Consider the following 52110-nt stretch of genomic DNA (forward strand, 5'->3'; position numbering starts at 1 on the left):
TATATATGTGTTTCTGCAAAGACTCCAACATTTTAGCACCTACACTTTATCGTTGTGATGAGAAAACACCTGACAAAATTTCAGCTAATATTGAGATTCATCTCAAAAAAATGATATATTTTATTTTTTAATTTTAGGAAGAGGGTCTTTGGCTTCTCGGATGCGCAGGCGCGCTGGGGGCTGGACTTGTTTTCCCAGCTTCGCGTCTTCGTGCTTTGTCGTGAACCTCCGGAGCTAGTTGTTGCTCGTCTGAGGTCTGAGCGATGATTGACAATAATGGCGACGCGTCTAATCTGAGTTGACTCCAGGGAACCATCTCTGGATGACAAAGGCAACACCTTGAATGGATCCTCGGCACCACATACAACAACACTGAGGACAAGCAACAGCCAAAAGGACTACATTTTCCTTGACGAAAAACACTGGCTAGCAAGGAAAGGTTTATCTTGCTAGCATTGCTGTAGCTAGCAACTCGACTCGCTAGCAAGCTAAGTTGAAGAGGTGGCATTCTTCTGTGTGGAGTGGAGGGGAGGCACAGCAAGCCTGCTGAGATCCAGCTAAGCTAGCAATGTGGCTGCTAACTGGTGTTTTAGGCTGAATAGTTCTTCATTCTCTGAGACATCCTGTCAGAGCCACTGGCTCACTGTTAACGAGAGCTGTGCTGTTGGAGTAGTTTTCGGAAAGGGGGTCCAACAGCCTCCTTAGGCAGTTAGCTTACTTTGCTGCTTAGCTAGCAGGCTAGCTTTGTCTCTTTCTTCTCAGGACTTGCTCGCACTTGCATTTGGAAACTGTCCACTAGCGCGACGATAGCTTGCTAACTTGTAAGTATCGCTGTGGCTTTGCGAGATCCTTTCGTAAATGACCACCGGCAGGAATAACCGAGCGATGATGGAAGGAGTCGGAGCCCGAGTGGTTCGCGGACCCGACTGGAAGTGGGGGAAGCAGGACGGTGGAGAGGGACATGTTGGCACTGTGAGGAGTTTTGAAAGTCCAGAGGAGGTGGTTGTTGTCTGGGATAATGGGACAGCCGCTAACTACCGTTGTTCTGGAGCATACGACGTGAGGATATTAGACAGTGCACCAACAGGTAAACTTACATCAGCTGCTTTTGTTTATCAACACTTTGCCATTCACCTAAGTACAGAGAAGGACTCTGACGTTATAGGTTGTGTTTAGTCGGCTTTAGTTTAGGAATGAGGCATCTAGACTACACGAATTACTTGTTGCTTTAATTAAAAGATTACGAAAGTAACACACAATTTAGCATTTGAAATAGCTGCTTAATTCTTCAGCGACAGCAACTAATTGTAGTGAACACAGACAACATCTGCAATACAAGATGACAACTCCCAGACAACTCTGTGTGCAACAGATGCAAAAAAAAAAAAAAAGCTGTTGGAAACTTACATGATATGCACGTTCAGATTCAAGAATATGTCCCATAACATAATTTGTTACTTTAAGAAAAAATATGAAAGCATATTCCTAGATTGTACATTGTGTAGGGTTGGCATCACCTTATTTTTCCTTAATCTCTCTTATTATTATTATTAATATTACAAAACAGATTTCAGTGCAAAGCTTGCTGACAGGCTTCATTTAGTTCTTGCGATCTCCATCTGGTGATACAGTTATTTATTGAGGAACAGTTGAGTTCTCTGTGAAGTTTAAATTGTTTCTTTAGAGTGAAGCCACACATGCATTAGCAGGTAAAATATTTTGAGATGATGAACATAGCCAATTTAATAGTAAGGAGACTGGAAAAGTTTCATAATGTACATGATTATACTCACTGGCCGCTTTATTAGGTACTCCTGTACTGCAGAGTAATAAATTAAGGTGTTACCACTCTATTTACATAAACTAGGGGTCCAGTGAAATTATGATCTGTCTGAGAATCGTTTTGTTAAAGTAAAATTTATGGGAGAGCTGCTTTATTGGATCACAATAGATTTTACAGGTAATAAAGTGGCCAGTGATGTATATCATGGTATATCAAACTTACTGTGCATTATACACATACTACTACACATTACAACCACAATTAGCTCACTTTGACTAATACTACCTCCCATAGGCATCAAGCATGATGGAACCATGTGTGATACCTGCCGTCAACAACCCATCATTGGTATTCGCTGGAAATGTGCTGAGTGCACCAATTACGATCTTTGCACTACTTGTTACCATGGAGACAAGCATCATCTGAGACACCGGTTCTACAGGATCACAACCCCAGGCAGCGAGAGGTTAGTTCAAAGCAAAATGTGCTATCATTGTGTCTAATTGTGCACTCGCCAATAATAAATAAACATGAGGTAGCCAGGTAATCCCTACACTTCACTCTGATTGGTTGGTTTACCCTTTTTACACCAATAGCTTGGTGTTATGTTACTTTCTGTGTGTGTTTGTGAGAGAGAGAGAGAGAGAGAGAGAGAGACATTTTACAGTTGTTTTGTGCACCCTGGATCGCAGGCAGACAAAATCTATCTCTTTGCTCCCAGCCCTCAGTTGCCAGGCAACGACTCAGCCTCGTTTTTATATAAGATGCAGTCCTACCTTTTGTCAAACTTACATGAATGCAGAGCTTCACATTGAGAGAATGTAGCGTTTCGAATCTGCAGAAGCTATTGTAATTGCACAAGATCAACTCAAATCAGCTTTTATTCAAATACCCTGATCATAAATTACAAATTTGCATCATCATGGCTTTACAGTCTATACAACATACAGCATCCTCTCTTTTATACCCTTAAATTAGATAACAACTTTGATAAACAAAGATAATGAAAACCTTTCAATACATTACTATGTCACCCAGCTTCCTGTTTAATACATACCATGGCTCATAAGTGTGTAATAACTGTGTTACAGTCAGTAATTACAGTATATAGAAATAGTGACAAAAGGCTAACACTGTAAATGTGTAGCACAGTGCTACGGGAGTCCACTTGTGCTGCTTTATTTATCACTGTTGCTTGTATGCTTGAAGTCATTCTGTCTCTCAAATCCCATTGTCACAGCTGGAGCCGCATCATTTTCTCTTTGGCTCTTTATTTGCTGCTGGTAGTTTATATGTGTGTTAACCATATGTGATGCTCTTTGGTCCCATAGTATACATTACCGAAATTAAACAAATGCTCCACGGTGAGGGGAACATAGATTTGATTGTGGAAAGCTTTCAAGCTAAAGTCAAAAACATTTTTAAAAACGGCTCCTTTTCTCACTATTCCTACAAGAATTTCCTGCCAAAATAACAATTTATATTTTTTGGGCGAGGTGGAAAGTGAAAACACTGTTACCAGTTGATGCATGTACTGGCAAGACTGAGTCGATTATTGAATACAGTTTTAGTTTATGCAGTCAGAAATGTTCTGCACAGGTTTTAAGGTAGGTAATGTGCTGTAGGAAAGGCAGTCAGTTGATTTAAAGACTTTAAATGTATTAGTTAAACTTGTCCATCCATTTTGGGCCTATTTCAGCCAAACTCTGTAGCTTACTAAATGAACACATGGCCCAACAGCTGGCAGCCTTTTCAATTGCGAGTGAGTGCGACTTCATTTCCCCCAAGACAGACATTGCATAATGAACAATGGGTGGAGGTCTCACCATCTCACAGAGCTCTGACGGTTTGGTGGAGTGTTTTGTTACACCACATTAGATTCTTTCACTAAATGCAGAGGAGGGAGTGGTTTGAGGCCACACACTGTTTGCATTGGTTAGACCTACACCATCCAGCTGGCATGTCTAGCATCGAGGCTCATATTATTGTTTGATGGTTAGAACCTCAGCTGAATGAGACTTTTATTTGCTATTACCTTTTTTTATTAGTTAGGCTTGAAGATATGCTGAAGTTACCACTGCAGCTCACAGCATTATAGTAATTTTAAAAATGCCCAAAATTAGCATTTCACTGTTTCACTGCTGGCTTTGCATTTAATTTGCAGTACCATGATCGTTGGGTGTGGATCAAAAGGGAAAGAAGTGTCAGTAAGGTGTGAACAGTATGACATCTGCCGCGTGATGATGTGTTTGTTTAACTTAACTACATAAAAATAGCAGTAGAAAGTCAGAATTCAATTTGATCTTTAGCTCAAAGCTCATCTCTGTCCTTCAGCCGCTGTAAAATTATGTTTATGATTTCAAAGAACTGAAAAGAGGAATCAGAAATGATGTGTTGTTCTCACCTCTAACAAATGTTTCTATAAGGGACTGCATGGTTGCTACAGCAGATTAAATGCTGTTGAGGCCCAATGCACAGTAAGATTTTTCATCTCTAGTCCCATTTGCTGAAAGTAATTTACACCAAGACTCCAGAGCAGTACGCACAGCAGCAGGAAGGGTAGTAGAGGACACAAGGTGGCAGGAAGCAACGCAACATGGGGATCATTTTTGAAATGTTTAATTGAACTATTACTGTAGAAAAGGTTCACAATACATATTGACTTGCAATTGAAATACAGTCAAATCACTCTATATCAACAGAAGGTCTGTAAACACCTGCTTTACTACACACTGATGTGATTAAAGCTTAGTTTAAATAATAATTGTTTCTGTCTTTAAACTTTTTATCTGAGCAGAGTACTTCTGGAGTCGCGGCGCAAGTCAAAGAAAATCACAGCCAGAGGGATTTTTGCTGGTGGCAGGGTGGTGCGAGGAGTGGACTGGCAATGGGAGGACCAGGATGGAGGCAATGGAAGGAGAGGAAAGGTAGGGTACCAGCTAGGAGGGTTTAACCTCAAACTCTGCTTTACGCAGTCTATTGCAACAAAATCAACTATGTGTGCATATAATACATAAAAGCAAATATGCAGTACTTAACATCTTTGCTACTGTGCTTTGCCACTTAAAAAAAATGTTCCAGGTAATTAAAACTGTACAATAAACTGTGTTCAAAGCAAACATCGATTCTGTTTAGCAGGGAAGCAGATCAGTAGTAATACATTTCATTTTTGTCTGAATGAATAAATCTACCCAAGGCACTGTTTAAAAATATGGGCAAACATGTTTCAACTTAATTTTAAAACTGTAAAATTAAGTGGATAATAACTCCATGGACCTAAGGCATAGACCCACAATTTGAGCGATGTGTGCCACTGAAGGGAGTACACCCCCCTCCTCCTCCCTCTGTGAAGAACAATCATCTCTTCCCTTAAACAGTCTCAGGGAGGAAAAAACAAACTTGCATCCTAGGATATGATTTAATTTGAAATGTGCAGGAGTCTCCACCAAAACAGGAAGGGCACTGCCTGACTCAACATGTTGGAGTCAGGCAGTGCCTCGTGGACGTTTAAAAGCACACCAGTGTGCAAAAGAATTCACTTTAGGAATACACAGTTGGGTGTGCTGCATTATGCTGTAGTTGTTCATCAGACCACATGACTTTCTTACACTGGACAGTTCTTAAGCCAGTTTTATTAGTTCCATCGGTCTCCTTAGATGTTTTCTTTGCTTGATTCATGCCAATAATTTGACCCTTCTGAAACAGATAAACATCTTTTGTGCACATGGTGGTTTAAGAAATGAGAAGCTACTCACTGCATCATGTTGCCAGCTGAAACATAATCATCCATGCAGTAATTATCCAATGGGAGGCTCGTACCTATTTGCTTAGTTAACTCCAGGTGGTGACTTTTTTTTGGACGGGCAGTGTGTTTAGTACCATATTTAGTACCATGAAATAACCTTTCCAGGTTATTCCATACAAAGGTTTAGCACACTTTTATTTAGATTTATAATTTAACTGTGCTGTAAAGTGCTTGTATTTTGACTCTGGTCCAGTCCCCAGAGTATTCAATTTAAGAGGGCCTCCAGGCATTTTAAGACTTCATTTTGCTGTGTTATTTAATGGCATATCTCATTACTGTTTTATGATGCTGTAAGCAATATGCTCTCCAGAAAAACACTATTACATGTCCTGCAGCTTAGATATTCTGTTAGTTTAGCATGAATATTACCTCCTAAGACCCATTAATCAGTTACCCCTGGAAGCGGCCTGAATATAATTTAATGATTTGATTTCTATATTTACTTAAGGCACAGCTTTTAATTACAGAATTGATTTACTCCACTGCAGCTCTTATCTGGACACTTTCTCAGTCTTCTGAAAGTGTTAAGCTGCTGTGAAGAATGATGGAGAGAGAGTGAAAATCCAAACATCATCTTACAAATTTGAAAAGATTCTGAAGTCCACCCTTCACTTGCTTATTGCATTCATATTATTATTTAAGCCAAGCTTCTTTGCTTACGTAGCCCTTTAAAATCTTTTCTAAAAGTTGTGAGTTGGTTCTCAGCAGTCTGGACTACTTTTGCTTTTGTCTTGTTTTTTGCAAATAAGCATTAATGGTAAAAAAGCTAAATTGAAAAATTCTTGTTTGCACAGATATTCCAAACTAGTGGAAAACAGCAAGAGATTTAGAATGAACTGCAAACATGTATTGTGAAGAAAATTAAAACAAAGAAAAATTGTGAGCTGAAGAATTCAAGCTCTCTGTAAATGATGAGTCTAACTCCATCATTTCCCTGCTTCCGCTGTGTTTTTCTGTGCTTATTCTCATCCCTCCTCTTCCACAGGTGACAGAGATCCAGGACTGGAGCGCAGCCAGCCCTCACAGTGCTGCCTACGTACTGTGGGACAATGGGGCCAAGAACCTGTACAGAGTTGGCTTTGAGGGAATGGTGAGCAAAGTTCTAGTCTAACCCTTACATTCAGGCACACACACACACACACACAGGGGAGTCTCTCAAAAGATCAGCTGTCATGTGGCTTTTGTGTTTGACCCCAGCCCTGAGGCTTTTTCTTTTGCTGCCAGGCCTTTGTGAGAGCCACGCGGCCAGCATGAGTAAGGCATCATTGTACAGGCAGCTGGAAGGGGAAGGTATCTGCATGATAAAGGCAATCTGTTCTTTTCAACTTTTAGGGGGGAGAATAAACATGGAGGTCAACTTTAAAGGATGGGGGGCATTCTCTTGGGGTTGTTGTGAGTGCAGCTACACACGCGTCTCAAATGAAAAGTGTCTTCCTCATTGGTGGATGCTGCCCTTGCCGTTGTACAAAAGAAGCCAATCAGATTACTTGGTTGCATAACAGATTTCTCCTTTGTTACTCTTAATAGGTTGGAAAGAAGGTAAATGGCATCTGCCTCTGGTCTAAATAAATCCTAAATTTGACCTCCCATCTTGAGTGTTTTGTTTTGGCTTTGTTTCTCATTGAGACAGTGGGCAAATCCTTTAGACAAATACAAAGGGACTGCAGCTTAATATATGCTCCAAATGCAGCATAAGTGGCCAACACCTTTCCTGTTTGGTAATGTCTGCTTTGTGCATCATAAGATCAAATATGTCCCACTGGCAGGATACAGTAGGAAAGACTTGAGTTATTAATTTGTCGAGACTTGTCGAAAGGAGTGCTTACTCTGCGTCACAATCATCTCTGCCCTCTAACTCTGCCACAGCGTTGCACATCTGAGTCATAAACAAATGATGTGATGCTTTCTCTGTGTAACTGTGTAGTTTTTAATTGTTTCGCCTTACCTTTAGGTCACTGATGTTGTTGAAATTATAGAAAAGGTCGATACGACTGCAGCTTAAAGTGTGTAATTTTTAAGTTTCAGTAATAAAATGTGGTAATTACCTAACATTTTCCCTCATTTATCTTAGTCGGATCTCAAATGCGTTCAGGATGCCAAAGGAGGCTCTTTCTACAGAGATCACTGTCCTGTTTTAGGTAAGTAAGCCAGTGATGTATGTCCACCATCATTATTGCACCAGATCTCTCACCTACTGTTGTGGTGCAGTGAACTCAAGGGCATTAGGAGAGCTTGACATAGTAGTAAAATGTGTTTGGTCACTAGATGGCAGCACTACATAGTCACCTGGCTGCTGAAACCATGTAGCAGTTAAAGTCATGCTTGTTCATGGTATTCCAGAAATGAATTGTTTCTCTGAATTCGGCACTCTAAGGAAATCATTCATTAGGGTTGATACTTTCATTACAAATAGGTAGCAGCACTGTTGTAGCCTGTGTAGTCCTCCACATATGTATTTAAAAATATAAAAATATATATTCTCCTATTTGTATAGGTTATGTTAAAAATAAAAACTAATGTGTAAAACTGATGTAAATGTATTAATGATTTACTGAACCTTACTTTTATCAAACAGGTGAACAGAACGGCAACAGAAATCCTGGGGGTCTACAGATTGGAGACCTGGTCAACATAGACCTGGACCTAGAGATTGTCCAGTCCCTCCAACACGGCCATGGTGGGTGGACTGATGGCATGTTTGAGACCCTCACCACCACAGGCACAGTATGTGGCATAGATGAGGACCACGACATTGTCGTTCAGTATCCCAGTGGTAACAGGTGAGTGCCTAGATGAACAGGCTCAAATTTATTGACTCGCAATGACTGAGACCGATTTATTTTATTAACGTAGTTCTCTGTGTTTAGTTTAATTTAACATTTTTTCCAAATTTATTATAGGTTTTTTAATTATTTTCTATTTTTGTTTAACTTTACTGTTCACTTTTGAGTAGCATTACATTTATGCATTAATTCCTGTGTTCTCAGATGGACATTCAACCCAGCTGTGCTGACAAAGGCTAATGTCGTGCGCAGTGGTGAAGTTGCAGCCGGGGCAGAAGGAGGCACCTCCCAGTTCCTAGTGGGAGACCTTGTTCAGATTTGCTATGATATCGACCGCATCAAGCTTCTACAGAGAGGCCATGGAGAGTGGGCTGAGGCAATGCTCCCTGTAAGAGTTTGAAATATGTTCACACTGATTTGCGCAAATGTAACTGCATTGAGACTTATGCATTTAAATTCTGGGTAAAACCGAAAGTCTTCTGAGTTTATAACCCACAGGAGAATGCCATATTAACAACTTATCAAATGTTTTAATTATTGAATCAGTATGTAAAAATGTATAAATCAGGTTTCACCATTTTGAAAAAACAAGCAGTACGCACTGCTCTGAAGCAGCTGAGAGCAGCAGAGCGGGTACATATGCCCACATACATAAAACACATCAACACTCTCTCCTAAAGTCATTATTTCATCATTCGGGCTATAATTTCAGTTGTCTCAAAACATCAGCAGCTTTTATTCCTCTCTGTTCTGCTGTTATTCCAGACATTTCTGAGCTCTCTGCCACTGGTTGACTCGAGCATAGACTCGACTTTTCTGTCAAGTCATAAAGTTTAGCCCGTCAAAGCCTATGGCTTATGGAAAATGGTGTTCTTTAATGGTGGCTATAAAATCGAATATAGGATAAACAACAATATTGGATAGTGTTTTTAAAGAGCTACCATATTTGTCTTAAACCAAGTAAGTTACATGACATACTGTTAAAAAGTAGAAGATTTTTAGACATATGTCTACTTAGACTATTTACTTTATCTATGTGCAGCAACGTCATATCCATTTAAACCTGATGAAAGAAATCTAAAATAAAAATTTTAACTTGGACTTACGTAATTTGTATGCAAGACCATTCTATAAATTAGGCCCAATTCATCCAACTGTCTGTGTAATTTTCTGCTGTTCCCCTCACACTTGGCAGCACCAGTTCTTCATCATCTTTAGAAAAATGTTGCAGTATGATTAACATGCAGAGACACAATTTGTGCCGTCATATCAGGCTGTGACTGTTTTGCTGTCTGTTTTTCTTTCTCTTTTTTCTGTCTCAACAAGACTTTATTCTTCCCTTATTATGGAGTTTATTCATTGCTAGCCAGTACGCCTTAGGTTATGTAATGCCTACTCCAGTATGCCACTTGTCCCTACCAAACTGCCCCCCCAGCAGCTAATGAGCCTTAAAACCCTGAGACGGGTTGTAGCTTTGATCACTATCCATGACTATTTGCCACCCGCTGCTGCTTCAACTGCAGCAGTTCTTGTTATTGATGGCATCCTCCAGGACAGCCCCAGGCCCTCCTTGACAGGCTCAGAGTGCCTCTCTCTCATATACCCACGATCGAGATGATATGATTGAAAATAGTTCTGTCCTGTTGCCTGTATAGATGAGGAATAGTGTACCATGTGAAGGGGTCTCTTTTTTATATCCATCTTCTTTCCAGTGCAAGTGAATGCCGTCTGAATAATGAGCATACAGGTTTAATATTCTGCTTTCCGTCAGTTTTTATTTGTAAAATAAACTTTGTTTCTGCTCCATGTAATTGCTTTGTTAAGCTGGTGTTGTCTTCACTTTATCCTCCGTATATTAATAAGTTTGTTGCAACATTCATCAACAGACCTTGGGAAAAGTTGGCCGTGTGCAGCAGATCTACTCTGACAGTGACCTGAAGGTTGAAGTTTGTGGAACTTCTTGGACGTACAATCCTGCCGCTGTCACCAAGATTGCCCCATCTGGCTCCGCTGTCAGCAACGCCTCTGGAGGTACATACAAACATGCTCTACTGACATAGAGAGTGTCATTTTAGTTCATTGTCTGACTGCTCACTGTTTATTCGACACCTACATGCAACCTCTTGTTTTCCCTTTGTTAAGAGCGTCTGTCTCAGTTGCTGAAGAAACTCTTTGAGACACAAGAGTCTGGAGACATCAACGAGGAACTGGTCAAGGCAGCAGCCAATGGAGACCTGGCCAAAGTGGAAGACATCCTTAAAAGACCTGAGGTGGACGTAAGTGCTGTAATTTTAGTATATGGGTATGGTCATCTGCTGGTTGTCTAAATGAGTCTTTGATTAACACCAAATATAAAAATATCTTGGTACATTGGCAAATTGGAGCTAGAATACCCATGGCTATGCTTTACTCTGCTCTCAGTATTTTGAGGAGGCTGAGAGTCTCTTAGAAAAGGGCTCTGAAATCCTCCCACTCCTGCACCTCTGTCAATCTGACAAGCATTAAGACTGGGCCCAAAGGGGGCACCAAGGAGCACCGGTGTGCACTGCAGCACAGACCTGATTCACTCTCAGAATCGAGTGGAGGACTACAAACCCCACATGGTGGCAACTTGTGTTCTGACACAGGCTCAAGGCTAGGGAAACACTTACTTGCCACAGATCAGACTTCTGTACCTTATATAGATTGTGGGAACTGGTTACATCAAGTCTGCAATACTGTCTTCACTCACAGAACAAGAGAGAGTGAATGACTGTGTGAGTGTGTGTGTGTGTCAGTGGTGAAGGCTGGCCAGATGCCCTACTGCCTTTCAGTGGAATTATTTGCTTAAAGCTGAGTACGCTGTGCCTGGCCAAGTGATCCGCCTGCCAGGACAAGAGACGTCTCAAGACTCCCAAAGGACTCCACATTAATATTTATGCTCTGAGTTTTTGCAGTGCTGCAGTTGGTGATGAAACATACACACATCCATGCATACAAACACTTAAACGCACACGTCCTAGCCCCTCAGGTGCATAGCTAATTGAGTAGGTGCAGATCTCAACATGAAACATGACAATGACACTCATATTCTCATTTTGACTTCTGTGTTTGCAGGTGAACGGGCAGTGTGCTGGACATACTGCCATGCAGGCAGCCAGTCAGAATGGTCACGTGGATGTCTTAAAGCTTCTGCTTAAACACAATGTGGACCTGGAGGCTGAGGTTGGTAAACTTACAGATTTCCTCTCCATCCATGTGCTTCTTCATTGTCATAGTGAACGGCCAGTTTCAGACACAACACTGAGTCATTATGTGGGTGTGTCGCTGTACCTAGGACAAAGATGGTGACCGGGCAGTGCACCATGCGGCCTTTGGTGATGAGGGTTCTGTCATTGAGGTGCTGCATAGGGGCGGTGCTGACTTGAATGCCAGGAACAAGCGAAGGCAGACTCCATTGCACATAGCTGTTAACAAAGGCCATTTGCAGGTGGTCAAAACCCTGCTGGACTTTGGCTGCCACCCGAGCCTCCAGGTATTTTTCACTAAATCTTATTTACCTATTAAAAAATGTTTTGTGAAGCTAAAACATAAATGGTGTATACAACAGCACTGTCAAAGGTCAGTCTGATTTAAATTGATTGTACACGATGTAGTTGGTGCTGTGTTGGTTATACTGCAGTAGCAGAGACATCATTTAAGGCAGGTAGTAAGATGGAGGTAATTAACACAAGCTTTTCCTTTAGGATTCAGAGGGGGACACACCTCTACACGATGCCATAAGCAAGAAGAGGGATGATATGCTGTCAGTACTGCTGGAGGCGGGTGCCGACGTCACCATCACCAACAACAATGGGTTTAATGCCTTGCACCATGCTGCCCTGCGAGGAAACCCCAGGTACGACACACTTAACTCCCACTTCTTGTTGTCACACCTATTTGGTGTCTGAGTGACATGTTTAGGTGGAATCAGTGGAAACAGTATCCTTAAGATAGCTATAAATGCCAATTGAATGCTTTCACTTATGCTTGCATTACTAATTATAGCATTGATGCACAGAACCGCTTAGTTGGAATTCAGATGGTCTACCAGTAACAAAAGTATGAAAAAACTGAGCTTCAATAAGAATCTCAGCACCCTGAATCCAAATCAGGTTGGTGCTATCCAGAGATTCTCAGTCTTAATAAGGAACAGGCACCAGACAAACTGTGTTAAGTATGTGTGCCAATAATGTAAAGTGTATTATTAAAGCATAACTTATACTTTATACTTTACTTCTTAACACCCAAGTGATGGAGATCATTGGCTGCTTAAGAACTAATCTGTTACTTAATTCTTCTTCTTATTATCTTTACTTTGTTAGAATAAAACATGTGGTCTAAACTAGGAGACAAACTAGTTGCAGTCACTGACCTATACAATGTAATATTTTGACAGACAAATTGTTGCTTTTTTCAGGCCATAGTTTGTATAGTTGAAAAATATGCTAAGTGGTTGAAAGAACACAGGCTCTTTAACGTGTCATATAATACAATACTATAGCCTCGTGTGGTCAAATCAGTTTTATATCTAATGTGGATATTGTGTCCACAGATTCCACTTAATTAAAGCCATTAACATAAACACTGTTTATCCCACTTCCTCAGTCGTAACATTTTATCCAGGTATCTGCTTTACATTGGTGTCTCAATTTAATTTGACATTTGTTGAAGTTTGGAGCAGGCCTATAGGCTTTATCTCTCCAACAGATGGTATAATCTCAAATTGTACTACCTTTGAGGCTCTGGAAGCATCTGTCTTATGTTGACTTTTTTATTAGTTTAACTAATAGCCCTTGAAGTTCATTTGTTGTTTCTTTTTACTGTTACACTGGTCCATCACCTTGTGTTGTGAGCAGAGGCTGGCCTGAAGCTGCTGTCCCGTGCAGCAGCAGTTCTCCTTGTCCTTGACTATTGCTATTTCTGGCTCCGGCAGGTTGCTGCACCGCTCTTTGGCTGTTTTATTCTTGTCTCTCAACCATGAGAATATTAAAGCAAGATGACTGTCTGTATCACGTTGATCATCCAGTGGCGTCTGTTAAGGTGACGAGCAGTAACGTTACAGGGTCACTGCGATAGACTGGAGCAGTTTCTAGAGAAGTTAACAGCTGCTGCCCTTCTGAGTGCTTTGGGTGTGTGTGTATGTTTGTGAGTGAGGGTGGTTATCCCAGGCTAAATGTCATTCCCCTTCACTGGCATTCATTGCTTTGGCATGAGGACAAATGGAATTGAGGTCAGAGGCCTGTATAACACCTGCCACAAGCCTGGTCAGAGCCAGCCCTTCACCTCTGGCACACGGCAGAATAGACTGTCTAAAGCGGCTGTTTCCTGTGTGCTACATGGATCAATTGATTTGCAGATTGATTTAAACATTGATAAAACACTAAATATTGGTTACCTCGGCTAAGTTTCATTGAAATGTAATAGATTTACTGTAAGAAGAACAGAGATTGTGGTTCATGCATTTATTTTTTTTAATCTATTGAGCATAATAATAGAAATAATAATAATTCAGGAATAATTTTCAAAAAACAATTACAAGCTACTTGTTACAGTGCTTTATGAAAATACATCAGAAATAGATAGAAGACACAAATGAACATAAACTTCAGAAAAAAAGTAAGAATTAGTCAGAGTAAAAGAGAGTGTAATGTACTTTTCTTTTTACTTTACAAATATAGAACATACAGATCAAGCTTGCCTGCTCTTCTGTAGGTCGTCCCACATTTTTTTGATCCTTGAAATTCTATAATTTAATCTATTTATGTAGATATAGGTCTATTCTATTTAAATCCACATCTCAATCATATTTAAATAATAGCCAAAAATACATACATAATTAAAAAATTACACACAGAGCATGCACAAAAACAAATAAAATATGGCCCATATGGCCACTAGTCTCAGCTGGACTTTGTATTCGGAGAAGGAAAAAATATTACAAACCTACTCTGTATTTTTTTATTACACAGCTTTTAAATTTGAATGAATAATAGTAAACTTATTTGGGGAAAGGTCACAAACTGGTAGAGACAAAATAGCTTGTATTATAAATATTAAAATGCAATGAGGGTGTAATGTGTAAACCAGGAGTTTGAATATAAAGGAGTAGAAAGCAGAATTGCTGTAGGACTTATTGATTTAGAGGCAAAAAGTGCTGGAGTACAGTATTTTCTGTATCAGGGTGCCTGTCGTGTTGTGTGTGCACTGCTTGCTTCAGTCCACGATCTGTCCCCTTGCCTTCACAGAAACGAAGATATATGTCGCCTTCTCCAGTCTGCCCATTTACTTTTATTTCACGCTCGAGCTCCTGCAATATCAGGGAGACACTCCACAACTCCTAAAGCCCTCGAAAATCTCTCCCTAGGTTGAAGTGAAAGTACCTTGTCTGGTGTGTTTTTAGTTGAGAGGCAGTTGTTTCGATTGAGTGCTTAGAGGAATTTCTACTATAGAATCATATGTCTAAAAAAAAGTACCCTTGATGACTGTTGTGAAGAAGTAACGTTGGAGGTAATCAGACACCCCTCAGATGAGGGATTTGACATGAAAGCTTTCTGGTTAATGATTGATGGTATTTTTGCTTCTTGATAGTAACTCTCAGAATTGGGTCTGCTCTGTCTCTTTGTGTTTAGATAGGGTACCGGCACAGAACGTTCTGGCATTCATGACATAAACATGCCTAATCTATATTTCTCTCTAACATTATAACAACACAACTCCTGTGGTGCCCTTCAGAATAGACCTTTAACCTCAGCGTCCAGCAGACCGGGCTGGTTGTACTGGGAAGCTTCCTGGTATGAATGTGTATAACTGTGGAAATATGACCAGGATGGTTGCTCTTGGTGAAACAACCCTGAATAAATAAAAAAGAAAAAAGTGAAGCGCATTACTAACACCAAATACAAGCTTTTGGGTTCAGGTAGAGACTGCGTCAGAGTCCTTAGAGTGTGTGTAATATGCGTTACGTGCTTGGTTGTTTTAAGAGCACGGGTGGGTCTTCGAGCAGTGGAAAGAAGATTGAGGAAGACACATAGGAAGAACCCTGTGGGTGACAGATGAATCTTTCAACCTGGAGTCCCAGATACTGAGACAAATCAACTCTATCAACAGGGGTGCGGCAGGAACCGGGGAGTTTTACTATATTTCACCTTGTTCATTACTCACAGAAACACACACACACACACACACACAAACACCTCTACGGAGTGTAAATGCATCTCCTCATAAATTAGACCTAGTTGTTAAGTTTTACAATTGCTAGTAAATTAAAAGTGCTGGTATAACCAGCAGTAACGTGTTCAGGAAAGGATTTTTTCAGACCTCCACATTGTGTGTCCTGTGTGTGTTTACCGCAGCCTCAGCCTGCAAGGGGAGCCTGGCTCATCTCTGTGTCTTTCCCTTGGGCTGCTTGAAGCCAGTAGCTGCTACAATACTGTAAACAATACGATTAATAGCCCATGACTCATAAACGGGCTCCAAACGAGCCCTGCAGCGGCGGTCTGTACCCTTTTACGTGTCACCTCCATGTAGTATTTGCCCTCCTCCCTCTCTCATATAGTTCTCAGCTTTCTTTTAATATGGCAAAACACAAGCAACCCCCTATGGTAATCTGAGGTGATGGAGAGCTCTGCAAGCATTCACGCTGTGCTTTGAATTGCAAACTAGTATTCCAGATATACTAACAGGCAGCACCGTAATGGTAGTACTGGGTGAGTGTTTGCATTTCTAGGGGTTTTCCTCTCTATTCACATTCTTTATGGCTGCTGTTGATTGAATTAGGATTGTTGGTCATTTAAGAGTTGACTAATCAAGTCAGACTGCTATGATTGAGTCAGATGGTGTCTTTTACATTATTATCAAATTCATGGTTACAGGTCCAAAGGAGACCATTTGAAATTCAAATGAAAATAAGTATGTAGTGCTTTTTTACAAATTATTTAATACACTATTTCTGCATTTTAAGCCACCTCAAATCACTATGAGTAATTGCACAATTTAAATAAATTACAGTTTGATAATAGGTGAGTTTAATATAGAATCAAGTGCCAATTTAAGAAGGCTAAAAACCTAGAGAGAGAGAGTAAAAAAAAAAGGATCTAGCGTGGCAGACACAGTGTGAAGGGAATTTGGTTTGATCTGCTTTGCTTGTTCTGCAGCTACAATGAAAGAACGTGAAAAACTGTATCTGTTTGCAAGTGTCTGCTCCTATCCTCTAGAGCATCTGGCTCTCATCTACCCCAGCTTGTCCAACATCACTGCGGGAGGCTTCAGGGGTAGGAGCCACAAAGTTTGAGTGTGTGTGTGTCTGTGTGACTCTCTAAAAACTATATTTGTACTTTGTTACTTTGTACTTTCAGTGTTGTATTTCTTCTTTACAGTCCTGTTGCAACCCAGCTGAGCAGCATTAGCCGTTTTTTTTTTCCCCTTGTGTCTATTCCCACCCGCAGTGTAATTGAGTGTTAGCATCCAGTGACAGTTTAGGAGGTATCTTAGCAAGACAGCCGTACATTCTCACACCAACATGTGAGTGCTGTGTTTCTAAAATACGCAGCACACTGCACGTCTCTGCTATTTTAGACACCACCTTTGACAGTATGGTCAGAATAGAGAGAGAGAGGCAACGCATAGGAAAGGAAACCATACCAAAGTTTTGCAGCTGGGATTGTTTTCTTTATTGGAAATGCGACCATTTTAGTATTGAACATGACAAACACTGAAACATCCCAGATGTTGCTGAAAGAGGAAGGCCATAAGTCAGTCATCATCAACAAGTGGCCTGCTGTTGTTATAGTGATTGTGTTGGAGGCATCACAGCAAGAGGGGCTCCCGTAGTCATCAAAGCATAGCTACAGCTGGTTGAAGGGGACCAAATCCATTCAAGAGGTGATTTGGTTCCATTTTACCAGCTTTAGCAAAGCATTGTGGAGTCACTGTTTCAGAGAGAGAGAGAAATAGGAACTGCTCGAGTGAAGTGAAGTGAACTGTCTGAGAGAGTCTACTGCAGTGGCGTTTTATCCAACAAGAGCCAGAGCAACACTGAGCAGAGAAAGAGCATGTTGCATTTGAACATCTTATTAAAACCTGAGATGTGGATCATTGCACCGTGTTCACCCACTAGTTGAAATGGACAATTCTGTGTTTCTTTTCCTCTCATGCTTTCTCTTTTACCTGTTCACCTTCATCCACTCTCTGACACACAAGTACATTTAGCACACTACACCTCATTTACCACCACACCAATAACACACAGCTACTGTTGATCAACCTCACCTAACTTTCTCCTTTGCTGCCTTCCAGGCAGCCTATTTATCCTCCTTGCTATCTTTTTAAGTTTTATGCTTGCCCCCTCCCAGAGAGTGTGAAAAAAATGTTCCCTGAGAAAAGGATAATAATAATCTGTGGCAGTGCACTTGAGTCAAATGTCCTGGAGTCATGAAGCAATTACAGGCTCTGACAGATGGGCCCTGCTGCAAGTACACTGCTGCTTCGGTCACCAAAAGGGCCAACAGACAAATGTGGAGGCTTCACCACATACACAAACTCTCTCACTCATACTGCTACAGAAGCACTATGGGGTGTCAAGTCACAACATTAATTTAAGCCAGTCAATTTAATTCCTAAATACTGATTTGTAGTGTAAAAGGTAGAGTTTGACCAGTGATTGCGGGCAGATTTTTTTTTTTGTCTTAGTACTGTACTGTAACCTTTTTACCAAAAAATCTGTCCCTACACAGCTAAAAAAATGATCACAGTGCTGGGGTCAGCATAATGTGATTGTGTTTTTGTGTATTGCAGTCCGTTACAAGATCTTTATATTTAAAAATGTTCCCTTTTTAATCTCACTGCCACAGTTTTTTCACTAGTGTTGTAACACATTCAACTTAACATTCAACAAAACACTGCCTCCCAAAATGTGTGACTTGAACTTTGTGTAAGATGCAGTTAAGTTATATTTACATTTATTCCGCACTTTTCTGCCTTCTTTTCTTTCTAATCAGTCATACTAAATGTTTATTTGACACTATTTTGTAGGGGAGTTTGAAACATAGTCAGCTGTTATAATTATTGACTTTTTTTTTTCTGCCAAGGCACGAATGAGGTTCTCAGAGTGGCCAGCGACAGCTGAGGGATATACGGCACTGCTTGTAGACAGGATGGAGGTCAACATAGGGCCAGCTTGATATGGCACACCAGAGGCAGATCTATTTGTAACATACACATGCACATTCATGCTTGCTCACACACACACACAGTCTCTCAGTCATTCAGAGTCAGGTGGCCAGGCTGCTCACCTCGTCTGAGGGCCATAACAGGGCAAAAGCAGGGGGACGACAGGCAGTGAGCATTTGATAATGTCAGCATCTGCTGTGTTTGTCACTCAGGCAGCAGGCCGTTGCTATTGAGGGCCCAGCAGAAACATGCAGTTCAAACCATATACTCATACACGCCTCTGCTATCTTGACAGGAAAGGGAGCTAGACAGAATCTCATGCACTAAATGAAAGAACTGAAACATAAAAATGAAACCGTGTTCTGATACTATCCTTAAATGCAAAAAATAATTTGACATTATAGAACTGACCTTTTTCTTGTTCTGTTTTAATTATTGCAGGCTAATTCGTTTCCATTTAGCAGCTGTTTAAATATCAATACCTCTGTTGAGCTTTGTTTATATTCTTATGAATCCAGTTCCAGTTCTGCCTTCAAGCCAAGAGTACTTATTTTTATTTAAAAAATTAGTAAAGTTTTTCTTTTATTCTTTCTTTTTATTTCACCGAACCTTCAAATTTTATAAGGGCATACCACTGCATACCATACCACGGCATATCACTGTTACTATGGGGAAATGTAGTCGCATGTAAGCAGCTGTAGTCGCAGACAAACTGGGAGATACGACTTATAATAGTCTGCACTCACTTGTGTCAGACAATAATTTTTTGGCTCGACATGCCAGAAATTCCCAATGAAAAAATGAAAATGCAATATGAGTGCTTGCTATCCCATTTTTTGATCATTTGTGCACAAAATCGGAAAACAAACCATTATCTGTTTTGTTTTTTTCATTTTGGTTTTGGAAATTAAAATTAATTTTCTATTATTGTTTTAAGTTGAAAAACAAATGAACGAATGATACACGGATTAAGTTTGCCCTACAATTGACAAATTAATCTTTTCACAGTGAAGTGCACTGTGTTTTCTTAGACTTGTCCTATAGTTACATGCTTAAGTTTTTTCATTGCTCCATTGCAGTAGAAAATTTGTAGGCACAGTTACATCCCAGCCTGCAGCCTCTAACAACAATGTCATTTTTTGTATTTGTAATAACTATAATTAGATGGGAGAGTATTTCATACCTGGAACTACTATACTAATACCTACTGTACCTATTTGTATTTGTTTTAGTTTTACAGTATCATAGATCATCCGAGAGTTTACTGCAGTGATAGTGAAATTACTATTGTTAAGCCAGGGATTTGCTAATTAGCTGGTAGAAACTATTACATTAAATGCTTAGGTTATTTTTTTCTGTGTTTATTGTTTCTTCCATGTTGTTTTTCAAGCTTGACCCGAGATGCAGTGGTAAAAATAAATTTAGCATAGCAGAAGGATTTACTTTAAAAGAATTTATAGAGAGGTAAACCTGTGCTATAACAGGTGCTGGCCAGAGAGGAGGGTCAGAATAGGTGAAAGTGCTAGATATGAATAGCTCACCATGCAAACCACTCCCCACCTCCCCCCTTGCTTCATTTCTCTCTGTGCCTCTGGCCATGTTCTGTTGCCTTTATTTGTTTGAAACAGTTGACAATTGGAATCAGCTGACAGGCGAGAGTTGACCCTGATCCTGCATTGTCACTTTTGATGGTCTAATCTGACTGCCATGCAGCCCAGCAAAGCATTTGGCAAGCATAGCAAACGTGAACAATGAGAGCAGGAATCAGGGGAAGGGAGGGGAGTACGGGTTGATGCGGGGTGGGGGGTGCGGATAAGGGCAGGAGCATAAAGGGAGGGCAGCCATAGTTAAACATACAAGATTGTTAACACGGAAGCCATATGATACACCACTAGGATAGGACCTCAACGCTTCTTCATTTCTGCTTTCTCATCAACTATTTCCTGCTTTTTCAGTTGTATGTTTAAAAAAATAAAAGCCAGCAACATTTCTGAATTTTGGTCCAGTTCACCTTACTTTTTTCTGTTTGAGCCATGTGGAAACACTGGGCAAGATTATGGTATTAATGGTTCAGGAGCAGGTCCAGCATACCATTTATTGCCTGCTGAAGTTGTGGCTCAGTTGCAGCTGGCTGAATTTCAAGGGCTGTAATGCATTAAAATCACAATAATGAAAGGGGGCTCTGTTCATATGGCACCAGGTGACCGTTTGCCCATAGTTGGAGTAGATGACTTAAAAGGTAGTGCACTAAACTCACACAGCTGTCAAGGCAGACCTAAAACATGATTGCTATCATTTTATGCTAATTTGCATAATTGTCCAATGAATTGTTGGCATATCTTGGATGAGAGATTTTTATTGGCCAAGTCAGCCAGTTTGAGAAAGCAGTAAGTTCCCTACAGCGATTATTGCTGCAGTGAGACTGCCCAGAGACAGTATAGCTAATGCATGAGCCTTACCACTCACATTCATGCTCTCTCTCCCTTTCTCGCTTTCTCTGTACTTTGCTTGCTACTTTCTCTCACACCATGATCACAGCCATATTAACAAATCTGCAAAGCACAAACCTATGCTCGGACAAAACTGTCCAACATAATTTTTCCAGAACGAGGATTCACACCCCACCAGGAATACATACTTCTTTACATTCCATAGCTATCATATGTTCATATGGGTACATAAAGAAGTACGTACACCAAGGAGGTAATCTTAGGTATGAAGTTTTCTCACCTTTTCCCAAGGTCAGGAAGTTATAAGCAGAACATTTTTCCTCACCGTTCTCTCTCCCAAGTATGGTAGTCTGCACTGTAAGGTGACTTTGAGTGTAAATTCAGTTCAACACTCTGGGCTTTCCTTTGGTTGCCATGTAAGGCTGAACAGCCAGTCCCCCCGCCCCTGAACATAACAGAAGTTTTGAAGTCCATACCATAGTTGACTGTCCCAGTGACCCCTGCTGTCCTCCAGACAGCTGTGAGAAACCAGGAGGATCAGTGGAATATAACTTCCTTTTTGCCGTTAGGAGGTAGTCTATTTCTCTTTGCAGTGAAAATGTGGAGGAGGTAGATTAAGGGTTGGACAAAAACAGCAGCAAATAAAGGAAGAGTTTTCTCCTTGATCAAGAGTCCGTTGTGTAAGGAGCCTCTGAGCGCACCTGTCCTGTATGACGATCATTTGTTGCGTCCTGGGAGCAGAGGTGCACTATAAGCTGAATGGACCTGCTGACATACTAAACATTTTCACTTCTCTCCTCCCACTTCTCTCACCTCAAACTTGTTCTCTTATTTCACCCCCACTTTGCCGCTCCTCGCTCCTGCCAAAATGTACCCCTTTTGCCAGCGGTGTCCCCAGTAGCTGGTTGGAGCAGTTGCTGATATTTGAAAACAAGGGTGATCCAAGTGGAACAGGAAGGTATTGTGAGCAGGATTTGGGTTTTAGGCGCAGAGGCAGGCCATAGGTCACATGAAGGCGCTAATGCCCACTCAGCACTTGTGGATTGGTCCTGGCTATACCCCCCACCCACCACCACCTCTCTCTCCCCCTCCCTCTTTCTCTCTTGCTGTACCTTATTCTCTCTTTTTTTCCCACACACACACATCATTGTTTTTATGTCTCTCTTTTGTTACTTCTCTTTTGCTCTGATTAAACCTCAGCTGTTTTTTTTACAGTGATACCAGCTGTTCTATCACAAATAGAATTGGAAGAGATCAATTATCATTTGCATGGTGTCAAGAATTGTTCAGCAAGTCTCTAATGAATCTTTGCCCAACACCAACACATTCCACAAGTCAACACTGCCTCTAAACATGCTATGCTAGCCAGCAGGCTGATTGCTGAGGCAATGGTGTAAATCAAAAAATGGATTAGGAGACACCAGCTTAGGTTTGAATTTGAGACTGGGTTGCAAAGAATTGAATAAATGGGAAATGTGGTGCAATGTTTTTGCAGTGGAATGGTTTGGAATAATAATGAGGGGAGGTTGAACTGGAGGTGACAGTTGTTCTTAGCACAAAGATAGGGTTGGGCAGGTGGATGAGCCTGGTCTTAAAGGTGTGACGTCCTGTTTAGGAAATGTCACAGCCACCCGAGAGGGTGAGTAAATACAGAGGGGGGTGAAATTCCTTCCTATGCACAGTGGGATGGAGTTTGGAGAATGTGATCCAGTGAGTTAAATGGTTGTTGTGTCTGTTCTGGTTTGGGCAATATCACTGCAGTATTGTGTGCCCTGCATGCCCTGCCTAGCCTATAGCAATCTGTTACAGAGAGAGAGGGACAAGAAACTGGGTTACTACCCTAAGTGCTGTGGGTTCAGCCAGTGACACACATCTACTTAGCCAACCGTTGCCGCCCAATATCCCCTCCCACCCATCCTTACCTTCCTCCACCCCACATCTGTGTTAATACACTTCTCACAGCTGTGTGCTGTCAATCCGCTTTACCCCCTGTTCAGAACTCCCGATCTGACCGCTGTTCATTATTCTGATGCTTCGTCATGCCTCACTTTGCATCTTTTTGTCCCAATCAGCTAACCTTGGGCTTAAAAGTGCAATGTGTCCTCCAACTTACCTCCCATCAATTAAGCCTGGCAGTGACCTCCCCTGCCCCTCAGTTTAATTGAAAAGTGGTGTGGTAAGACCACCACCAAAGAACCAAAAAGATCTTTCGAAAAAGACAAAAATAACACATTAAAAGTCCCAGTAATTATATAGTATCCTTAGTCATGGTGGCAAAAACATCTTGGAAGGTGTCATACGCAGAGGGCGAATAGTGCGTAAGGGAATGTCTCTCCACACCAATGCAGGTCTGAGTTAACGAGTCCGTCATTAGATAGCGGCAGGGCTGCAACCATGAAGCCTAATGAGCCAAAGAGCTCTGCTGCTGCAGCATGTCCGGCCAGTGCCAGGAACACGAGAGAGGGAGAGAGAGAGAGAGAGGGAGTAAGACGAGAGAGAGAGAGAGAGAGAGAGGGAGGGAGAAAGAACAAGATGAGATAGATAGAGTGGAGAGTGCAAAAAACAGGGCTAAAATCCATGTGGACCATAGCAACTCCCCAGCCTCCCTTTTCCATACTCCTCCTCCTGCATCCTCTTCCTCGTCATACTTTTTTCTTTTTTATTATTATTATTTTTTTTTATAAAGCCTGTATTTCTCCTCTTCTTCTAAGACAAGAGGAGAGAGAGAAGGGGAAAAACCCAAAGGTGTTCTCTGGTTAAGTTCTGTCCCAGTGCTGTTGCTGCTGCAGAACAGTAGACTCCACTCCCCCTTTCGACTACGCGACTCACAGGCAAACCATGCGGTTAATAACTGATCGCATCCGAAGAAGAGAGAGGGGAAGAGACAGGACAGGAGACATCAAGGCCTATCAGGGGTAAACTCCGTCCGAAAGCGAAGGAAGAGCGTGTATTACCTGTCAAATCAGTTTCTTATCTGAGCTGCTCCTCCTCTCTTCTCCTCCTCTTCCCATAGTGAAGAGAGCCATAATGACCTAGAGAGCGCTCCAGCTGCTGCAGCCATCGTGTGTGCCGGGTGCACGCCTGACTCGCTGAATCAGCTTCTATGATTGGGGGGAGGAGGGGTGGCGGGCGGGTTGAGTGCCAGAGTCAGGAAGGGGAGGAGGGGGGAAAAGAGAGAAAGCGGGGATATATCCACACACATACACATTAACACACATTCCCAAACAAGTAATACCTTTAGAAGAGGAAGATGAAGAGCTGACGTGAAGAGCTGTCATTTGGCGAAACAGGGTGGTGGGGGACAGGCAAAAGAGGAAGAGAAGAAGGGATGAAAAAAAAAAAATCTGCAGCACTCTCCTCTCCATCATGTGCATTCTGAGGGAGAGAGCTGGGAGGATGCCCTGGTCGGTGGAGGCAGAAAGTGTACCAACCATCCTCCCACCCTGCCTTTTTCTTATTCCATGGACACACAGAGTCCCAGAGCTTTATCTTGCTCCTAAAATGCACTTTTATTATTCAGTGGAACTTTATACATCTTAGAAGAGGGAGTTTACTAAATGTTTGAGAGCAGAATTGTGAAAGAAGTATTTAAAAAAGAGGTGGCTTTACCTCTGCAGTAGAAGACAGCTGCACTTTTAATAGTCCCTTGCGATCCATGCAAATTGGATTACCATTGTTAGAGACTGGAGATGGAGGATATGACAATATCTTTTTTGGTATTTTTGTTGTTTAGAATCTTTTGCACTTGCAATTTGCAGCTTGTGCATTCCTGATGTGCATTGCAAGGGTCACCTGCAGCAGCAGATTTTTTTTTTCCATCTCTTCCTAGGAAAAGATCAACCAGAGCTGCTGCAGTTTGAAGGGCAAAGAGCACTAGAAGAACACATTGGCCGCAAATTAGGGACAAGAGGCCAAACAGCCAGCAGCTTCCTACCCCACAGTGTTTAGGGCTAAGCTAAATGGTTAGCACTTTGTGGGAAGCCAAGCATTTGAAACATGCCTCGGCCCCTGTTGCCGGGCTGCTCCTGTGTCTTGTCTCACCACCTCCCTGACCATATTTAGTCAAGCAGTGCAAAAAATAGTTCCCGCTTCGCTCCGCTCCACTCCACTCTTCTCCTCTCTTACAGGCTCCAGGAAGCCTCCTATACGGCTCCCTGCCTATTGATTCCACCGGCCTGGAAGGAGAGAGGAGTGTCAGGCCAGCTAGCCCCTGCTACCATTTTCTGCTCTATTTTTAGTAGCTCCAAATAAAGTGGTCTCTCGTGCTTCCACTTGTATATTCCTGATTCTTTCCCCCTCCCCTGCTTTACATCCTTCACCACCAACTCCACCAGCTCCTCTGATACCACCCCCACTCTCTGTGTCCTTTTGACCCCCCTCCCTCCCCAGTCTCTATCATTCTTCTTTTTAAATAGAGCTGGAACATACTGCTTATGGTAGAGCTTCTGTCTGTTCCCCTCTGTACTTAAAATAACTGCATATCCGAGACATGGAGGAGAGAATACAGCTGAATGTGTAGTGCAGAGGAGCATGCATGGTGTTAGACAGCGGGAAATATTATTGTGTTTTCCCATTTATTTATTTATACTGCTCTTGGCAATGCAGCAAGACAAGTGGCAGCTCTGAGGCACTGAAAAGTTTGGGCTGTGTTCTCTCCTTTTGAGCTCTCAAAAGCTATCTTAATTTTCAAGTGTTTTTTTTTTCCCGAGGCGCGGCCACTGAAGAATCTGTTTAATTAGTTGGTCTCATCATGGGGCACATCTATACTGTACGGAAGCGACGTCCTCTGTACCCTCCTCTCTGTTTTACTCTCTTCTTTTTTCTCCTCTCATACCCTCAATGACAGCAACTTACCCCACCTGCTTTTTGACTGCACAATGCCCCAGGGAGTATGAGCGAGTGTTTTTGCACATCGTGTTCTTTAAGGTAATCATATGGAAACCAGGCTGTGGCATTTCACTTGTAATGAATGAGATTGTGAAAACTCACAAACAGCCTAAATGCAGCGTGAACATTTGTCAAAGTGTACTTTCATGAGCCAGGAAAATGTCACACAATTCTCTGGTCCTTGATTTGATAAGCCTTTTAACAAGCTCACAGTCATTCTGCGCTTACCGACAGTTATATCTCAGGCCTTTTTCATGGTGGAGGTAATGCCTCATAGATTTAAGTGTGTAATTTAATTAATGTATTGTCACTGCAATTTATAGCTTTTCGATTACATTATCTTCACTGCTTTTACAAGAATAGACCATTTGCGTAGTGAAATGGATTCTGTGTCTGCTTACTTGACCTTACACGACCTATCCGAGTGCATGTTTGCAGCTACATAAATGGCAACTGTAAATGTCCACCTGCTCAACAGTCTCTATATTTTCACACCGCTTAAAACTCAACCTGAAATAATTTTCTAGCTTTTTCACATGCTGTGTAAATTTACACACAGCCAATGTGCTTACTGTAATTGTGCATCTGAACTTGATGTGTTTTAAATCTTTACTCAGCTGGTTAAGGCATTTGTGGCCAATATCTAGCTCCACAGACAATGCTCCTGTGTGTTTTTTGAATCCCCCCGTGGGTCTCCACACTGCCTATTCCAGCCACCCAGTCTATCAGTTTAATCTCAATTACATCCCAACATCCCATCTGCCCCTAAAACTCAGCAGCATGGCTTACATCTTTTCTTGATGATGAATAGCATGGGGCTGAATGTTTAGCTGAGCAGTTAATCGATCAATAAGAAAAGGGTCTACTAATGGATGTGCTTTGTTTCACTGGATGATGGGGCGGGACAGGGTGTTTCTCCCCAAGACTACTGGAGAAATATTTTCATTCAAATAAAAAAAAGAAAAAAATAGGCCAGACCAGTCATTTGTTTATAATATGTTTTTCAGTATTATTTTTTTAGTCTTTCTTTATTACAAGTCTTTTAGGAAAGTCAACAGTGGGTTATTCCACCAGTGAATGCTACATTTGGTACAAGTCAAACACAGAGTCCCACCATGAATCATGATGTTGGCAGCTTCATGCTGTGAAGATGATTCTCTGCAGCAGGCCCTGGAGGGGCTGCGATCAAAAAATTGTGGCAGGACTTTAAAATGGTTTGTTACTCAAGGATCACATGCAGCATAACAGAGTTTGGCCAGTTTAACAAAGTCGGTACAGAGCAAAGCAGTGTCCATGCTCATCTTGAGTCATCACTATAATTGGCCCTGGCTGCCAAGGGTGGCTCTACTAAATATTGACTTGAGAATATTAAATATAGCCAGTTACTTTATTTTAATGTTTGGTGCATAACTTGCATGCAGGTGTCATCTTAGACTGAAACTCAGACATGACCCTGTCTTAATTCCTCCCCTCTGTGTCCCTGCCCACTAGTCAACATGGTTCATTATATGGAGTTATTTCTAATGAGACTAGTTTGTGCTCTTTGAGTAAATCTCCATGCTCCTCTTCCATCAGTCTGGCTACTCCTTGTGCTTACTTTATCTCTCTCATCAGTTCCTTTACACTCCCTCCCACCCCACACCCTTGCACCCCCCATTTTGCCTCCTTCCTCATCCCTTTACACAGTGCATCATTTGAAGAGGTGAGGCTGTTGAACGCTTGGAGGAATAAAAGTGATTTATGAATGGGCCAACCTACCTGAGTGCTAGAGGGGGAAGCCAGTGGCATCTAGGCTCTGTGATCCAGCAACCCATTGTTCCCTCCAGCCTCACTGCAGGGGAAGCTCCTCTGTCTCTCCCGCTTCTGATCTTTTACTGTGCCTTACTGCTGCCGCATGTTACCGTTAAGTGACTCACAAAATGCACAAATACCTATGCACTGCAGAGGCTCGTCTAAGTGCAAGACCATTTTCTCTAGGGCACACCCACAAAAATACTGGTTATAGTACATGTTTGTGTATATGTATTTAGCCACTCAAGTAAATTAGCATATTCACATCTTTTACCATTTTTTTTGTTTCCTGATTTTAGAAGTATCACAGGTGAGGCCACATACACCAGACAAAAACACTATCCAATAATTAAAAGAGGTGACAGCAAAGTGTTGTAGCTTCTGAGAACAATGTGTGAGCTTCTCCGTATGAAGATGTACTACACATGCACACTATGTGTAGCAAAATAGAACATTATGATTTTATTTGGTACAACTTTGGAAAGATGTCACTTAGGCCAAGTGATTTGGCTAATACTCTCATGTGTCTAGCGGTCATTTGTATAATCTTGCCAAAAACAGAGGTTCTCTGCTATAAAGTATTGCAGAAACGTAACCTTTGGCATTGAGAAAAGAAAGTTTTAGTAAGTTATTGTACCCTATAATAGGATGGAATATAATTATAAATATAATATAGTACATATTGCTTTTGGTTATTCTAGCTCTATTACTCAGTGAAGAGCGCCCATTAAAGAGGTTGTGCAGTGCTACTGTGTTTAGTGAGGATGAGGGCTAGTTTGCTGCAGCATGAACTGTGACTTAATTGAAAAAAGTCCCCCAATCCTAGTAGCCCTCCCAATGTCCACCTCTCTGTAAGCTGGGTCTAGTCCAAAAGACCAGCCAGAGGACAAGCAGATACAAGCCCCAATACCCCTGTGACCAATCAGGATGCCCACACTTCTCCTAGGGCTGGGCCAACAGTGGCTCTGAGCCAATAGATAAGCTCAGCTATGCTGTAATGCTCTGTCTGTCCAGTGGCATGCAGAAACATTCCTGTCCTGGCTACTATGGTGCTGTAGCACATGCTGGTAGGGGAGGGGGTTTATAGCAGAGGGAGGCAAGGATGGTTGGATAGAGGAAAGTGAGGAAACAAGGAATCGATGGATGGATAGAGGGAGGGGTACATCCCTTACTGAAGGGACTCAAGGACATAAAGAGCTTTTGGGAAAGTGACTATAGCATGCAAAGAGAAGCTTGCATTGTGAAGCTGCTTTATAAGCACTGATGGTATGTTTCCACCTATTTGCCAAACCTAGAAAGAGCAGGATTTATTTGTGGCACTTTAAGTGCCTTAGCAATGCGGGTAATAAATATGACAGAGCAAGGTGATGTACTTTCACAGCACAGCTGTCAGACATCTTTAATATTTTCTACCCCCATTTAAAAACAAATGTAGTTTATCTACTTACTTGATGTACTAGAACAAGTAATAGAATTTTATTTGTGTGTTTGGTGGTACTTTAACATCAGTGATGGTTCTTCTTTTTTTGAAAGCATGCTGCATATTTCATAGCTGAGTGAACGCATGTAAAACACCAGTGTTAACCTTGCAGTATTCTAAATACGATGTCACACAACACAAAACCTAAGAAAACATGTCACTTTGTCTTTTTTTCAAATAAACAGGTGACTCATTTTGTGTGTTTAATAATGTTTTTGTTTTTTATATACTGTATTTTCCTGCTTTGAAGCAAATAGGAAAATACGACCTTGCTAGTGTATCACACTATTTTTAATAGCGTAAAAAGAGTATTGATATCATCCTTAGTTTTAATTAAGGATACCCTATTAATGCATATGTGTTCTCAATCACACATAATCCACATAAATTTAGACAATTTTGAATTTGTTTGAGTCCAGGAAATCAAATTTGCAGACATCAGTCTTGTGTAAGTGGCTTCCCTCCATACACATCAAGTCAAATGTGGGCAGAGCTCCTCCCCGATGTCTATTCATATACCATTTCTCTTAGTGGAAGTGGTATTAGTAACCCTAATGTAATCTGGGGGACACATTCAGTCTGATGTTTACATCTAAGCCAAGCTTAACTGTTGAATAATGCAGGCCATGTACCTTGGTAACCTGCACAGACACCGAAGTCAATGGCTTCTGTGTAAATGCTGTTTGACAGGTCAGAGAGGATAATGGTTTATGTCAGTTCGTGTCTTTTTGTTCACACATGTAAGGAATACTGAAAAAAGTCACGGAAAAGCATCATGTCATTGCCATTAAGTAGCCTATGTGGGAAACTGCTGAAGAAATCATTGCACTATATACATTCTGTATAGTCATGGTTCTGTATGAATATGTTCAGGTTTCTAAGGAGCTGTGTCTGTATAATGTACAGTACAGCCATTCAAGCTCCATTCCCTTGTCATTAACAAGTTGGCTGCTAGACATTTTCTCTTCTGCTCTGGGGCATATGGCCTGTTGTCTCAGTGCTTAGGGGAGGCAGTAGCTGATACAAGGCCCTTTGATCCCCATTATTTCCCTCTGCAAACACTAGATTTTAATTACCAAACCATTCTTCCTGCTTTCACTTCTTCCTCTGCATATGCGCCTAGAACTGGAACTGCCAAAGAAATCAGACTCATCAGCTGCAATACAGCAGCTTGTTTGTGTCACTTTGGATCTGCTCTGCCAATTACTGTGGTAGAAATTTTGATGGTTTGTTATCCATTGTGTTTCAGGAGCAGTACTGTTACTGCTGGTTTTCTGTGTGTAAGAGGACCCTCACAGGTTACAACATCCAAAGATGAATGTTTTAAAGAGAGCATAAGGGTGAATGTAGTTCATTTGGGGGCAGAAAGGTGGGAGGCCAGCTGGGGAATGAAGGGTGATTTAAAGTGGTACACTTGCTGTGAGACTGTAGATCACAAGAGCCTCTCTGACTGCCTGCCCATATGGTGACAGTGGACGCAGGCTGCTGAATGACTGTTGATCGAAGGACCTTCAGAGTGACTGAATTCTCCACCTCTCTGCAAAACCCAGAGTCAATCCCTTGATTTTCTTCACCGCTTTGTATCTCTGTGAGGACACATTTCACCAGAGATGAGTACGTCTAGTTTTGGTCCAAACTACTTTATAATCACAAAACGACCAGTATATCACTCCCATTGTTGGGAGGGGGGGGGGGGTCCTTAGAATACTAATTTTTGCCGTTTTGGAAGTGAAATATTTGCCCGTTCTTGCTTGATTCAAGACTTCAGCTGGTCAACAATATGTGGTTGTCGCTTTCTGTTTCTCCTCTTCATGATGCACCATAGATTTTTAGCAGGAGACCGATCTGGACTTCAGACAGACCAATCAAGCGCACAGAGTCTTTGTCTGCGAAGTCCCAGCATTGTATCATGTGCAGCATGAGGCCTGGCAGCGTGAGGGCTTTATCATAAAACAATTAATAATTGGCTATAAGTCAATTAATCTGCAAATTTTAGAAAAAATACAGAAAGATGTTACTCATTGCTACCATGATACACATGTACTATGTTGCACATATACATATATTTTTAGTACCTTACAAGTTCAGGTAAAGTTAATGTTACCACTTGTGTTTGATTATGGAGATGGTAGCCACATTGGTAAATTAGCTGAAACATTTACACAAAAAAAAATGTAACCCATAATTACCGTGTCAGACTTGAAAAATGTTTGCTTCATAAAATCATCATAAAACTAATCAGACTCTTTAGATATACCTGAGACGATGGACATGGTATAGCCTTAACTAACACATTCACTAACTTGCTTACAGACTACTAAGTGAAATAGTACCATATTGTTTTTGTGTATCTGCATAATAAATGCATCTCTACATAATAAATGGACATACTTACCAATAGGTGTTATTTTCAGTGATTTCATTACTGCCTTACAATCAGGGGAAGAAGCTGTGAGTGGACACTGATCTGTATTACTTACCAGCGAGCTATTGTGGGGATAAAGAGTGAGCAGGGTGAAAGGGTCAGAGATGATTTTCTTTGCTCTCTCAGCAACTTGTTTGAGGTGTAATGAGTGTAATGATAGGAAAGGAAAGCCAGTGAGTTTGGATCCTCTGGTAACTACACATTCAACTTGTTTGTTTCAGATGATTTGAGGTACAATTTCCATTTCCTTTGCTACTGTTTTCTACTTTTTCCCATGTCCACTCCTATTTAAAATGCTGTTACCATATTTTTGAAGTTGGTCATTTACACATTGGCAACATGTATTCACTCCTCTCAGTTAGGTTCTTGTACATCATTTTCATACAGCAGGTTCATTTGAAATCAGCTATTCCACTGATTTGCACTGGCAATAGGCTGAAACCTAATGTAGATCATGATTATGATATGATTGTGAACCAGGCCTATCAATGCCTGTGCAAAAGTGATGTTCAATAATTACATGGTTGTTTCATAGGTAATTAATCTATTGATAGCGTATACATGATTTAAGTGTCTCTTTATTCTAATCTCTGTCACTACTTCTTCTTTTGTCTTCTTCTTTTGAGGATGAGGATTTTTGGAGGTGCTAAGGACAATAAAGTACAAAGGAAGAGTAGCATGGGAAAATAATTGGGTCATCTTGAAGCAATGGGAGATTAATGTGCCATTGGGCTTCTCCAACTGTCTTGCTGTCTCCTTCTTCATAAATTGCTATGAATCAGGACAGGCTATAATAGTGGGTGATTTAAGGCTAAATAAAGGTGAATCTTCGTAGGCCCCCACCTACTTCCCAAAAAGCAGCTGTACCTGAGATGTTTGAAAATGCGCCTGTTGTCTCTTAAACAACCTTCATGGCAGCAGAAATAGTAATAGTGATAACCAAAACATTGTAGAAATGCACCCCTTTCCCATCTTCACCCTCCCCAGTTTATGCAAATAGTCCTTAATAAAAGCATGCTCACTCTGGGGCCCCAGGTATAGGCAGGCAGGGGGAAGGTCACATTGGTGGGGAAATTATTCTCTTCACAGCATGGTAATGAAAGTTTTTTTTTTCATCAAGCAGAGCCAGCTAGGTTCTTGTCCTTAGCTCTTTGGTGCACTGCTGGCTTGGACTGTACCTGTGCTTATTTACTCTGTGCGGAGCAGGACAACCAACAGCTGTGGCATGGCCCTGACGAAATGAACTGGTAACGGATTTTTTTCTAAAGGTTCTGCAATGCCCTGGATGAAATTTGAGAGATTTGCATTTCATACAGTTGTATTGTATTGTACTTATCTTATTTTTTACCTTTAGCATAATTGAGTTATTTAGTTACAACTGTGGAATTGACAACTAACTTTTTTTTCCCCCAAAAATAAAGAATATGTAAAAGCAGCATGGTTTAGAATCGATGAAATCCTGAACTGTTTTATAATTCTTGTGTTCCCTGCTGTCACTGACGGAGGGACCTTTCACTCTTGATGGAGAGTGCCTCCTTGCCCTGAGTGGAAAAGGGGGAGGAGGTTTCCATTTGGAGGTAGAGTGTTGCATTTGTAAATGATTTGTAGTGAACAGGGTCCACTATTTCAAAGGACCTGAAAGTATCGATCCTCTTTTCGATGAGCTGACACCTCATGTATCGTCTGAAGTCGTCTCATCTGGGCAGACTGTTCCAATAAGGACTCTGCATCAGAGAAAGAATTAGTACCGTTACTGGGGAAAAAATATATAGACGTGTGTGTATAGATGTGAGTGTGGCCAAGTAAGTTCGATTAAAACAGTATGGTTAAAATAGTCAACCTAAGTATTTGTAACTAATGGGTCACTTACTAGTTTTTCTCATCAGTGATTAGTTTGTTCAGTTGTTATTTAGATGGATAGATGGATCTGTTGATAAGTCCAAAAGCCTGATTTGACAAGGTCAAGAAATAACTTTGATAGTTAAAAACAATTAGGTTAACAAATTGGGAGTATTTGTAACGGTCATAGATCAAATTTGTATGTGTGACCATATAAGCAATCTCATGGCTGCAAGATTGATCATTTTCATTATCAGATTTCTAAAGAATTTTATATTCTTAAGGCAGGTGGCACCCTTTGGCAACTTATTTCCAATGCAGAATTTGAATCTCCTTTCTTGAGCTTGAAGCCTTAGTTAATGGATGATTCTATGCCAAACACATCTTCTACATCAGGGGAACCATATGTTTGTGCACAGCCATTAATCTCAGGCTGGATGTTGACTGCACCCGTTTTGCCCTATCCTACCCACGCCATTGTCCTCCTCACTTCCTGTTGTAACAACAGCTACTGACCACCACACAGATGGCTGTCAGCCAGGTGAGGGTAGCAGAAGGGTCCTGTCAACCCATATACACACATGTGCACACACAGTTTAAGTTTGCTGTCTTACATGACAATGCCAAACACCAACACACACAGAGCTGGGGGCGTCAGAGAGCGTCCTAGCCAGTGACAAATTGCAGCCTAAGAAAACAGACCCTGATGTAGCTCTCATGAGGGACTCTTGAGATTTCTCACAGGGTGACCCAGTTCCATCATGTCTCCCTTTTCTCCCTCTCTCCTGTATCTATTCAGTTGTCTCAGTTGCATGTCCTTACCCTTTCAGAGAGACCATTGTATTGGTTTTAAGGTTCTTTTCGGTCATAAGGAAGTTATCACTACACTTAAAATAGCGAATTCCCTCTTTTAGCAGGCTTTTAATTGTTCATATGGTAACTCCCCTGTCAAATTGGTGCCTTCTACTCGGTAACAGGTCTTATATCTCCTGTCTGCTCAGCATCCTACCTCAAGGGCCAAAACACAGTTCATACCCCTTGTACTCCCTCTTCCTCAGTCACTGCTAACATCACTTACTCAAGAGATAAAAAAAAACAACTCTGGATTTATTTCTTGGTTTTTAATTCACTCTCTTTTTTTCTGCCTTTACAGCAAATAGCTTAACTGCAATGCAGCAGTGCCAGTATGGGGCATTAATATTAATGTCCACCCATTTTACCCAGGGTGGCAGGGAGCCTGTCAATCTAGACTTCTATTGGAGGCACTCCCTACACCAGCAAACATCTGTCTAGCACTTAAATGCTCATTCTGACACTAGCGGGCGCCAGTCTGCCCGTATAAAGTAGCAGATGTGTGGGGATTGGTTGGTTGTTCTTTATATAGGTAATTCCTGGAAATCCAGATTTAGCAAATGTTATGTTGTGTTGCAACAAGACGAGGTAAAAGTGCGCACAAAATGGTCTTTATTGGAAACAATTGCTCTTGATTCTGATGGAAACGTTATAGTTGAGAAAAAAATGTGTTCCACTATTGTCTTATCGGTCCTAGTTGAAGAACACTACAAGACTTTTATGTTTAATAACTGGGAATAAGTTTTATGTTATACCTTTAGGCGAGAATCTGATGTGGCAAGGTCTTTTCTTGAATAATTTGCTTGTTTAAGTCTCAACTCCTACCCAGTGGGAGCACCACGGATGAAATTACTTAGAAGTCCCCCATGAGATGGTAAATCTACAGTACGCAAGCAAATAGTTCCCTGTAACAAAGGCAACACATTTTGAATGTGAGATTAGGCAGAATGGGCGCGGTTGCTATCACATTTAAGCAGTGCTCTTCTGCATTAAATGGTTGAAGATGGCTGCAAGCAATGCAGGTGTGTGCGTAAGCCTCTGTGCAATGAGAGGTAGAGAGAGAGAGAGCGAGGGAGCCTGGGATCAGTGTGCTGCGCTGTTCATCACTGCAGCAGTACACCAGACCCGGTTTTCTGTCCGTACAGAGGTGCTGACTGCCTGCCCCCCTGCCTCTCTGCCCCTTTTTCTCTGCTTTCCTCAAGAGGGTGTGCTGATGATGCTCTCTTTCATTACCCCAGAAGGAGGGAGACAAGCAGTAGGTTTAGCAAAAACCCGCAGGGAACCAGCCATCCTGATTACCTTCAGTCTGAAAGCGTGCCAGCTTGTTGGTTTGCATTCCTGTCTTCTCTCTGTCTTAATAGTTAACAGTCTTCATTGATTGTGCATACTGTGGTCTCCCTGTTCTGTGCCCAAGCCCATTTCCTCTCCGTACTGTTTCAGACCCTATTTACCGTAGTGTTGTGTACAGAAACATTCCAGAGCTCACGTTGAGGCTGTGAGATCTAAGTCAGAGTAAAACCGTCTTCCTCTTTTTGTCGCAGTTCAAATATATGTCCTAACAGATTATATAGGGTTAATCAAGGCCAGAAGTGTCCCCTCCAGCATTGCTGCTCATGTGCTTATTGAAAGTACATGGCGTACCTAACTACAGATACCATATGTAAGAACGGTTCAGGGATACAGCTTGTTGGATACAAGTTGGAGAGTTGTGTGCTACCTTTACTTCTTTATCACATATCTTTCACTGATGCATTGCTCATACACTAAAATAAGGATACATCTGATTGCAGTATTCACATGTACCATATGCCTGGATGTGTACCAAAAGGCTGAAGCAATAGGAAGGTATGTAGAGGTTTAGGGGCGAAGAGATAATGGATGAGTTCAGTTCAAACACTGAAGTAAAGCGGTCATGCAAGGAACCCTTGTTTGCTCAATGATAAAAAGGATGAAAATGCACATCTTCTCTTCTCATTATGGTTGAATTGTCTTTTCTTCGATTTTTTTCCCCCAGGTGTCTTTTTTGTTATCTTTGTATTTAATAAGTAAAGGTTACGTGTGTGTGTGTGTGTGTGTGTGTGTGTGTGTGTGTGTGTGTGTGTGTGTGTGTGTGTGTGTGTGTGTGTGTGTGTGTGTGTGTGTGTGTGGCTTCCTCTACCAGTAAAACTAAAGGCACTTTTCTCCAGTGGCACCACAGGGAGTGACAGTCAGCCTCTCTCTTTATGTCCCCCTGTGACACTGTGACTCCTTCTCAGCCTTCCTCTTGTACAGTTGCTTTTGCAGCCACATCTAGCTGTGGCATGCATCCTCTAAATGACCTTCAATAGCACAGAACTGACTGACTCTTTTCACCGCACTAGGCCACTTCTCTTAAACCGCTCTGTGTCTCTCTGTGGATTTTTCTTTCCTTTCCCCACCCCATTTCTTCCCCAGGAAGAGACTTTAGTGAATGAAGCTAAATCTCATGTAATTACCATTTTGTCTCTCAATGATAGACACTTTTGCGCATCATCGAGGGAACAGTAGCTTCCCTTTTTACCCGTAGAAATTGTAGAAAAATGGGTACTCTAATATCACACACAGCACTTGTACTGCTTAAAGCTTGATGTAAATAACACTCTTCTTGGGAAAGCAACTCCTCCCTAAGTTGATTTAGTATTCTTGTCCCTGTGTGTGAAAATGGGATATGCTCTGCTGTAGGAAAAAAGAAACGCAGAGAAAAAAAGAGAAAAATGGAATATGCTGTGTATCAGCAGTACAGACACTGATGTGTTTGCTTACAACAGCTTGTGTCTGGCCCCCAGCTATCATGCTTGAGACATCCAGACAGAGATAGATCCATTTTGACATTTTACGTCACAAATTTGCACTTTTTACTTAAATTGACTCTATTGTCATGACTTTTTAAAGGTTTTTCTTGTGCGTCTAAGCCAAAACACTCATCTCACTCCCTCTGTCTTCCTACTCTCTGAACAGTGCCATGCGTGTGCTGCTATCCAAACTGCCAAGGCCTTGGATCGTAGACGAGAAGAAGGACGACGGTTACACCGCACTGCACCTGGCTGCCCTTAACAACCATGTAGAGGTGGCTGAGCTCTTGGTGCATCAGGTACCAACACACCAACACAGACATGCAAATAGCTCATTTTAATGCACGCTTAAGCACTCAGCCTGATGACCAATACGGTTATTAACACTCTGTAATAGGCTGTCTCCATTTACAGATGCAGCTATGCTTTGGGCATGGCTTTCTTAAGTTACAGATAAGTTAAAGCTGCTGGAGCTGTGTTTTTTTTTTTATAGAATCCATATGGTTACCAGGACCTTCAGGGATATTCTTTAGTGCTGGCCAGCCCTCATATTCCCCTCCTCTTGCAATCATAGGTTCATGTTCTTTTTTCCCTTCTGAGATTGCAGGTTTTACTCCCTGAAGAGTAACACATACAGGAGTTTACAGCAAAAGTCATCTGACCAAGCAGGAACTAGGTTAATTAGGATATGGTGCAAGGCAGCAATGTTGCTGCAGCATTCCAACGCATGCACGTTTGCTGTGCAAGCTACCTTTCAGCAGGGATGGCCTTTTTTCCTGAGTCCCTGCAATGGGTTGGTTCACAGTGATGGCTCAGCTTTCTATTCAGAAATTGCACCACACTACAAGGTGCACTGCAGATTCCCTGCCAGCCAGCCAGCCAGCCAGTCAGCCAGTCAGTCAGTCTTATTACCTGGGGATTTCGCACACTGCCTTATCACAATGCTTATCTTCCCTCCACATCTACGCAGCTGAGATGCTCGCAATTGGAAATGACAATCACATGCAGCGTTATTGTAGGATCCGTTCTTTCCCAGCCTCCTCTGTGACACTTTGTTGGTCTGCAGGGTTGAAAGAAGGAAGGTTCATTCTTGACACATAAAATCACAAAGGTTGTTAAAGTCTATGATGTGCTTAAGAGTTATTTACTGAATTATTTGTTTTTTATTTTGTTGTCTCTCCGTGCATACATAAATGTGACACATTAGTTTTGGTTCTTCCTATGTTTATTACATGCGCTCTCTCTTCTCTTTGTTCCATCTCTTAGGGAAACGCCAGCTTAGACATCCAGAATGTCAACCAGCAGACAGCATTACACCTGGCAGTGGAGCGTCAACACACCCAGATAGTCCGGGTTAGTGGGACCTGTTCTTTCTTGGTTTCCTTTTTCCTCATTTGATCTCCTGTTTTCCCCACACACCAAGTAGCAGAATAGCATCAGTTCAGCCCTGCATTTAATTTACACAGTTAGATGTTTTGCAGTTGAATGAGGTTCTGTTTCTGATTGATACTGTGTGGGGGAAAATGCGCTCTTAGGCAGTATCTTGGTTAGAGTCATTTGGTGTATTGTTGGATTGAGACTGCCACGTTGCCATCTTGTGGACTTAAGAAAAAATGCACTCTATGAGTAGGGAAGACAATACGGACACAATTCATTGTAAGCAGCAACCTTATAAATCAGCACTGTGACATTTGCATTGCTGCATAAAATTGAAGTTGTTTAACCATTGTTGCAAGAGTTTCTGCTTGACCGCCTGATTGTGTGACTCTTTGTTGATAAATGTCTTTTAACAGCTGCTAGTGCGTGCAGAGGCCAAGCTCGATGTGCAGGACAAGGACGGAGACACACCGCTTCACGAAGCACTGCGTCACCACACGCTGTCCCAACTACGACAGCTCCAAGATATGCAGGATGTCAGCAAAGTGGAGCCCTGGGAACCTTCCAAGAACACAGTACATACACATCTATCTTTAACCTCTTGTGCCACATAGAGTAATTAGTAATTTTGCTCCATTCAAGGTTCCTTAAGGTGTCACAGCATTGAATTATTCTTACATTAAAAAGAAACATGACTATGGGCTATTGTGTTTAGGGTTGTCTCAGTTTTCCTCAGTCCCCTATTACTTGTAGCTCAGTCTGCACCAGCCCATCATTTAGACAGCAGCTCAACATGAAACAGTCAACCAGCTCACCACTTCTTGACCAGCCTGAACAAGTTCTTCCCTCTGTAGAGGCCAACAGGGTCATATGAGATCTGAACCATTTTCATGTTAATGCTACACCACTGATCTCTGCAGAAATGAATTTGGAACTAAAACTGCCCTCCGTGGTTGTCCGGTGGAGGAGTGGAACAGACAGAAAGCTGGCATAGTTGAGATATATGTAGTTAGGTCAATCTCCCACCCTTATTTCGTAAGATAGCCATTGAATTAGTCGGCCTGATGGCTTCATCAGCAGACATGTTGAAGCTACTGGGTGAAGACAGCCAGACATGGAATACCTAAATTACTAACCAGGGAGAAGCTTTGAGTTGGTGGTGAAACCGACTCAGGCGATGAGCCGGAGGAGGGAGTGAAACAGGACAGTTAATGGGATTTTGAATGGGAGTGAGGTGGTTGACTGCATGATATGACTTAAGGCGGGTCTTTGATGAGCTAATTAATAGTGATTTTCTAATTCTTTGACATGCTTCATCTGGATTTAACTTTTTAAGCCATGCGAATAATAATTAATTTAGGACTCCTAATGTTTAGCTTTGCACCATAGTGGTGTGAGTGCAAAAAATGTAAAAGGTAGATTGGACTTGAAAATCTGTCCAGTGTCAGAAGTCAAAAGCCTGATGTGTCTGTTTTTTGTGTGTCTGTCTGGCTCACTGCAGTTAATCATGGGCTTGGGCACCCAGGGGGCTGAGAAGAAGAGTGCAGCATCCATCGCCTGCTTCCTGGCAGCCAACGGAGCAGACTTAACCATTCGTAACAAGAAGGGCCAGTCCCCTCTAGACCTGTGCCCAGACCCCAGCCTCTGCAAGGCTCTGGCCAAATGTCACAAAGAAAAGAGCAGGTAAACATCCCTTAAAGCAATAGTTTGACATTTTGGGAAATGCGCTTATTCAATTTCTTGCAGAAAGTTGGAACCATAAGGCTGAGTGAGAATAACAATACATGAATTTATGAGGCTTTATGTTCTACATTTTGTTTATATGGATTTAACACGTTGAAATAGAATTTAACAATTCATCTGAGTGACAGTGAACTGCTTTTAAACAAGCAGATACAAGAATATGTTCGGTGCTTTTAAGTTAGCACCTACAACTACTGTAACAACACCTGAAAGAGAAGCATCATCTTAGGAAAAATCATCAGGCGATCTTATTGATTTTCTTTCTTTGCTAAAAATGTTTCATGTAGGCCTTTGTTTCTTTCTCCTGCCATTTTCCTTCTTCTGTTGCTTATGATTTTTCCACGTCCTCCCGCATTTTCTGTGTTCTTTGACAGCATCTCTTGCTTGTAATCTGCTTTCACACATTGTGGTTTTCATTCCAAATGTTGCAGCGGCCAGGTCGGCACCCGCAGCCCATCTCTGAACAGCAACATCGAGTCACTGGAGGAGTGTATGGTGTGTTCAGACATGAAGAGGGACACTCTGTTCGGACCCTGCGGACACATCGCCACCTGCTCCCTCTGCTCGCCACGTGTCAAGAAGTGTCTCATCTGCAAGGATCAGGTCCAGTCAAGAACCAAGGTATCAGAAGTCCTTCTAGTATCTGTCCCACCCAGAAATAGATACAGTATAACATGAATAGACATTTTTAACCTCTTTTTTTTTTTTTTACAGATTGAGGAGTGCGTGGTCTGCTCTGACAAAAAAGCAGCCGTGTTGTTCCAGCCCTGTGGTCACATGTGCGCTTGTGAGAGTAAGTTACACACATTTTCACATCGTAGCCTTGACTTTGGCACCTGCTGCTCAAGTATGGCCTCTTTGTTTTTTGTTTTTTTTTTTTGTTTTTTGGCCAGCATCTGTGTAAATAACATGCTGTATTTACTGCAGACTATATTCTGGTCTGACCAAAATGTGTTTTGTTCTCACCAGACTGTGCCAGCCTCATGAAGAAGTGCGTACAGTGCCGGGCTGTGGTGGAACGCCGCACCCCCTTCGTTCTTTGCTGCGGAGGGAAAGGTATGGAGGATGATGTCGCTGATGATGATGATGATGATGATGATGATGATGACCTTAGTGAGTGAATCTTCCACACATTCCTTTTTTAATCCCCTCTCCTTTTTTTAGATGTCTTTCTTTTTCTCCTTCTTATCTTTTGCTTTGTCGCCTTGCTTATACACTTCATAGTTTGCACCACTGATAGATTCCTTTCTTTTTTCTCACTAGTAGACACATTAGATATTAACAAAGGAAATCAGACATTGAAGTTATATTACTTACTTTCCGATCTTTTTTTCAACTACTAAAAATGTGGCATGATCAGTAGATCTGTTTTCATCACAGCAATGTCCTAGCTTCTATTTCAATGTTGGCTGTAGTGGACAGTGGCCTCACTAATGCTTGGCTGTCTTGTCTGAAATTTTCCAAACAGAAACAAGTATAGTAATTATGAGAGTATACAGAAAATCTGATTAGTTCATTCATATTTTTGTGGCCCCTAAAGGTTTCACTAATCAGATTCACTAAAATGGAAACTAATTTGTAGGAATATGTTGTCTTAAAGATTTATGCATACATACATAAGTGAGTATGCAAACTGAATTGTAATACCTCTGTGTTAGTGAATAATGATGTTGTAATGATAAAGTACGTATTTGTAGCAAAACACTTTACAAGGTCTGTTTCAGTTGCACATAGTCCCTTCATATGTTTTTTTACCCCCAAATACAACACTTCACATATGTGGATGTCACTGTATCTTTTCTCCAAATTAAACCATGTTTCATTGCCCATATGATTATTTTAGTAGTGCATCTCACTGGTGGATACTTTGTTGTGCCTTCCACATTTTATTTTGACTTAAAAGGAAAACAGTTGGAAGTTCTCAAACTTCATGTTTGTCGGCATGCCAATCTGACTTGCAGTCATTACCACATATGTAAAAGCGAACAAAGACCCAAACATGCATACACTCATGCAAAGGGCAGCATTGATTGTTTTCCCTCTAATGGTGCTATAACAGTAACTGGCTGTTGATGTCTTTTACAAAAGCAAATCCAGTGCACAAATTAGATTAGTCGCTTTGATTATTTCAACTCCCCACTTTTCCAGTTTGATGCTTGGTTTTTATAATGTGCTTCTAATCCAGTGAGCATAGGCATTAGACGCACGCTTAAGCATTGGCTGATGCTGAAAAGAGACTTGCCACTATGCATTTTTACTCAGCTTTTCTACATAGAAGTGACTCTATTTCCCTTTCTGTCCCTGATCGCTGTTTCCGACTTGCTAGCTTCCTCTTCAGTTTCTCTCTATGAACCTCCCTTAGAGGCTATAATGAGTAGTTTTGGTCCTCTGGCCAACTGTTGAGCTAGTGAGGACGGCTCCTGCTATAACAATGTGACTGGTTATTCCCAGCAGGGAGCTCTAACACTATGGCAGGGGGATCGCAGGATCTTCTCCAGCCCAACAATCTGGCACTAAGTTGGTGTAAGTATACCTCCATGATCCCCTCCTTTATCAGAGCCTTGTTTCTAAAGCGCTCCCCACAGTGCTGCCCTGGCCCTTATCTCCTCTCCTGAAACCCTCCTCCCTTTCTCCTTCAGTGCTACACACACCCCAAGCAGTAGGTGCTGGTTTATATATTAATATGATGCTTATGCCAAGAATCACACTGATGATCACTATGTCTGGAAGATGTTTGCCATGTCTGGAGTGGTGTCTCCAGCAGGGCCTCAGTCCAGTGCCCAAATGATACATTCAGACTGTTTGACACTTGTGTCATTAGGTAAATGCATCCTGTGGATCCTACGATGACAAGAGTACCGCATGATGTTTTAGTCTGTCCCAGTTTATATTTCAAATAATTACAAGCATGTATTACTGAAATGGAGTCATTTAAAAGTGAGTGCTATGCCAACACAGACTGCTAGATCTGCCAAATGAAATAAAATTCAGAGTGCATGTGATCCTCGCTGGTTTACAAAGCTCATGATTTAAATGTAATATGCAATAACACCTAGCTTATTTCATTTCCACGTTAATGTTGCCGTGGCTGCATTTCTGTTTTATTAGAGATATAGTTTATCCTTATGAGGAGATGCTTTGCTGTTTGATGTGACCACTGGTGCAAAATGTTAATTTGCTTAGTCGCTAGGCTGCTAAATTAATGCAGCTTTTTTTTCATCCACCTGTACTCGTGCTGTTCTGTTGTGTCCAAACAGCCAGTGGAAACATCCCAGCCCTCCAGAGGGACAAGGATAACACCAACGTCAATGCTGATGTACAGAAGCTACAGCAGCAGCTCCAAGACATCAAGGAACAGGTGAGAACAAACTGTGCTGTAGAACAGAGGTCAGCAGGTCTGATACTCTCTCTGCATTTAATAATCCACACCTGATGTAGAGTAATTGTAAAAAAACATTCAACATTATGCTTTTGCGTTTTCTTGCTCACATTTGGTCTAACTGGTTGAAAATGGAAATAAGCTATTTCCAGCAGAGCGCTGACAAATACAAATGGTACAAGATGGTTTGAGACTCTATAGCCAAACATGATGGGGCATTATCAAACATACGTTTAGATAGATTTTATTATTTATTCATCTGTTCATTTCTCATGGGCTCAAGATTCTCGACATTTCAGAATCTTGATAAATAAATAAAGTCTTTATCCATCATGATAAGCAACAAACTGTTGCTGATTCATTTTTTGTTGAGCTAATCATTTCAGTAAATGATTTCTTTCAACACAGTGCGGCTAAGATGGACACTCCCTGGTTTTACATAGACACACACCAGGTGTGGCCCCTGGACTACCAAGGAAAATAAAATTCAATTGGTTCGGGAAGTGATGAAAACTGCTGTAAAATGTCTGATCAACAGACGTTCGTGTCATAAAACTTTTATGTAGAACTTGGCTTAGTGACCTTTGTGAGTGTTTCTAAGTTGAAATGACTTTACGACAACAAAACATGAACTGTGATTGATTTTCTGTCTGCAGACCATGTGTCCGGTGTGTCTGGACCGGCTGAAGAACATGATCTTCATGTGCGGCCATGGCACCTGCCAGCTGTGCGGGGACCGAATGAGCGAGTGCCCCATCTGCCGTAAGGCCATCGAACGCCGTATCCTCCTCTACTAGACCCCCACCACCACCCCCGCAGATCCCCGCTCCCCTTCTTCTCTTAAAGCTTACACGACCACATCTGCAACGCCACAACCGCACCAGCTGCTGCGGCTGCTGCTCGACTATCCTCCCAGCACCCGAGTCAGCCAGCCAAGGGCGTCCTCTAATGTCTTATTCTACGCTACAGTGGGTTTGATTGTGTTCACGTGGAATTTACAAAACAAGGAAAGAATATGAACTTTGCTTTATTGGTTCTGCTGTTCTGTCACCATGTTTCCTAAGTTCAGCCAGAAAGATGCTTGTTTCATGGACGTCAACCCTTTTTTTTTTTTCCCCTCATAGTGTCACTCTTCTTCTGTCTTTGCTGTCATCCCTTAATCTGTTTTCACTTGATACGTGGAACTTCTTTCTATCTTTGAGTCTGTGGTGGCGCCTTCAGACTCACTGCTTTGGACATGAACTTGAACTATGACACCCGTGTTTGGATTTTACTCTGGAACAGCTCTGAGAGTCAGAGCAAACTCAACGTGTAGTGGAGGCGAGGTCGGATGGTCTGTTACATTTCTTGTAAGATTTTCATGCATCTGTCGCAGTCAAAGCCAGCTGCAGTCGAGTTTTACTGTATTTGTAAATCTTTATGCAAGTGTATTGGTATCGGAAATGGATTTTAAGTACTTAATTTTTCATTACAGTATGACAAGCTTGTGACACATTACTGTTTTCACCATTCAACATTTCAGTGAGTGTTGCAGCTTCGTGTCTGTTCAGTTTGGCTGTCGTGACACTGTATGCTGACTGTTGTCGCAGTTGTTGGCAGTTTTGCACTAGAAAAGCTGACTCAGAATAAAAAAAAAAAGCTCTTTCACACATAACGCAAATAGAATAGTCTGACTGCCATGTAGCACACCACACCCATACTTTGTTTACAAAGCTGTACCAAGAACGAAGACGGTGGTGCAACACCCCTTTTTGAGCTGCCGCCATTTAGGGATTCAAGACAAACACAGACTTATTTAGCTTCTGTTCGGTGATGCCCTCATTGTACCTGTTTGCTGTACACACTCACCCACACAATGCAAACATTTCTGCAACAAGAGTATCTTGTCACAGCTCGATGTTAAATTGTTTTAAGACTCGGTGGTATTGTCCGACAAAAGAAAATTACAATTCAATGAGCATTGCTAATTTACCATTGACTGTGTGCCATTTGCTTCCAAACACTTGTATGGGGATATGGTGCTCTTTATCTTGTATTACCTTTTAATTTAAGTGTATTTCCTTTTTCTGAAAATCAGCATTTATTGAGCTAGAGAGTACAATCTATGAGAACACTAAAATAAAAATCTAGAATAATTTATTTTCTATTGCTGCCCAAAAAAATAAAAATAGGATTTATAGGTATCACTGCCTTCCTAATATGTAGCCTTGAGGTCTCTCAAACATTCTGTTCTGCTTTGATATAAACGTTGAGTTACATTTGTGAAGTTTTTTCTGTTTGCTTTCTGTTCACAACAGCTTTCTAGCAATCATCAGTAGAAGCTTTTTTTTTTTCCCCTCTGAAGTAGATCTGTAAGCCTGAATTGTTCATTTTTGAAACATAAAAAAAAACCTTTTGCTGTCAAAAGTGTCACGTATGTGTTCGCCAGTGTTTTATTTGGGAGGAAAGCTAATGATTTTCTAAGACAGGACTTGCCTTACCTCTTTTAAAAGGCAGTTGCCCATGTGGAGGCACAGCAAGGTGGCCAGCTTTGTTTGCTATGTGGGAATCTGCAAAGATTTTTTTTGTTCTCTCTCCTTCTTTCAGGACTGAGCGACTTTTTTTTTGAGTACAGTTTCTATTCTTTTCACTGATCATGATAACACCTTAAGCTAGAAGCACTAATACGCTTTATGGTAGTATTGTCGTGTTATGGTTGTTATGAAAAAAAAAAATAAAAATAAAAAAAGCCTATTTTGTACTATATTTCCAATACCTGTAGCTGTCCTGTTGAAAGTGTATCAGTAGTGTTTTACTTTGGCATGAATGTTTGACACATGCAGTACGACAAGTATCATGAAAACTGTTCGGTCTGTATTGCTAATAAGTGCTTTTAAAACAACCATATAGCTGAAATAAAGTTCTAAATGAACCATGGGACATTTAAAAAAAAAAAAAAAAAAACGCTGTTTGTTTCTCTAACTTCTGCTGAATTGTTCATTAGCTCGTGTTGTTTTCTTTTTCAAGTTGAGCTCAGATGTAGTCGGCTTCGTATAAGCAGAGAATTAGCATTTTGTTGCTTTTCTCCTGCTGTGCAGCGTCTGCCTCACAGAGGAGACACGGAGGCAGAGATGGGAGGTGTGTGTGTGTGTGTGTGTGTGTGTGATAATTGAAAATGCTAACACTTAATAATGACTCGGCACCAGCGTGTGATGGGTTAGTTATGCTAATCGGAGAGAAGAGAAGACATAAGAGCGAGGAGCAAAGAGAGCCACACAGGAGAGAGGCCTGAATAGAGTGATGTATCTCCTCCAGTGAGCAGTGTGACAGCGGGACATCTCACAAGGCTTCTCCCCACCACTAGGAAATTATGACCAAAGGCCATTTATGTTCTAACTCATTGACTAGTCCATTCATAACCTGGACGTCTTTGGGCTCGGCTCGCACGGCAGCAGTATGCAGCAGCTCGTAATAAAACATTCATCATGCTGTCGTCCTCTCACTCCATCAATGTGCACTGACTGTGGGGAACTCTGACACCATTTTATACTTTCTCAGATCTCTGCGACTTGGTGTGTAGTCTGGTGTCATGCCTGTGGTGCTTTGTCATTTTGTACTCAAGTAGCTGTCTTTGAAACCTTTGGAGAGATTTCCATTTGTGGTTGTGAGTGTGTGTGTGTGTGTGTGTAAGAACTTGACTCAGCCTCTTAACATCACTACCCAACCTCACTAATGTTATAGCTGAATGCAAATCCCTGCAGCAAGGTTACGTCGCGTGGAAAGCCACTGCAGTATAGAGGGGATGTAATAGCAGATTATATCACATCAGGGCGTAATTTCCAGTTGTTTACACACTTACAGCCATATGGTTTAGGTCTAGAATCTTTAAACCCTTGACATTAGTCCATTACATTACTGTGAAGCAGAACAGAGACATTCACAAGTGAATATCAGGGCCTGGCTGCTTGTCCATCACTCTGACTGAGTGCAGACCCATGCTGCCATGCTGACTGACCGTCAGGGTGTCGGAGACGACACTATCTCTCTCCTGGCCGCGGTCTGATCCTGGGGAGCATCCCTGACCGCCACGCCTGCCGGTTTGAGCTGCTTGAATTCTGCAGTGTTTGCTGACTGGGCTGCAGGGGTTGTTAACTCCCACACCAGGAGGTCAGCTAATCCGCCAGCTGCCCCGCCGAGCGTGAGTGATGGTGGCCCGGCGCTAGCAGGCTTCACTGAGCGGCAGATAGAGATGAATTGAACCCCTGGAGAGGAGAGCGGGCAACCGTGATCAGGAAAATGACTGTGACCCTGCTTCAAGTCTCTGCTGTGATCAGAGAGAAGGGTCAGTGACATCCATCTGCCGGCGGAGTCAGCATGCGACGGGGGACAAAGGTTCATGTCCACCCACAGGCTTTGCCCTTGGCTCTGACTGATGAAGTTATGACCCGACTGAAATGAATATATTCTCTCCTCATTTTCTGTGAAGTACAGCTCTGGCTGGGTTTTGACATGCAGGTTTCAAGGCACATCACAAGGTGGCAGTACACCCAGCGACTAAGTATCATAGATCCACCTAATGCATATTTGAAGTGCAGAGGACAACTCAACACAATTTACAACAGCACACTGACTTGTGCTTTCTATTTTGGTGTGGCAAGCAGTTGTAGACGCCATCATTCCTCTGGAGGTTGTCCTGCAGTTGTTTCAGGGCAGCGGAGTTGTTAATCCTCGCCTTGGCTGCCAGAAAGAAATACAGCTATTTAAATTTACTGCCACATCTTGATACAGAACTTGAACTTTATAATGTCGTAATCCCAGATGCGCTCTGTTGCAGGCTAGAAACACAATAAAATGCATTTCATTAAACTCAAGCAAGAAGTAGCTTGGGTCAAGCTACAAACACTGTCTTCTTAATTTCTGAATAGTCTATACTGATTTAGAAAAATTAATCCTAGGTCTGACCCTATGTTTAAGCAAAGAGGGTGAAGAACCTCACATTTACTATTACACATTATTTAAAACTTCAAATTCATCTTTTTCTACCCAGAGAATCACAGAAATCAATTGTTCTCAGGATTTAGTCATAGCACACAGATAAAGGAAAGGGGAGAAATTCTTCTTCCCATCTATTTTTGCCACTTGGGCTTTCCTGCCATGTTGGAGGAATTGATTGTTCACCGTCTGAAGGTCCTCTCCCCCTCTGCGTCTCTCTCATGTCATACAGTTCAGAAGTCTGGTTGAATTTATTGTCTCGGTTTATGGCCGAGCTGAGCAAAGTGCAACCTAGCTGTCTGGAGCCAGTCTTCGAGGACCAGAGACGAGGATAAGGGCCCGAGCTGGGGCCCAAGAATTTGTGTGTGTGCCAACATTTTGGGATCAGTTTTGGTGGATTTAAAACTGGACAACTGGACAATTATCAAGGTGTCCTCAGTTTGACAGGACGGTTTCACTTAGCAAAAGCTAAACTGTCCTAATGTGGGTTCTTTCACAGCTATGGGGTAAAAATAAATAATATAGTCACCCATACTGTATGTCTCTAAAAGTGATGTGCCATAAATGAGTTTGTGGGTGGGTGCACCTGAAAGTCGTATACCTTCCACAGTAAAGCCATAAACTCAGTTATCCTCTCCCATACATGTGCATCTATCCTCACAACATATAGGCCCCTGACATGCTGATTGTTTTATTGATATTGATCGGGGCAAAGTGTCAAACCACTCGCCCATCTCCGTCTCTCTCTCTCTCTCTCTCTCTCTCTCTCTCTCTCACAGGTGGTTAATTGTTATTCGTGCATGTTCAATACAAACAATGCTGAAATGGAAGAGGCGCAATGACTCGTAACGTATGCGTGTACGTTAAATAAGGAAAAGGTAGTAGCAGTAAAAAGAGGAAGGTTGTCACAAGTTGTGCACTTGGACAGCATGACTACACGACACTAATTATTCAGTTCAAACAAAGCTGTCTTTCGACGTCCCCAAACCAAATATTCTGTGGCTTTTGACCTATTGCTCATAGACCCACTCAGTGCTGTCCTTATCACCCCAGCATGATTGGAGGCTGGAGCCTGCAAGCCACATTTACAGTGCAAATGTTATCGTTCCAATGACACTTTAAACAGTCTTTATCAATATATAGTCATTCAAGGTTTATGAGCTTTGATAAAATGCCACTAGCCGAGCAGGGTCATTACAACCTGTGGCTACACGGTGTATTTTTAGATTATAATTATTACTCTTCTCTGTAGAACATCTGGAAATTCTAATGCTCAGCAGGTAGCATAAACATTGGGCATGTGGAGAGGACAAAGTGACCTAAGTGCAAAAGATATTGATTTTCTCCTCAGGAAGAGCAGCACACGGGCAAACTACAGCGGGTGTTTGGCAGAACCTTATCATCCTATTATCTTTAAAACAGTGGGTTATCATAATTGCTTACTTAATAATTCTATAAAACAGTGAAGGTACAACCTTTGCCTGGGCAGTAAACTGTCAAGTGCTTTTGATGCTGAGATTGAAAAGATCTCTGACGGGGCTAAAATTGTTGTAACCTATTAATTTTATGGGGTAGATTGCAAAAACTAACAGTCCGATAAATTACAGTCAAATAAAAAGAGATAAACACATAGAAAATAGTGATTAAATTCATGATCTTGCACACACAACGCACATGCTGTGATGAAGTAAAACATATTTTCAGATTTGAAATTAATTCCACGGATCACAGTAAACAACAGTGTGACATCAGAGCCACAAATAATTAACTGGCAGTGGCTCCAACAGCTCTGTTGTCGATGTGATCAGTTTCACACCACTGCAAGTATGCAGAACAGAGGGGTAGACATGCTTAATCAGCACGCGCAAACTTCATCACATTTAACTCTCAGCCGAGCAAACAAGGTGGTGTTGATGACACTGTCCTCTTGCGTGGTGCTGGGCGAGGATTTCTAAACACGGCCGCAGACCGGAGAGTTCAACAGTTTGTAATCTTTGTAAACTGAAGATAGAGACAACGAGGAAACTCCCCAAGCCTGAAGCCCCCTGAGTGATCCTGTTAGCTTCTAACAATTTCTTTCCATTACCGGAGAAATAAAAAAAAGAAAAAGGTGGTGGTGATGGGGGGTGCCTTTGCTGCAGATGCTGCAAAGCAACATTTTCTAACAAAACAAGCATACATCTGACAGGTGCTCGCCTCTGCTGAGCAGGCAGTAACCTTGGAGGGAGTAGACAGGAATGTAGCAGCCCTATCTGAGCTCCGAGGGAAATACTGACTGCTTTTTTTTTTTTTTTTTTTTTTTGTTCCAGGAGAAAAATCAATATTCCAGAGTCCATCACACTGGCAGGCATTTTAGTGTGTGTGTGTGTGTGTGTGTGTGTGTGTGTGTGTGTGTGTGTTTTTTTTTCAGGTGGCTTCCATCTATGTGAAACAAGCTCAGAGTGACCCCTGGAAAAATAGTTAATGCCTAACTTCTTTATCTTTGTTTTACAGCCAAGGGTTGTACCTCCAAATCAATACATGATACACAAATATCCCAGGGCTTCATGTTCTAGACAGAGAGCAACGACGAGGGCCTGAGAGTTTGCCGGCTTCACACCACCTGGCAAAGAGAGTTCTTTTTTTTTTTTGGTTTTAGGATAAGGATAGAGAAGCTTCTGGTACAGACAGTGTAGAAAAAGTGAGGTAGCTATCTGAAGTTTACCAGGATAGTAGAAAGCAAAAGGCAAGGTAGAAATTGTGTAAAAACAAATAGATTAAAAGGTTAAAAGACTATTATTCTAAGCCACAAACCATCTAAGCTGGAGCTTTTTTAAATTTGTGTCTCAACATGAATAATGTTCTCATATGCACGTTTTCCCAAAGTATTAAACTTTATTTAGAATTATTATAGTACATGTTCATATTCTGATAGCTTTATTTTTAGGATTTGCTCCCCCTTCTTTGTGTCTTGGAATATTTGCACCCTGCTTGTTAATATTAGGACTGAAGGTCTCAGCGTGCAGCCTGGGAACACAGCATCTGGACCTTGATAGCAGCCTCGGCACTTTTCTGTTCAGTTCTTTGAAACCCGCTCGGATCGACGACCGAAACTCAGTGGATGTTTACAGCAGAGACCAACAAACGTGCAGATTTCTCTCCTCTCTGAGCCCACGCTGGCCGAGATAGTTGATCTGTCACTGTCTGGTACGCTGCCCCTGCAGACCTTGTAGTGAATCAACAGAGCTGCTTCCAGACTGATAAAATGCCACTTCAGAGTTTCAGAGGCCTAAAGCAGGTTCCAGTTCCCAACCGTGTTATGGTGAGAGAAAGGAGCATCCACTTAGGAAGGGCAGACACCCCCCCACCCCCCCTCTCTGATAGTAGCTAGTAATCTCTGAGGTTGACCTGTCAGTCAGTTCTTGGAGACAGATGACGTGAGGCCCCTGATAGGCTGTCTCCAGTGGAGAAGACACAAGCCGGCCGCACAGGCTGCCGGGACAGAGAGCAGGACCCGAAGCGATGGACGGATTGCGGGGGCCCCGACGGGGGAGGGCACGAGAGATGA

At 41.8% G+C, this 52110-nt stretch overlaps 1 protein-coding gene across 4 annotated transcripts; it reads left to right on the forward strand.

The window, feature by feature from the left end:
* Nucleotides 1–233: 233 nt before the first annotated feature.
* Nucleotides 234–46504, forward strand: mib1 (mindbomb E3 ubiquitin protein ligase 1). Of its 4 annotated transcripts, none has more exons than XM_026373950.2 (22): nucleotides 234–1087; nucleotides 2078–2249; nucleotides 4581–4710; nucleotides 6574–6678; nucleotides 7660–7726; nucleotides 8164–8368; nucleotides 8576–8759; nucleotides 10258–10402; nucleotides 10514–10647; nucleotides 11468–11575; nucleotides 11688–11885; nucleotides 12097–12248; nucleotides 37260–37392; nucleotides 38360–38446; nucleotides 38887–39045; nucleotides 39972–40153; nucleotides 40645–40834; nucleotides 40928–41006; nucleotides 41183–41326; nucleotides 42665–42736; nucleotides 43471–43571; nucleotides 44249–46504. In XM_026373950.2, the coding sequence occupies exons 1-22, from the start codon at nucleotides 859–861 to the stop codon at nucleotides 44387–44389; spliced, it is 3117 nt and encodes a 1038-aa protein (XP_026229735.1). In that variant the 5' UTR covers nucleotides 234–858; the 3' UTR covers nucleotides 44390–46504. The 4 variants fall into 4 exon arrangements, with proteins under 4 accessions (XP_026229735.1, XP_026229736.1, XP_026229737.1 ...); XM_026373951.2 differs by having other exon boundaries at nucleotides 42668–42736; XM_026373952.1 differs by having other exon boundaries at nucleotides 41183–41269.
* The last annotated feature ends 5606 nt before the right edge of the window (nucleotides 46505–52110 follow it).

Source organism: Anabas testudineus, chromosome 17 (assembly GCF_900324465.2).
Source record: "Anabas testudineus chromosome 17, fAnaTes1.2, whole genome shotgun sequence".
Classification (NCBI taxonomy): Eukaryota; Metazoa; Chordata; class Actinopteri; order Anabantiformes; family Anabantidae; genus Anabas; species Anabas testudineus.

Coding starts and splice junctions, on each gene's coding strand:
- mib1 (XM_026373950.2), top strand. CDS start 859: ATGACCACCGGCAGGAATAACCGAGCGATGATGGAAGGAGTCGGAGCC. Junction 37,393..38,359: donor CTGAGCTCTTGGTGCATCAG/GTACCAACACAC, acceptor TCCATCTCTTAG/GGAAACGCCAGCTTAGACAT. Junction 42,737..43,470: donor CAATCTGGCACTAAGTTGGT/GTAAGTATACCT, acceptor GTGTCCAAACAG/CCAGTGGAAACATCCCAGCC.